At 33.5% G+C, this 53,366-nt stretch overlaps 3 protein-coding genes across 6 annotated transcripts; 1 reads left to right on the forward strand and 2 right to left on the reverse strand.

Annotated features, from left to right (window-relative positions):
- Nucleotides 1–293: 293 nt before the first annotated feature.
- On the forward strand, nucleotides 294–21,947 carry LOC148598531 (uncharacterized). 3 transcript variants are annotated; one of them, XM_088562443.1, is made up of 7 exons: nucleotides 294–430; nucleotides 1,272–2,313; nucleotides 8,525–8,709; nucleotides 9,919–9,975; nucleotides 17,545–17,673; nucleotides 18,385–18,604; nucleotides 19,243–21,947. In XM_088562443.1, exons 2-7 carry the CDS (start codon nucleotides 1,398–1,400, stop codon nucleotides 19,608–19,610), a joined length of 1,875 nt encoding a protein of 624 aa, XP_088418569.1. In that variant the 5' UTR covers nucleotides 294–430; nucleotides 1,272–1,397; the 3' UTR covers nucleotides 19,611–21,947. The 3 variants fall into 3 exon arrangements, with proteins under 3 accessions (XP_088418569.1, XP_088418568.1, XP_088418567.1); XM_088562442.1 differs by lacking the exon at nucleotides 294–430 and adding an exon at nucleotides 510–660; XM_088562441.1 differs by lacking the exon at nucleotides 294–430 and adding an exon at nucleotides 724–992.
- A 627-nt stretch (nucleotides 21,948–22,574) lies between these two features.
- LOC148598532 (uncharacterized) lies at nucleotides 22,575–30,420 on the reverse strand. Of its 2 annotated transcripts, XM_088562444.1 has the most exons (5): nucleotides 30,283–30,420; nucleotides 29,725–29,793; nucleotides 28,472–28,940; nucleotides 27,496–27,848; nucleotides 22,575–25,123 (listed from the first exon to the last, which is right to left on the reverse strand). In XM_088562444.1, exons 3-5 carry the CDS (start codon nucleotides 28,506–28,508, stop codon nucleotides 25,007–25,009), a joined length of 507 nt encoding a protein of 168 aa, XP_088418570.1. In that variant the 5' UTR covers nucleotides 28,509–28,940; nucleotides 29,725–29,793; nucleotides 30,283–30,420; the 3' UTR covers nucleotides 22,575–25,006. The 2 variants fall into 2 exon arrangements, with proteins under 2 accessions (XP_088418570.1, XP_088418571.1); XM_088562445.1 differs by lacking the exons at nucleotides 29,725–29,793; nucleotides 30,283–30,420 and having other exon boundaries at nucleotides 28,472–29,146.
- Nucleotides 30,421–31,275: 855 nt separating this feature from the next.
- Nucleotides 31,276–34,863, reverse strand: LOC148598533 (uncharacterized). The gene is made up of 3 exons (XM_088562446.1): nucleotides 34,804–34,863; nucleotides 33,919–34,182; nucleotides 31,276–33,105 (listed from the first exon to the last, which is right to left on the reverse strand). Exons 2-3 carry the CDS (start codon nucleotides 34,120–34,122, stop codon nucleotides 32,944–32,946), a joined length of 366 nt encoding a protein of 121 aa, XP_088418572.1. The 5' UTR covers nucleotides 34,123–34,182; nucleotides 34,804–34,863; the 3' UTR covers nucleotides 31,276–32,943.
- Between the last annotated feature and the right edge of the window lie 18,503 nt (nucleotides 34,864–53,366).

Consider the following 53,366-nt stretch of genomic DNA (forward strand, 5'->3'; position numbering starts at 1 on the left):
AATTTAAGCAGCGACTTTATATTATAAGTTTTCAATAGAGAAACTTGAGAAAATTGGCCAATGAACAGTCAAATAGAAACGACACAGTTCTTTTCAGATTATTACAAGTGACTTCTCCTAACCTAAGTTAAAAGAAGTCAAGAGCTCCAAAAGAATATTGTTATTGAATTACAAAATAAGACATGACGTATAACCCAAAGAAGAATCAGCAGTGCCATACAGGTAAACGCACCTTCGGTCGACATACGTTTGATTTCCCATGGTCCTTCGAAGACTCCAGTTTAATTCCAATTTATTAAAAGCACCGACAGACGAATTAACCCGTCATTTTTTCAAAGGGGCCGTCTAAAACGCTGGTTTTAAACTTGGAAGCCATACCACCACCTTTAACAAGGCGTTATTTGGACAAAGTCCTTATCAGGAAAAACAGGTAAATCTCTGTTTAGTGTTTACTATTTAGAATCCAATGTAGCCTAGGAAAATTGTAAATATGGGTTACTGAAATATTACACGACAATTTTATGCTGCCATAATATGCAAAATAGTTTTGGAGAGGTCAAAGTTGAATTTTGGCTTATTATGGGCTGTATATTTCTCTACAAGTGGACTATCTTTGTTTAGTAGTCGTATCTTTCGACTCCGTTATCAGGAATTTTCATGGTAATAAGCCCTTTGATTTATCGCGTTTTACAACCAACATGTCCGCCGCGCGCGCTATCTCTCGTCTGCGTCAGGGTAGTTACTATACAATCAGTGATAAAGTTTTATCATTCTATTTTTCGTATCTCTATTCTGCTCTTGAACCATTCGGAGAAAGTTTGCGGACAACTTAACATGTTCATTTGGAATTTGTTCTTTTGGACTTTTTGAACTTAAAATTTAAACTTTGATTAGTCTTTTAAATCAGGAAGTCACCTAAGACGACGTCTATAGATATTTTTTTCAAAGTCAGGATTTAAATTTCTGAAAATGTGTTTTCATTCCATGGCAAGGTAAGCAGTGAGTCGATAGAGTGGAACTCTGTCGGTTGGCTTTCAGTGTAGTGGCTTCAATTGTTCAATATACCGCGTCACTTAATAAATTACATTTTCACAATTTCGTCACGTGACCAATTTAAACGGTTTTTTAGTTTGGTAAATAGTTTTTCATTTTAACTCTTCGCTTCTGAAATTTTCCAATTCGAAGAATACATATATTTTGTAAGTAAAACAAGAAGTTTTCTGGGTTTGCTGACGTTAAACCTGCTTACATTAGTGTTCTAATTTTAACAGGTGCGCGAGTTCACATTGGCAGGTGACGACAAGGTTTACAGGTAGTCCACGGAATTGTGACTTTGAACCTTACGAGCTGAAACAACGCCTCCTACGGACTATATACAATTGTATATTATTTCCAATATGACTGAAGTTGACCAGGCATGGCAAAATAATTCGCCTGATAATTATTCTCAAGAAGGTCGAGAAACACCATGTCATGAGGATACTAATTCCGCAGTAGAGGAGCTTGAGAATTCCCGACCATGTGAAGATACGCCTCAAGATTTCAGCGATATCGGTTCAGAGTCCAACCCCGACATCAGGTCAAACTCTGAGTTGTACACTAATGGAGTAACGCCACTTTGTCAAGTGGTGATACAATCTGCCGAGGCTGTGGCTGAAACCGCACAAGCAGTAGAAAGCATAAGTCAGGATATTTCAGACGAGAATCGCGTCGAGGAAAATAATACTCTGATTCAGGACGGGGATGGCAATGTGACATATACAGGTTATAATATACAACCGGGCAGTACACTGACACAATTAACACCTGTGCCAGCATTTGAATCTGCCACGGGACATTTATTACCTAAGGAGGACGTAGAAGCATTTTTCAGTAATATGGACCACCCGGCTGCCACTTCGGTGACACTTACCACGCCCAATTACGCTGCCACTGGTAACGGTGAATTTACAACTCTGACAAACGCGCAGTCACTGTACCAAAACTTATTAACAACTCAGCATCAGATCGTTGATAACCAGGGAGCATACAACATGACAACTCTGTACTCTAACCCCAGGGCGCTAATGCATTACGGTGGTACCACGACAGGATGGCAGTTATCCGCTGCAGGGGATGCACTTTACAGTTCACCAGGATCCAGTCCTTCAGCAGGAAAGTACAACAGCTACGCCATCAGCGGGGACCCTGGTTCCCCTTCAAGCGGGAGAAGTGATTCTGTAGATATACCAAGACAGAATATGCAGTATACTAATTTCCTGACCCAAGACGGAGGCTATAACTTTACCATTCCAAACAACTACGGAGCACAAGGTAAGATTTTAAAATAATTTAGTTGTTGCTTATTTTCTTTTTATTTCGTTTGTTTGCTTTATTAAAAATATGTTTAATTTCTTCAACTTGCTTTAAGATACATCGCATATACACTTCGTGGTAAAAATGTAAACTGTATAAATCTCTGTATATCGTATACAGTAATGTAAGCTTCATAACGTGTTGTACATCCAAAAATGTATATTATTCTCTTTATAGGCAACATTAAATGCTTGTTTGATTTTTTAAATTAATTAAGGATTTATGTGATGCATTATGCTCCTAAATTAAATGTAGCTCAAATATTTATATAAAACATATATTTGTTGTGTCTTTGAATAAAAATATATGCATTATTTCATACATTATAAAAATTCCGAAATCAAAATCTAAATTTTTGATAAAATTAGAATTAACAAGCGGTACAATAATTAAAGGGAATTATATTTTTTGATATTATTTTATCAAAATTCCTCATTAGAAAATACTAGTTTATCTAGATAATAATTTTCGGTGTGAAGCCATTGTATAGTTGTTTGTGTGTGTACATCAGTTTGTTTATATAGCACTAAAAGATCAAGAGATAACACTTTAACTCCCACTAATCTGTTTAGACAGTAATTAAATTTTTACTAGAAATTATCTTTGAAAAAAGTATAAATATCTGGCTGTACACCACTGATTTCGTCAATTCGAGACGATATATATTCTCTTATATAAATTGTAAATCTTTTTGAACGAGATCAAGGCTCTTAAAGGTCGAGTTAAAAACGTTTTATGACTTATAACTCGTTATTTTTCACATGAATGTTCTATTTTATCCAAAAATTTGAGACAATAAATATTTACTTATAAAAATGAAAACCTTTTTTTACGAGATCAAGGCTCTCAAAGACGATTTATAACTTTAAAATTATAAATCGTTATCTTTCACATGAATGTTCTATTTTATCCAAAATTTGAGACAATAAATATTTCCTTACATAAATGAAAACCTTTTTGAACGAGCACAAGGCTCTCAAAAACGATTTATAACTTTAAAATTATAAATCGTGATATTTCTCATGAATGTTCTATTCCCCTTTCTGATTTTTCGTAGTTCCTTATTGAATTGGAATAAAACAGGAAAGAGTCTATAAGGAATACCATTATGCAATATATAATGATAAAACAGGTAATAATTTATAGAGAAAAAAAAAACAAACAAAAAACAATTTTTTATGCATAGATATTGTTCAGCATTTGGGGTTTTTTCTTTTCTTTTGTTTTCTTTTTAATTTGGTTTAAATAAACATCATATTAATCGCCACAAACTTCTAGATAAATAAACAGCCTTAAAATTATGAAAATACAAATGAACTTTGATAAAAAAAAAATCAAATTATCTATGAATCTAATCGAATTTATTACGTTCGGTGTCTCCATCAATAAACGTGCCACCCAATTTGTTTATTAATTATGACATCAGTTGGTAATTCAATTATCATGCATACGTCGATGACACGTGTGACAATTTGCATCCAATTAACAGACAAGGAAGTGTCAACATGGGAATCTGATATAATATATATTTCAGATTAAATTCTTGATCATTTAAAAATACAAAAACTAAACAGACCGATGGGTTCTTTATGAATATATGATACCAGATATAAAAAATACAAAAATGAGTAACTTCTCATCAACATTATTATATAGATCCAAATACATGTGTAAGAAGATGTTAATCTCAGTTATCTATATATAAGTGTGTGTCTCTCCTTTTAAATTGGGATAGAAAAGGATTCTTCTATATCAATAAGTCATATATTCGAAACTTTACGATCACGAGGGGAGTCATAAATTACTTTCTTTAATATATATATGTATTTTAATTCGCGCTAGACTTGATTTGTAATCGTTTATTTTGCTGCATGTATACGTACATGTAGCACAATAAATGGAATATTTGAATTCAATGGATTATGTAATATTTTTACTTAACGAATGTCATTAGTATAAAACTAAATTGTATTGTGATGTCTGCGTCTTCTTCTTTAAAAAAATAAAATTTGAAACTATAATTTTACAACAGAATAACACCCTCCAACGTGTACCAAATTGGGGACGTTTTCGCTCAGGAAAAATTATTGTGTTTGTCTTACACAAGTTTCGACCATAAATCTGGGTTTACGGCCCAATAATCAAATATTTGCGATTTCAAGTACATTTATTCGAGGACAGAAACTCGAAGCTTTTTATGGCTATATGTGCAGTAAAAGATTCAGTAATAAAAGACTAAATTAATCACTATATATTTTAGGTGTGTCGATCTGCAAAAGTGATAAAAGTACGTTCTGTGTTTATTCAAAAATAAGTGTATAGATTATTTGATTTTCTGGCCCGATTTTTTCTGATTTGCAGAATGTTTGGGTATAGATATGAGGACAAATTCAGTTCTAAATTTACGTATCAAATTGTTCAGACCTTATTTGTTCATCTTCCACTCTGGTAGCGAAATATAAATTAAATAATAATAAAAAGAAATGAATGAATGTATTAAAAAAATTTAAAAATGTCACCACAATACAAAACAAAAAGGACTTTCAACTGCCCAAACGTACTGTAGATTCTAGACAGTGCCGCTTTCAGAGAAATTTGTTGCATTTCTTTTTATTTTGTATCTGTTTTTTTTTTTTTTTTCGTAGAGAGTAGGAAATGTCCATGGGATTTACTTACGGAATTAACTATGTTTTTCAGTGACTATAAAGGACGAAATGACATTTTACCAAAGTCTTACAATTTAACGATAGTTATCAATAACGAAAGAAACGGGTATTTTTTATACATGTTGTACAAATTCCTCATGGATATTGCATGTACATGTATGTGTTCAAATGCTTAGTTCATAGTATATACGGCATACACATGGTCAAACATAGTGAAAATGCACACCATAGAGACAGAATCACCATTTAAACTGGTATTGAATGAATTGAGACGAAATGGTATTTTACTAAAATTTTATAAATTAAGGATACATATAAATTACGAAGAAACGAGTGTATGCTAACCATTTTTTGTGCAAGGGTTTCATCAAAATTTCATAAGGAAACTCAAGTGTTCAAATGCTTGTTTGCAAATTTAATATTGAGTAAACCAAATTTAGTATACATATACACAGAAGTTTGGTCTAATTCGGTCTATAAATTTCCTCAAAAATCAATTTACTTGAAACAAATGACATGTTTGGTCCTAGTTGCCTAGCAACAATCTTAGATCAAGAGTTGTTTTGTAAAATGTTTCATTGTGTTGAAGCTCGAGAACTTAACAACGAAACATTTTTAGGGATTAGGCTTTCCTTTCCCGCATTATATGAACGTAAACCTCAGTCCGAGGTTAGTAATAGTAACGACTACAGGGTCTAAATTTCTCATTAATTGATGTATATTGCATGCTCTGTTTGATTTTGTGGGGTTTTCAACTAGAGTCGACCCTGAATCTGTCATTCTGTCATGAATAATTGTTCATTACTTTAATGAGTAAGGCTGGAACCATTAAAAAAAGACAAGATCTAAGGTTAAGACTGCAATTTTTTTATGTGGTCATGAACTTTCTTTAGTGACTTTGAAATTACACGAATTTTGAAAATCTTTACATGATTCAGCTCCATAACTTCAAAGGAGAACGAATATTATCATGTTGCATTCCCCTGTTTCCCACTATTTGGAATCTTACGCGTTACACTCCCCGTTGTCAACTACCCCAAAGAATGAAGTGTGCTTGCTAAGGGCGTTTTAATTTTGTACAGTATTATTCATGAAATGAGGTATACATGTAACGTGTTCATTTGTAGTAATGATACAATTTTGTGAACAGTATTCTCTTCTTTCCTTTTTCGTTTTTCGTAACCACAACTTCTGAAACAAATATGTACAGGTACCACATATTTCATTTTTGTATATGTCTTCTTCCATGTGTGGGTTGTCAATACTTGTTTTTTCATGGAAAAATATAGAATTCAATTTAATTCCTGGTTAAAGGCCAAAGTTTCATAACTTTTGGATTTTTTTAACAGGTAAATGCACGTGGGTAAATGTAGGCATCCGGTGACTCCGATGTAATGTGTCTGGGCAATGGGTGTTTTTTTTTTTTGTTTATCTCTTCCAATTCCATAAAGAGTGTAATTTTCACAACATCAAACAAGGCCAGGGATCTTCATTAGAATCTTTTGGTGAAAACTTTCTGATTGACCTACTTTCAAGCATAATGTCTATGAAGGATGAGCTATTAGTAAAAAGTATGGTCAGTGCGCGTTAAAAGATCAAGAGGGCATTACGACAATGCCCAAATCAGATTCTTCAGTGAAATAAACACAGGTATGCTAGTGATACTGCCTTTGACGGTCATACCCCCTTTTTGAGTCGAGACATTATCAACGATTCAGGCAATACCACTGTCCCTTGGGCAGTCAATTTATCAGGACGAAGCCGTCTTCTGTAAGCAACTATTGCATATTCATTAGTAGAATAAGTACTTATGAATTTGTTTTCCACCTAACTCTATGATCTATATATATGTTCGAAATCTAACAAATTGCTAACAGTTGAGAGTATATTTGCAAATGCAAAGTCTACACATGTGAAAACCTATTCCCGTTTACAGCAAATTTCACAGGACTTCGAAGTTTCGAAGTCCAATACCCTTCCCATCATTCTTATATATATTCGTGTGAAAAGTCCAGGCGTCCAATTTTTTGTAAACATTTGAGTAAAGTTTATGTATTACAAAGTCCGTACATCAGATAATTTCTACATGTTATCAATTCTTATCTGAAGAATGGTTGACACAACACAACATATGCGACACAAAATATTGGACCTCATCGATTTTAATCTTAATATTTTATCTCTTAGATAAAGAAAATCAATGTGGAATTTTCTTGTTATCTTGTCGTGAGCAACGTAAACTTTTGTGCACTTCTTCAGACAATGGACGTCATTTAAGATTACGAAAATACTTGCTAAAATGCACCAGGCCTAAAATTCGAGCACCTGCTTTTAAGAATAGTTCTTTATCCCATATGTGATAAGACTATGGGGTATATGTTAATGATCTTATGGAAAAACAAAGACCCATAATCTCAATGATAGTCGATTTAAAAAAAAAATTGAAGGGCTCCCACGGTTTGAAACTTTGATTGTTAATGATGGGCCCTAAAATGGTATTTTCAGTTAGTAGTAAACTTTTTCGGAAATATAAACCTTTTCAATAAACAGAGTAAAATACTTTTTACATCTCTTATGTTTTTGTCAAAGGCGGTGTTTTGAGCTGTGTACTTTGAAACAAATGGTACAATGCATATTAGTCTTTTTCTGAAGAATTCTGTTCAGCTTGATTTATCTCTTAGAGCTATTTTTGGTGCATTGTAATGCAGAGTTATCTTTCTTTTGCTTCACAAGTTGACAAATGGAGGCAATTAAAATAAAAGTAAATATTATTTGTTTCTCATTAATGGTCAAAGAGTTTTAACAAAACTATGGGATAATTTGTTTCTTGTCATTTATGAAGATAGTAGGTAGTGCAAGGTGTTTGATATTAAAAGGGGATTGAGTTGATCCTTTTGTATATGTTTTATTTCAGCGGTATCTCAAAAATTGAAATTGGAAAGTGAGTTATTTCTGTTTATGACCATCAGTCTTAGCCACTTTATTTTATGTGCTTTTTGCAATTATTGAGTGAAGATTTTTGCCACAGTATTTCGAATCTTGTTTATTTTACATGTACACATGTATACATGCCCGTACTTGAACAGCAGGGGAAAGAGCAGAGACATTTGCTGATTCTCTATAGTTACAACGAATAATCTCTCCAAAATATATATATGTTAACTCACACATCATAAGTTCGTTATTTTACGGATGATTTTAGCATTTCCACTAGCTGCAATGGTTGAATATGTGAAATGACAAGCCACTCAACTTGGCACGTGCATCCCCGGGGGTGCACCAGTAGCTCTGGTTTGACCAGGTTGTCTGCTAATTGTGTGTAGTTTGAACACTGTAATGGGCGATAACCCCGGCACACCAGCTGGAGGAAATACCATTTTTTGTCTGTAATTTGATATTTTTCGGAAGTTTCTTGCAATACCCCTAGGCAGCCCCATTCAGAGATTAGCATGGCGAAGCTGAAGCTACTCTTTCTTTAACACAGAATTTCATCTCACTTTCAGAGGACCAAGGGACATATTTTGACATGGGTGAGGGTAGAGAGTGTGTAAACTGCGGGGCGGTGTCGACCCCTCTCTGGAGGAAGGATGGAACCGGACATTATCTGTGTAATGCATGCGGCCTTTATCATAAAATGAATGGATTAAATCGCCAACCAAATGGTAAACAGATACAATCACCAAGAAGGGTATGTATCAACGTGGCTATATAAAACTACATGTAGTTCCATTTAATTTGTTCTTTTGATTTTCTTCCACCCCTATTTAAAGATTCATGTTTGTTTATCACTTAGCTGTTGCATGTCAAGATTTCTTATCTATCTATATATATATATATTCAAATTGTTCAAATTCCTAACGTGTTTTTGAAATATCAAGCTTGAGACTCATCAATCACGTTAATTATTCACTAAGTAAAATCTGATTTGGTTTGAAATATGTGAGAACATAAGATGTCTGAAAGAACAAAGACATTGAACAATGAAATAACCCGTTTGATGATTTACTCTCTTCTACATTTGAAATATTTCGTCCAAAATCCAATTTTTTCCCCTGTTTTTCAATATAAGAATGTGTTTTTTGGACTCGCTTGTCTATAACATGAAAAGGTAAATATTTGAACTTTGCATTAATTTATGCAATTCTATTTATTCTGATTCATAATCTGACAAATAGCTCATAATCCGAAATGCAAACACATCACCATGGGATAAAACACTAAACTCCCGCATCGAACCCCTTTTTCACACATAATCGCTAATGGTCCATCTCCCATCCCATGGTGCTGGCAGCCAATTCATCGAACTTATCTGGTTATAAAATTCTTTCAACTTCTACACTATTTTCTTTTGACCATGAGAAAATTGAACCCCCAGGAGCCCCATGATTTATTCTGGTGAGGGGTGTTGGGTTTCACTCATGTAAACTTTTCATCATTATTTATTCATCGGCAGTGCAGGCCACACGTGTGTGCTTTGCATTAATAAGAACAAGTGTTCAGAAATTTCGTATTTTCAGGGAGTGTTTCCTTTCGTCCCTCATTGGAATTTCGTTGAGAGTTTGAGATTTTTAACCTGAGAATTTTCCGTAAAGATAACACGAAAAAGAAAGATTCTAGTTTTTTGGCTGATTTCGTCAAATTTGCTTTGGATACTTCACGGTGTTGATCAGTTTGGAAAAGAGCTAATATTGGAACCCTCTGGATTGACACTCATTATCAAATAGACTTTTATATAGCTGTCGTGGTTTTTAACAGTTTAGTCCACTTTTGAGAAACCAGAACGCTTTAATAAGTTAAGGAAGAAGCAGTGCAGTAATAAACCCAAAGCAGTCCTAACACAATGTTACAGTATTACCAGTATGGAAATTTCACCGACGATTTCTCCAATCTTTTCCAGGAACCTGTTGAAGAAGAAAAACCGAAGAAGTTTGACAAGAGTAATTATGGCGAAAAGGTATGTTAATTCGTTCACAGGTTTTACCCTTTTAGGATAAAGGTTATTTTTGTACAAGAGTAATTAATAGGACTTGAAAGTTAGCAATTTTTGCCTTCTAATAGAAGGGATTCTCAAGTGTTCCAATTCGTGTGAGTCCTAGGTCCGGGATCTTCAATTACTGACTCCAGGACTAATCAAACTTCTTTTAACTAATCCATGGACGTTCAATGCTAAACATTGAGCTGTATTTAGGACTTTTGGTTTTCCTCCAAATTTTAAAATGTATTGGACATTCGTCTTTCAATAGCAAATTTGAAGCCCTGACTTCTTTTTTTAACAGATTAATGTCTTTAACGTTTTTTCCCATAATACTCAGAGGAAGTACTGGTAACGTGAACCATTTTAAAAATATCTTTGTAAATATGAAAAACTTACATCCATTCACTGCTACGGAAATTTCAGAAGTAAACTTGCTCTTGTTTACATTTACGTCAAGTACTGCTGATGGAAACACCCAAAGTGATGCAGTACATTTCTATCTAATAAGTGACGTCTTTGTTAGGTTCCTCTCCTTAAACAACTTCTTACTCTGTACATGTTTTATGAACATGCGAATCTAATTAAAGAATCGATTGACTGTCCGTAAATTTTAATGCCTGTCATATATATGTGAATGATTTATTGTCCATAACTTTTAATGCCTGGTTGTCATTTATATGTGAGAAGGAATACAAATAATCTGTCGCCGCGTCTGTCCGTCCATCTGTCTTTGTTCTTGTTAAGGTTAGGTTACGCTACGGGTGTACCTGGTCCATGCTCCCAGTTTTTAGTTGAGTCCGAGTTACTCATTTACTTTTGTTAATTTGTCTGTATGATTTTAGTTACTTTATGTTCTTTGTTGTGTATGTCTGTTTTCCATGTCTGGTCTTTTTCCCAGGATTACATTCTTTTGATTACCGCTATAACCTTGGTTCCCTTGATTACTCTTTGCTTTCAAGCATTTTTAGGGAAAATGTGTTTTCACATCTTGAGCTATATGATTTATGGTCATATGTTTTTTTTAATTGATATGTTTTACTGTACTTCTGGATGAGTAGTGCCAAGCGAGGCAGTATTACTAAGTATCATATCTCAAGATTGATCTAGCTAGTACAACAGTGTACATGTATAAGGTCTAAGCATAGCCCATGCCATGTCAATCTCAAACTACTAACATTGGGTTCATGTAATTATCAGTTTCATGAGAGCTTTTGTATTGTACAAAATAAACTTAAATATCGTACTGAAGGATAGTATGTTATGCCTGTGTGAATGGCGCAAATTGTGAGCTTTTCTTTTGTACTCAGTACTTACAGACACACCTTTTCTCTGAATGCGCTTGTGTCACCAATGTAAGAGGGTAATACAAAATTAATTAATTCAGGGCGACAAACTTATGCATAGATTCAATTCGAATTCATACGGAATCCGTGACTTATCATATGCTAATTCGCATACGAAATCAAACTTTGGATATTGTATTTCTTTAAATGAGGCTGTATGACAAAAATCGTTTGTTTTTAGTAAGTGATTTATAATGATTTCTAATTTTAAATTTGGTGAGCCATTATCGTGTATTTTTTACGATGTTGGCAAATGTTTGTTTTGGTCTTCATAAATCAACAAAAATCCATATACGGAGCAGACACGGCTATTACCCGGAAGTGGTCAACACTTAAGATAAAAAGGACATAAAAGGGAACGTTAATCCTTTAAATGTATTTCATGCAAACATTTTAATCGACATATTATTGACTACACCTCTATTTCTTTATCGAGTAGTCTTCATCACTGTAAACCAAAAAAAAAAAAAAAAAATAAAATAAATAAATAAATAAATAAATAAAAATAAAATAAAAAAATGTTAAAACATAATCGTAGAAAAAGACCGTTGAAAAAAGTATCTGGTAGGTTCTTATGGATCAATGTTTTGAGATGAAGATTTATGGTTCGTCTGATGTGAGTTATTTCTGTTTTAATGAGGAATCCCATACTAAAAGAGTTAATCCAGGATTGTCGGTAATCCTTAAGATTTTACCTGTTGTTATCCTTAGTGAAGCACAAATCGGCAAGTTATAATTGAAACCTTTTGAAATGATAAGACGCAGTAGAAAAAAAAGTACATCTAAAAACCGTTTAACGATATAATGTATCATGACCACGCACGCACGCGACATATGTTTTGCTGAAGCATGAAAATGTATATATAAAACATATATATAAAACATACGCGTAGCATCGACAATCGTGCAATTATGACATGGAGGAAAATATGGCTTTTTTGTGTTCATATGTTTGCATGTTACCTTCCGTTTGTCAATGATTCAAGAAAATAGCGCGAGATTTTATTTTCTCTGATATAAAGATTTATAAAAAAATATTTTTCGACCGCAATCGTCATCTGATGTCCGGACAGTAAAATCAGTACGAGTACATGGATGCCACTCTAGACGTTCTTTGAAATGTATAGTTGTCCACAGTTTTAAATTGTCGTTGCTGTGTCGTATAAGTGCGATGTCTTGTAACACTTTCATTCTGAACCCTACGATGTGTCAAACATTTTCAATTTGGGCAGCATCAACTTAGCCCAGGGTAGCTGAATAAGGGGTTCACTGTTTTTATAAATCTCATACACAGAGAATATTGATAGTAAACCATACTCCAATTTATTTGAACACTGCACAACATTTTACATGTATTAATTCTTTTTTTATGTTTCCATCCGGCTTGTATCACTTTGTATTGCGCTAAAATTCTAACAATTAGGCTTCTGGAACATGGTTATGTTGCTACAAGATTGAAGTCATCACTACAGAAGTTTTATGGTCGTCATCATGAACTCTTGGATCGTTACGGTGTATCCATCTGCGCTATGAAAACTGACTTGTTCAACGTGTTATAGTTTCCTTTCCTCGTTTGTCTACCCCAGACTTGACTTTTTATGAGCAACTCGGCGGGTGTTTCTAGAAAAGCAGAGGACGCTTACCCTACCGGTGCACCTGGTCCATGTTCCCAGTTTTTTAGTGGAATCCGAGTTGCTTATTTGCTTTTGTTACTTTGTATGTATGATTTTAGTTACTTTATGTTCTTTGTTATGTATCTGTTTTCCATGTCTGGTCTTTGTCCCTGGATTACATTCTTTTTGATTACTTCTATAACCTTGGTTCTCTTGATTACTCTTTTGCTAACCAAGGGTATTTTTAATTATCAACTGATCAAAATATTGTATATATTCCCCTTTTTAACACCTCAAACAACGAATATGAAACTACAAGTGTTTCTTGAATCATATCGTACACGAAGAAGCAGTTTGATATGCATGTGACTTCACTATAAATTTGTTTATAGAGGAACAAACAGTTCTTGATTAGAGGGATACTTTAGTTAGCACTCGACACCTTTTTATTACCTCGATTATGGCGACATTTTGCTGTCTTCTCGACAGAATGTCTAATTGTTTCCATCTAATGTAATATTTTAACATTATTCATGTTTTACATGAGTAGTATAATATGATTAACATTTCATTTTAAATGTAGAATTGTGGTAACTTTTTTTCAGTTAGTTGACAATTTGATTATACATATTAATATCTAGCTGCAGCTGCTGTTACATCTATTTCATGGTCTTATCACGACCAAGGTACCACCCCTCTTAGTGATCTGGATAAAAGAAATAACTACTTTGCAACGTAGTCGTTCACCTTGATTAGAAATTCGCGAATTTTTAGCTGTTGTCAGACCTGTCTGCGATCCATTAGCCACTCTTCTCGCAAGGAATGAAATTATAGATAATGCATCATTGCCGTTATTGACTCTAAATACGTGATTTTTATATGGAAATGCACACAATTTAAATGAAATTCAGGATATATAGATACCGTTGAATGGAAAGTTGACCGTGAAGAAATCAGAAGAAGAAGAAGAAGAAGAAAGCATTTTTTAAATCAAGTAAACGTAATAGAAAAGTTGAAACATTTAATGATGTCTAAATGTTTTGGTCTTGTATTGCCTGTCTTTTTTTTGAATGTGTGATATTTTTTGTCAATTAGGAACGAGAACCGTGTGATTTGTAAACTTTTACTTTGCCTCATCTTTTCGGGATATTGTTTTTCTTTATTCATTATTCGAATATTAAACATTCGATATAAATTGACAAAGTGCACAAGTGTTTTGATTTTTGTACAAATTACTAAAACAGCTACCGGTTAATTTACGGGATTAGCTTTAGCAATTCTGTTGTTTTTTCATGAGATGTTTTGTAACCAATTCAGTCGTACTTCACGTACATCTTAAGTTATTTATTCAGAAACTGAGGGTTTTCTGATATCTCCTGCCTTATACTTAGGAACACGGCTACTCAATTTCCATTCGACAATAAATTTTTATGAATCATTCAGGAATGAAAATGAGATGTAGATCTCACTTCATAAAACACTAGTATCTTTAATTCGCAGGGGGTGGCAATGAATACAGTCTTGTGCGAAAATATTATGTCGATTTTACGCATGAAGATAAATTAAAAGCTATATTTAGTGACACGCTCGTGCAATAAGTCATAAAACAAAAATTCTCATTAAATTGAATAAAAAAAACACTATTCCATAGATTATTCGCCTTCTGTTTTGAGTTTTAGAAGAACTTATACATATTGTCGATTTTTCACTCAATGGCATGAAAACAATTCTAAAAATAACCACCGTCTGATTTTAGATATTTTCTACCAATCTTTTTTTTCTTTCCAAGCAACTGCCTTTAATCAGATTTTCCACAATGTATATGAAGCTAGGAGGTTTTAATCGGTCTATTTTTCAAAGAGAGTTTATCAACGTAAATCGCTAGCTCACTAAAGTGTGGATTTCTGATATGTGAAACATTTGGTTGGCGCGGTTCACTTAAGATCGGCAAAATAAACAAGCTCTAAAGTAAACAGGACTTGTTTTGTTTATAATGTCTAACTAAACATCGTTTGTTAATAGTACTACACGATTGAGCAGTCTAAATGATTGGATTTCTGCATTAAAGTTATCAAAGAAGATGTTATAATAATATCGGCGTTAATTAGTAAAAATATCGTCAGAATACCATGAAAGCTTTGAAATGTTTTCGTTTAACTTGTTAAACATTTGGCCGGACTAAAAGGCTTAATACATGTTACGAATGATGACGTAATTCAGCATCTCTTTCTAAAGAAGATGTACATATTTTCTTTCAGTCCGTCTGCCCTTTTTTGTGTGTTCACGGCAAAAAAACGGGAGGATAATCTGTTTGCAACCATAAGAAAACATTTTGAACACAAGTGGCGTTTTAATCACTGCAAAAAATATGTATTCATGTTTGGAGGTTAACTAATAACTATAGCTCCTGCTACTAACTATGAAGGTTTCCATATTTCAAAAATTTCAAAATAATTACTTTTTAACTACATCCACCTTGCCAATGAACTTGTCGCCACCTTAAAGCCGTTCCAATTAACTCCCTGTTCTGGCTAATTGGCAATTCTGTCTTAATGACTAGTGGGTCTGCATCTTGTCAGAAAAATACCAATTAACAAGAAATTTCAGTGTTTACCGGGTCAGGACCAACTTCCCGTCACATTAATTTAAATTTCAGAACAAAAAGTATGCACAAGGTATTAAAGATATATAGCATGTTGTGAGGTCGCATTTCTTGAAACCATCCCACTCATTCTTTAATATTATTACATTAGTTTTCACACACCCGTTTTTACAAGAACCTTTTTAAAAGTCGTAAGATAGGAGTACACGAGAAATTTATCGGCTACTTATTCATGGTTTTGTTCTTTCTTGTATTTAGTTCATTTCAGTGCTGGTTCAAAGGGATTTGGGGAGGGAGGGGTCCGGAGGCTCGAGCCCTACTTTTGTTGGAAAATATTGTGAAAATTTGTGCAAAATCGAGAAAATGGGTAAAATGAGCAAATGATTGTTTGAACCACCGTTTTATTTTTCCATTTGACCGACACCCCTTCCCCCAACACCCTCCGGACCGTTGATGAACCTTGCCTTTTATAAATCATGTCTAAAGATTTCCCAAGGCACCAAAAAAAATGGGAACAATTGGGAGTAGGATATATCTATATTACAGTAGAATACTACGAAATTCAAAAACCAAACTAAAGAAAAAGGGAAAGAATGACAAACTTGATCAGCATCAAGACTAAATTGCTTTCTCTGACTTATTAAAGTCATCATGTCGACTAATTGAATCACGCAATCGAAATAAAAATAAAATCACTTTCAATTTATGATTTTGCATGTTAATCGCTATATCATAAAGCTCGTATTGCTAAGATTTGATTAAATTTTCAGCGTGAAGTATTATTTTATGGCCGATATTACGTACTTAATGTAAAATTCATTAAAAGCTTCATCTGCACTGTGCGAAACACGCTGTCAAAGGGTATGGCAGGATCAACAATGACATTGTAAAAGTAGGCGCTTGCTAAAAAATGTGAATGTTTACAAAAAATGGGTTGGATTACTTGGCCGAGTATATGAAGCTGTTGTTCGTTGATATATTTGTGTCCCGAATATTGCATTCCATCTGTTAACAAGAGTAGTTTTATGACAAAACAAAAAACAAAAAAAAAACTAATTTTGAAATATGTTTTTTTTTTCAGAAGAAGTTCAAAGTTGTTTCGTTTCTTTTCGGGTTTTCTTTTATTTGGCGAGTATTTATATAATAAAATCCGTATATTTGGGTTCGTTATTTTCTGATAATTTGCTAGAATAAACCGTGTTGTTGTTTACAAAGACAAATGAATGTCGGAAATATGTTTTTGTGTCCAACGATAAACATGCATTTCAGTCGCTTCGTAACATATTCTAAACCCGTTTCAGATCCGTTTCAAATAAATATAAGCCATATTTTATACATGGCTGTCAAAACATGCTGTTAAGGCTCTCCACGATTGTTTGTTCAACTAAAACAGGAAAGTCATGGATTATTGACGCATTTAATACATGTAATCATCCAACATTAGTTACTATAGCAACCAATATCAAATGGGATAAAACAAAGATCTTCAAATCCACGCCAAACTCCTATATATTATTCGGAGTGTACAGAACAACAGTGTGCATTAGTTTAGTTAAAATGTCTTATAACATGTAAACCCGTTTGAACTGAGGTGTGTAAGTGATTCGTGACTTTTACTTTACCCCTTGTGTCAGTCTGCACTAGATAAAAGTTGTCTAATTCTGAAGAATTACGAGTTTTACCTACTGCCCTATAAATCCAGTATGATGTTATTGAAGTAAAAAAAAGTTATTCATCATGGATGTTTTTTTAATCATCAAATGAGATTTGTGAATATTTTGACGTTTTGAAATAGAAAAGCACAATTAAAAACAAAACCAAATGGTTTTAGAATCGGGTATCAGTTTTGTCAAACTGATAATACCATCTTCCATAAACCTCCCAAATAAACTAGAAACCAGAAGCGGAAAGAGTCTAAAATATTCGGCTCTTTCTGGTTGTTACTGAAACTAACCTTTCAACAAATTCAATGATCTTTTTTTATTTGCAGGTGAACAATAGAAGTCGAATGGGCCTATCCTGTGCTAATTGCGGGACTACAACAACGACATTATGGCGGCGGAACAGCGAAGGAGAACCCGTATGTAATGCATGCGGACTCTACTACAAGCTTCACCAGGTATGATCAAGTGACTAAGTATCCTGACCTTTATACATGATTTTTACCTGCGTCAGTCTAGTCACCGACGGTGAAAGCACGTCAAACAGCCGTCCGTCCGTCAGGCTTAGTGATTCATACTTTATATCAAAACCAGAAATTAATTAAAATTAATTATTAAGGTAGTAGTGACCTTATTCGGTTCGACAGATGCTTTCGTTAAATTCACGTTTAAGAAGGTGTTGTGAGTGCTTGAATTAAATGGTTTTATTTGTATTAAAAATAAGTTGATTGATAAGCCGCAGTATGTACAGTATAGTAGATATTAGAAAACATATATACTGTTTCAATTGCTTTAAAAAACACAAACAAAAAAAAATAAAAAAAAAAATAAAAAAAAAAAAAAAAGAAAGAAAAACACACACACACACAAAACAAGCTACGTTCAAGATTTTAGCCATGGCAACAACTTTAAAAGATGTAGTGATGTAGTAATGACTAGGGTATGAGCATATCTTGCCCACTGATCGCCACAGAAAAGCAAAAAAATAAATAAATAAAACATAACAAGCGCTTGTTACAGTTTGTAGATAGTTTATGAATCATATTACGTGCACATTAACACGGAATAAAATCTTTATATATGAAAAAATTATTGTTTCAATCACATCATTATACCTTGTGAATGAGTCATAGTTTACTCGTACAGGAATGTTTATTTTGTAATTACAGGTTAATAGACCTATGTCCATGAAAAAAGATGGTATACAGACAAGAAAGAGGAAAGCCAAAGTCTCGTCTAAAGCGGCCACGCCCACCCGCGAGATCAACAACACACCCGACCATACCGTTATACCTACGTCATACATGCCGTCAATGCCATACACTACTCCCCACTCGTCATCTGCCGGTTTACTAGATCTTTCAGTGACCAGACCAGAAAATCCATCAGGTAAATTTTGTCATTCATTACAGGATACAGTGGACCTCTCCTTTTTGTTTAAAAAAAATGTTGTTTTGGTGCAAAATGTAGGCAAAAGTGAGGAAATGTTGGTTTTGAACCTACCCCTTTTATGAATTTCTGGATCGGACCCTGTTTATGTAAATTTTTTGTATCCACCTAGTCTCTTATGTAAACTTTGCCGTAATTCCCTTTAGGTTAAATAATTCATTACGCAAGAAGGGAGATAACTACGTTTTTCTCAAATTCATGTTTATCTGTATTTATTAAAGAACAAAGAAGGAAACACTCCATATGTTGGGGAAAGTATGTTTAAACTATAGCCATCTTGTCCAATTTATGCCTTCTAATATGGTGGCTGCACTATCGAATATCAAAACCAAGTATAGGTAATTACAAAACAGTTATAACTCACTTCAGATGGTCGTAACAACCTAGTCCCTATCTAAGCAACGCGTTGATATATTTTATACCCGAAAATCGTGTCTAAAGAAGTTAGATCTAAATCTGCCCTACCACACACGAAACAACTCATTATGAAAAAGTTCCACATTTTACTGTTTAAAGGTTCCTATATAATCGACTTTTATTTATATTATAAATTAATTCTTATGCTTTGTTTATTCCAGTTCCTGATATCAAGAACATAACGTCATACCCGAACCTTTATCAAAGTCACAGTTCAGTTTTAGCTGCCCTCAGCGCACCACCACCAGCATTGTTGCAAGTGGGAAGTCCCCCACCAGGCATGCTTCCTTCAATCCAGCATGTAACATCCGGTCACATGACTGAGCTCGACCGTTCCATGACCTTTCCACCGGAATTAGTCTTGAAGCAGGAACCTATGTTTGAACCTTCACCACCAAAAGCTGTTCCTGTTTCTGTTCCGGAATTAGAAGCCGAAAATGAGCTTAGAGCCACCAACGGAACGCCAACGGATAACTCCCCATCAGATATTACTCCGCTGAAGGCAGCGTCTATGGTGTCACAGAGTTAAATGGAGAGATAATGGGACATTGTGGCCACGGTGTGTATTTTTCAAACGACTGGCAGAGTAACATTTATGATTTATTATACTCAAGTTGTTGTTGAAATGGGGAAATGCATATCAAAAACATTGTCAAGCATTTAGTGTGTAAAAATGTAATTGATTTCTGTTGATCCTAAAAAGAGTTTTAACCAGCCATGTTAAACTAATTGATAAATCAATCCATCTATGGAAAAATCGAAATACTTTGAAATATCAACTGTACCAAAACCTCAAAGTTGCATAATATTTTGTACAATAGAATTAATAATTGTGTAGAATTTGCTCAAATCAGAATGGGTAATATTAGAGATAGTATTTGTTAACACTGTTCTGCTTCTAGTAACGAGAATTCCAAAATATTGCTACCTCTATTAATTGTATTACTATAAAACTTCAATGTTTACTAAAACATCAACCTTCCCTTTATTTTTATTTACGGAGATACTCACTGCATTCAGCCAAAAATGTTTAGGGACCAAACGAAAAAGGCAATTGAAAACGAACCTTGTTCAAAGAATAAATATGTTGATGAATCTTGGCAATTTTAACAAACTCGAATTTTAAATCGTTATAATAACAGCAATATGACCTTAAAGTTATGTATGTATTACATCCGGTTCATAAAAAAAAATAGGCAATAATCGATTTTTTTTATACCTTCCGCTTTGCGTAAGGTATGTAGTGATCACGGCGTCTGTCCATACTTCCGTTCGTTCTGCATTTTTTGTTACAGTTTTCTCTGCCACTATTTATCAAAGCCACTTGGTATTTTGCACGAAGCTTGATATAGGTATGCCAAATTGTGGTATTCGATTTCAGACTAAAGTGACATCAACTTCCTGGTTTGGGAGCGCGGAGTATCCTTTAGTGTGTTGTGGTCATACTTTATTCTTGTATTGCTATCCTGTCTATAATTGATCAGACAATCAACATTTTCTGAATTTTTCTCAGATTTTTATATTATACTTAGATACAATTATTTTATATTATTATAACAGGGTATTTAGATATATATTGTATATAGTATGATGTATATAATAATTTTATGTGTAGGACCAGGTGCTTTATGCTTTATAATTTAATGAATCATTTATAGGAACATACATGTATATAATTTTTTTTTGTAATTGTACAACGCCCTTAACAGAATTGCAACATATCATTAGGGCCACAAATAATGTCTGTTTTCTGCTACCCTACCTACTCTAAACATCTTTCACCATTTTGGTTCAAACACTGTAAAATTCTAGATGGCTACTCCTTTAACTCAATGTACAAAATGTATTTGAAAAATATACTATTTTCACTACCTATTTTTGTTGGTAGCAGGAAACAAGGCTGTTATTTTCCCCATTTTTTTTAACCGAAGCTACCGGTTCAGGCTTATCTGCTTTGTTTGTTTTTCAAATTCAGTATACTTCGTTGAGTATGAAATGTGATTGATTTCTTAGAATTCTTCAAAATATTTAGTGGCGAATCCAGAGATTTGGGTAAGGGGGGGGGCAACAAAATTTTGAAATATTAAACTTCAAATCCTGCATTCTGAAACTGTAAAATATAAGGGGAAACAATTTTCAACAATTTTTAAAAATGCAATTTTTTAAGGGGGCCTGGGCCCCCGGCCTCCTGGATCTGCCACTGATAGTCTTTAAACCGATTTTGTTTTCATAAGAAATTATAAATAAATAAATAAGCAGAAATCAAACAATAAATTAATACATTGTTTCCTCATTCATATGGTGCAGTCATGATTTATTCACGGATTTTTTAATCCTGATTTTACCTGCGTGTTTCTTTTTCTTACTGTATGTTTGCTTCCGGTTTCACTATTTTCCGCTTTTTATTGACTTTGTAACATAATTGAATGTGAATATTTTATTGAGATTTAGTCTTTTTTCATCGTCATTGCTTCTTCAAATCCAGATAGATATTGTAATCATTTTGCATAATTGAAAAGAAGGGTAAACGTTATTTTTAGTATTTTTATGCCATTTGACGAACATGCAAATGATGGGATATGAGAGAGGTTGGGGAGGAGTGTTTGTGAATCTAGTATCCCACATAAATAATGACAATCATTTTTATTAAAAATGTTAATGAGTATATTGCAGATTATTATCTGTGTAATAATAATAATGTATGTATTTGTCATAAGAGTGTTCATGTCATCTCTAAGAGACATTTGGTCACCCTCGAGGCTTTTACTCGGGTAATATCATTTCATGTTCAATCTTGCCTTAATTTAATTGTTGATAGGACCAATTTGTCTTGCCTTGTAGTTTGACAAATACATTCCAAACTAAACTTCTTGTTTGTTATTATATATGACTTAAAGTGTGGTGAACCCTCGAGGACGAACCCTGACATTTTATGAGGAGGTTGGAGGACTCTGATAAGTGCGAATGGGGGTAGTACTTTCGTTTCATGGAAAGGTAAAAATAACAACGATGCATACAGCACTGTTATAATTAAAACATTATAAATGAAACGTAATAATGGTATTGAAACATTTTCTTTCAGTGGGCTTAGCTTGTAAAACACCTATAAGGTGCATCCAGTTTTTAAAAAAGTCACAATTTGAATACTCCCAGTCCCTTGAATCGATCTGTTCAAGTTAAACAAGATAAGTAACTGAAACCACAATATTCAAACACAGCAACGAAAACTGACAAATTGGATCGATTGTTTGATTGATTGTTGGGATGATAAGGTTTTCCGTATTATAGCTTGACAACCCCAGCATGTAATATGCCAGGGGTACCCCATTCCACTACCTGGGGCACACAACCCAGCTGCTATCTAGGCAGAGCGCCCTAGCCCCCGGCCAGGGTTTTGAGCACTATTTAGTAGCCTTTTACGACAAGCTTAGCGCTGATGGTGGCCTATTCTTTTGACACCCGGACCTGCACGGGGCACTGACAAAAATAGAAACAAAATGTGTATATGTAATCAACACAAGAAACTAAATTCAAAGTATTGCATGAGGATTGTTCATAAAATTCATAAATATGAAACGAATATCAACCATATAAATATTGCAAATTTCCGTAATTAATACAGGATACTTCGTAGACAAGTCGGAAAAAACAAAGGACGAGGTAAATGCAACGAACATACTTGTGACACTGTTATCTTCAGTAATTGTCACATTTCAAATAATATATTTACTAGTAATTTGCATATGATGACTACGCATGCGATAGGAGAACACGTCGTCTTGTATTTCTGCACTGATCGTAAAAAAATCAACAAAAACAAACATGTTTACATGGACTGAAATGAATGCATTTCACTAGCCATAGTTAGAATATATCAAATTATATAAAAGCAGCACAAAATAGTGCAATAAACCATCCACCTTGCTGGAAAAAGTTTTCAACCGCCCCAGGCCTGCCCGCACAGCAAAACTAACACATGAGAGAAATACATAACAACTTACAAAACGAAAAATAAAAAGTAATTGAATACAGACAATTTAATACAAATTAAATTTTGCAGCAAAAAATAATTGAAAATACAACAAACCAAAACTAGATTTTTTTGTTAATTAAAAAAAAAAAAAAAAACACACACACACACACACTCGTATCAAAGCAAACAGAAAGGGCTGTAATATTTCAGGGACCTATCCAGAAATGAAAAAAAGAAGGTATTTTAACCAAGAAATTTATAAAAGAAAGGCAGTTTCAGGCTACCATTACCTCATTTTATCCCAGATTTCTCAAAATGTTCGAACAAAAAAGATGAGGTTGATAAGAAAATCTATGTATATACAATAGCAACGTTCATATTGCCTTAATGAAAAACAAAAAACAAAAACAAAAACAAAAAACAAAACAAAACAGAGCAAAACAAAACAAAACAAAACAAAAAAACCAACGCACTTGGATAAAAGAAATCACACCATGGTGGTGCACTGTGGCATTATACATGGTACATGTTTCATTCGATCTATCAGTAGGTTTAGAAACACATTTGATATAGGAAACAAGTTTTAACAGATATAATTTGGGACCAGAGAGGCTTCATATGTATTTTGTGTCTGTCGGGCTGCATATCTGATTTTTGTAGCAAGCCTCTATTATAGCCAAAACGTGAGTTATTCTATCTCAATTAAACAAAATTATGCAGTTGTGACGAGTGTCGCTTTTCATATATATTCAAATTCACGTTCCGCGTTTACAAAACAAACTTTTGGATGCTGATGGTAAGCCGTGAGGCGCAACACCTCTATATATTTAATACCCAATGACGCTGATAAGGGGTGGGGTTAGAGCTCAGAGTTATACCCAACTCCTTTATGCAAATTAGTACAGCACACGGGAAAAGGCTTTGCGGCTTAATAATGAGTAGCCACTGTGCTCTTTTCCACATACTGTGCAGCAGAGCCTATTGGTGTAGTACCACTAGTTCATATATCCATCAGTTCCTATGTTAAAATCAGCAATTTGTAATGCTCATAACAAAATTTACATGATGGTGCTGGAGGAGTTTCATTATGATGGTCACCTTTTACCTTAACTCGCATAAAAAATGTCAACATACCTTATGCGCCCTTTAAGAAATAAAATGAAAGTAGAAAGGTGCAGAAATCATTACTTTCGTTTTTGATATTTAGCTAAATGTAATGTTCAGAATTTGTTTTACCCTCCAACGAAAAAAATGAAGTTTGTAGACTACTACTTCATCATTCAGTTTTCAGATGATACCAAGTTAGTATTCTATGAGAATAATATGGTGCAATAATGGGACTACTTCGTGTCATTCCGAATTACCACTCGTCGCAACTTCGGCCGAGTCCGTACCCTCGGTAGAGTAGCGGAGTCACCCGAGGTTTGCCGATAAATATTATACCTTAAGCTAGCGAAGTGATACATTGTAGTAATCGGTCTGCGGAGGAGATTGAGAATAATGTAAACATACTTATTAACAAGTGGAACGGTCTGCATGCGGATCAATCGATATTTTAATATGTAGGAAAATTGTACAAAAATGTATTCGTAAAAAAATTAATAATATATAATATATATATTATTTTTAAAAAAAGATCAGTGTTGCGGAATTAATTACCGAGTGGTTCCAATTAATAATTTGGTATACTGAAGTCAATAAAACATAACCAATTTATCGTTCAATTTTTATGGCACATGTATAGATGACAAGATAAGTAAAAAAGTATGCAATAAATAATTAAACAAATTTGCAAATTATTTTGAAGAGACAACGCTTCCCGTTAAAATATATATAACATAAAAGATTTTTTACATACAAAGGGAGATAATGCTTAACCGTTTATACACATATATATTTCACGATATTGCACACCTCTGTAGACAGTGATGGAAGTAGATTACGGTTCTTCGTCAATCGAATCCGTCGGTCATATTGTATGATTTGGATGGGTGCACTCGATTACCCTTTGTCATTATCTGGAGCGTTCTCGACACGCTCTTCGCTGCATTGTAAGGGAGTGGTGATTCCTGAATAAAAAAAACCACATGTAGTAACAATAGCAAAAAATCATAAAAAGGAAGGATATTAAATTAAAAAATCAAGAGTAATATTTGTATATTTGAATTTGAAATACTAAGATGAAATGTCTCAGGGGTGGATCCAGAAATTCATGTAAAGGGGTGGGGTCCGATAAATTTAAAAGTAGCGTGTCTTACTCCTCAATGTAAGAGGTTGGGAGCCCGTTCTTCCAGTTAGAGTGACACCAATTAAGTCAGAAATAGCTTGCCAGACAACATCTAGCATTGCTGGAATTTGGTTAATTCCTTATTTGCACAAAATTAACAAATTTTCCAAAAAGAATGTTGATTGTCCAATTTCCGTATCCGCCACTGACATTTCCTTATATAACCAAATATTCAACCTTGAATTTTATGAAGATATGAAAAAAAAAATAAAATAAATTGATATGCATAATTTCTTATCAGTTGTTTTTTTTTAAAGAATATTTTGCTTTTGTTTATTTTTAATTATAGTATAATGCACGTTCTGATTTCGATTTTTGTTTTACTTTGATTCTAAATGGAATCATTATGACGTCAGTTCTTAAAGGATAACATACAACTTGTTTAACTACATACATTAGTAAATACAGACTATCTGTAACCACAAACACTGTTAGCCTCTATGTTATCGAAAACAAGTATTTTATACGTAATAAGCGACGACATAACACGACACTTCTATACACATTACTCAGTTTCTTCTAAAACAATGAGTAATGATTGCTTTTTTAAAAACTATTCTTTCTAATGATGTGACCACTGATTTACCGATTATGACACTATAGCATGCAAATACCAGTATATTCACACCGCAATAGAATATTGAGGTTTGGCGCGCTGTACAACCTAGATTTAACCCACCATCTCGTTTGAAACGCCTTTACCACGTCAGGACCTTTGCGATAACAGCTACTCCGGTGGTGTAATAATCTATTTTGTCAGATTTAATTTTGGACTTGTTTTTGACTATTGATCGGATTAGTGTTCCGTAATTTTGTTGATACTCTTATTTGCAAGAACAGATTAAACAAGCACAGTGGAACCTGTATAAATCGAAACATGGATAAACTGGTTACATGTGAAAACCAAACATCTTCCGAAGTCTCTTGATTTCAATTTCAACTCTTTTGAACCTGTGTAAACCAAATACATTGCTTTACAGAACAAATTTCTCAGTCCGAAAGGTTTGTGATTAAATAGGTTTTACTATATTGAAAACAGAGCCGCATAAAGATATTGTGGTATAAAAAAAATCGACATAATTGGGAATGGTGACTGAAGCCACGAATACAATGCCTACCCTAACTGTACACCTGGCCCATGCTCCCAAATTTGAGTAGATTACTGGTGGCTCATTTACTTTTGATTTTTGTACGTGTAATTTTTTTTTGTTATTTCATGTTTTTTGTTATGTGCGTCTGTTTGCCCTATGTATAACGAGAATATGTCAAATTGACAACAACCTAACCGGGACGAAAATGTTTGCTCAAGGCCATACATTTGTCTTCAATGAATGACGTGGAAACGCTCACACCACAGGGAAGGCTGTAGCTGACCCCAAAACATCATTATACACAGATACAGCGAAAGACTCAAAAATAACTAAAGGTGAAAACGAAACACAGAAATACAGAAGCCTGAATTGGGACAGGAGCAAAAATAAATGCGACGGAGTTAAAGTACTTTGGCATGATAACAATTCTCCCTCTTTAAAATCTGGTCACTGTGGAAAAAATATTACACAATTAAACACATCTAAAATCAGTCAAAAAAGGTCCGAGTCCTTTGTTACAATGGAAATAAAGAAACTGAATATAAACTACACAAGTGTGCCAATTAAGGACTATACTACCAGTTAACTGACATGCCAGCTCCAGACCAGTTTAAATCTTTAAAAAGTTATGTTCCAATCGTATGTAGTCTTTATCTTTAAAAGAGTAATCAAGGGAACCAAGTTTCTAGCGAAACCCAAAAGAATGTTATCCATAGACAAAAACCACACATGGAAAACAGACAAACATAAAAAAGAACATTAAACAACCAAAATAATACGTACAAAGCAACAAAAGTGACTGAGCAACTCTGACTCTAATAAAAACTAGGAACATTGACCAGATGCGCCGGTAAGGTAAGCGTCCTCTGCTTTTCTTGAAACATCCGCCGAGTTGCTCATAATTATATTCTCTTGATTACGGCTCGAATCTTACTTCCCTTGATTACTCTTTAACAGGAAGAAAACAGCCATAATGATACAACTAACCACTCAATCTCAGAGGAAAATTTGTTTAAAGACCAGGTGCACCGATGGGGTAGGGCTGAAATTACTATATACGTACTGGTCTTTCTTTCGGTTTTGCTTTCGGTTCTTTTTTAACTTTGGGCTTCTCTGGATCTTTCTTTCTTTTAGGTTCTTCTTTATTCTTTTCCCTCTTTTTGTCATTCGGAAACCCATAATCATAGACCGTTTCATATTTGTGTCCCTTGTACTCTTCTACTTTTCGGTTAGCTATGTCATCTGTTGATGTAGTTGGTTCGTAACCTACTTTTTGCTTAAATGGATCAGCAGGGTCACTGAGTTTGTTTGTCGACTGCTTAGCGAATGGGTCCATTGAAGGATTGTACGTTTCGACCTGGTATAATCCATTTTTCTTGCTTATTCCAACTTTTGATGGTTCGTAAGACTTACCGGCTGAAAATAGATTAAAATTCATTTTTTTAACACTGACATGATTTATAATTTTTTGATATCTTGATTATAACCAAGCTACAAGAAGGTCTTCAGTTCTGGAGTTAATTAACTAACATCTATTTTAAAGAATATTTAGAGGATTATTACTGGGGTAATGTTCACGTTGACTAAGCATGACGTTAAAATAAATCTTTTGACAGTATTCATCTAAAATCACTGAAAATTAGCACATAACAATCATTTGAAATGAACTTAACATTAAAATCACACCAAATTTATTTTTTACTGTATGCATATTTTGCACATAAAGCTCCATTCACGTGAAATATACGAACTATATTTGCGTGTGTATGAATAATACTATTCACAGATTGTGCTCTGTTCGAGGTTCGGTCAGTGATGAAATTTTCACACTGAACACGGTGTATTTATAACCTAAATCCAAAACTGTAACCACTTTCAGAGACCAGAACGATGACAATTCTTCAAAAGTGATCGAATTTGAAAGACTTGTTGACATTAACCTAGAATGTTCCCCACTTTTACTTAAATGCTGCTCGATGTGGAAAATGTATGCTGAATATATTAGACTCTTTGTCGTCTATACAAATAATAAAACTCACAAGTTATACTTTTCTCTGTGTTGAACTTCATAGACATGTTCTAGTATCTTCTATTAGTATTCGTTGGTATTCACATTCTGTCAGAAATCACATTTGTTCTCATATCGCAAATTCACTTCGCAAGAAAACTATTTCATACACAAACAACGTTAAAATATCGTCCTTGCTTTGATTTATACCAAAGTCGTAGGTAAAAGCAGTATAATTCCAAGCACAACAGAGGTAACACAAAATTTACCAAAAAATTCGGTTTAAGCAAACAGTCTATTATAAGAATCGTCGTAGACTTGTTAGGCTGTGGATGTAGTCCTTAGTTAATTACAACACATCTTCAAATTCACGAAACAAATCAGAATCTTTCTGTTAAATCGTGTATTTTGTTTTACAAATCTCTTTTATTGTTTGTATATCCATAAACTCCATGACAAACAAAAGTGCGTCACGTCCCAGTCCTATTTCTATATGTACACTGTTGATTTAAAAGAAGGTAATAAAACACAAGTTCTCCATTCAAGGCTAAATTATTCGATTTTTAAATTTCAAATTTGACATTTTAAAGGGAAAATTCCAAAATTGTTTTAATATATGCCACTTTTTACTTTGGTTTAGGCATGTAATGTTTTACTCCGTAATCAATGTTGACTTGAAATGCCATAAAATTCATTATATTTGAAGAAATATCGATAAATTTGTAGATCAAGTACATGAAATATTTATGACTGGAGGTAAAGTTTCAAACAGGTTAGCACTTAAATTGAAAGCGCAGAACGATAATTTTCTATCTGAATACTTTTTCAATATTCGATATTTTATTCGATAACGGTAACTGGGGCGGATCCTGGGATTTTGAAAAAAGGGGAGGTTCCAGGGGGATCCAGAAAAACGGCATCCCAGGCTAATATATGCTTATTTGTGCCCATTTTTTTTCACGGAAATAACAAAATTTCAAAAGGAGGAAGGGGTTGTATTGCCACTCCTGGATCCACAACTGACCATAATATTATTTATAGCATTTGTGATCATTATTTAAGTAGCTCTCGAATGTCACTAAAATAGCGTTGTCTAAAGATATGTTTATCATGACCCTAAATTTCTCTTCTTAAAAGTAAAAAAAAAAAATGAAAACGAAATTACGTGGATAAAACTTATTATGTCTTGTACACAGGTGGGTAACTCAGACCCTCAAAAGAATAAGTTTGTACAGCAATGCGCCAAACCAAGTCGATATGTACACCTTGATATATTTTCCTTACTTTTCTGTGCTTTTTCACGATCATTTGGAACATCAGAATTTGTACTCCGTTGCTCTATTATTTACCACACTATGAAATTATACAAAGTGAAAATTTATTTTGAAATGTTCCCCATATAATTTAATCACGGTTCCGGTATTTGATTTGGTGTTAGGTTTAAAAAATCTACATCTGATAAGTTTTACAGAACACGATCTCATTCAAAAATTCATGATTACGGATATTTAAATGGATACAATTTATGATTAGTTAATGCACATAATTACGCTAGATCAGTACTTTAAATCATGTTTGAGGGTAAAAATAAAGTCGAATATAGTCCAACTTATAGAAATCGCGAAGGTACAGATTATTTTAATCTCGAGTGTGCTTGGGCTTTTGTGTCCAGTAACATTTAATTGTAATTTACATCTTCCAGCACCAACTGTAATTAAAATGGTGGCTTACTAGGAACTTAATATTTTAATGTGAGATGATTGTCTACGATTTTTTTTCATTCATAGTGTCAAAATTTGAAGCTTGACTAGATATTTGTTTGTTTTTTCTTCAAAACTTTACCTTATGCGTTGCCTTAATTTGATAACAATCCTTGTATGTTGATTTCAGACCATATACAATTCTCTTCTTTTCGATTTCAGGAATATTATCTTCCAAAAGATAAGTTAAACCATCGTTTAAGACCAACCATTATGTCAATTGTTTGTTATATAATTGAAAGATCTTTACCTTGAAAACTATCTTTTGTAATATACACGTAAAGACATTCGGTTTAATTTATAACATACTACCTTCTACAAAAGTTTGTTTTTCTGCACTTGGTGACCTAGTCAAATGTCGATGTTTCCATCATGATTTTTGTAATGTAAACTTGACGACCTTTTATTTGATATACAACAACCCTACTTTCTGTGAACTTTAGCATTTTGTACTAATTAACCCCAACTGGGTTCTTTTTCCGTATAACAACATTAATATTTGTGCATGATGTACATGTTACGACTTATAATTTGATATGCGACAACTTTACTATATAACAAAACTTAAGTTTTGCACTCGTTGACCTCATCTAACTCATTTATTTCGGGACAAAATATCGATATTTCGGATGTACGCTTTAAGACCTTTCATTTGATATGCAACAACCTTACACTCTAAGAACTTTAAATTTTTGCACTTTATGACCGTATACTCTTCGGACATATATGACTTATCGCAGTTGAAACTCTGATTTTTGAAATGTGCTCATTTAGACCTTCAAAATGATATATCACATTCTAGACCCCCTTCGACGAAGTTATAAAAAATGGTGCCATATCAAATCTATAAATAGATATTGACGAAATATACAAAACCATTGGAAAATATGAAAATTTTAAGTTGTTGTAGCATCGTTGATTTTTTATATTGGTCCTTAGTATTTTGTCAAACAGTTATACTCAAGCAGATCTTTCATTCTGTGGAATGATCATTTGTGTGTCTGTTGTGGATTTTAAAATATGTACCCCCGCCTTCAAAAACTAAAATTAAAATAGATCCAGTCTCAAATCTGAAAATTGTATGATAATTTACAGAACAGATGCAAAAAAATTACAAAACAATTTACGCAATTGCAGAGCTCATTTTGAGCCCAATGATTATTAAAATATGATGTAATAACAAACGCTAGAACCGGAAGTCGTAAAGACATGAAACTACCACCATACATCTTAGGATTACTTGACCTTCAAAAAACTAACAAGTTCTATTGTCATACATATATGTCTAGGTCACAAATCGGATTCTGCAAAACATTTAAATTGTCATAACGTTTGAACAGACGGTCTGACAGGTGTAAATTTGGTCTCAAAATGTAGGGCTTATCGAGAGGGTCATTTTATACGTGGTATGCATATACTTATCTCTTATCGTTTTCTTAATATTAAGGTCTGTAGTTTGCGGTGAGAAAGCTTTCTAGCACCCTATGACCTTTGACCTTGGATGCAAATGAAAGGTCACATGGATCAAAGATCATTGATGAAGGTTCCATGTCTCTGCAACTTCCGGTTCTAGAAATATAAATTTTCCCGTATGGGTTGATAACAAAATACAAATTCATGTTTATTAGTATAGGTCGTCTGCTTATGTACACGAAACCGTTTCTAGATTTATTCTATCTATCATGGTTTTCAAGATATGAGAAATTGAAAGAAATTGTTTTAAAGGGACATAACTCTTATAGATGATAATTATATCCTTAGCAGGGTCATTTCCTAATTGAACTGATAACATCTACATGTTCACCAAATATGGTCATCATATCCTGAAAATTGAGTTCGAGGGACCACATTGAAAAAAAAAGGTAATAAAAGGGAGATAACTTCTACAATGGATAATGGAATTCTTCACAGGGTCATCTTGTAAAAGTACTAAATGAGTTCTATGGATGTCCAAAGTTGGTAATGATATCTTGAAAGATGAATAGGGGGACCGTGTCAAAGTAAATTTTGCAAATGACGAAAGGATAATTAAAAAAAAACATTAGACAAACAATAAGGTCTTTCCCATGTAGGGAAAGACCTTAATAAAACATATACAATAATTATTACACATATTCTGAATTGGAAGGTACGACAATAACAACAAAAAAAAACATTTAATGTCAGAAAAAAATCTCTTAAGAAAGTACTGTTGTCACTTCGATACGATTGGTTTTCTAATTACCTGGAATTTGACCTACACTGCTCTATAGTTCATAGCCCTATACGATCTAGATTATCAGTCTTGTAACTTCCAAATGCATTGAATGTATTCTATTAATTAATCTTCCGTCAGATCTAAGTATTTTAATTTCCTACAAGCGCAACTGTAAGTTGCCATGCAGCGGCAGACGTTCGTCTCCTTTATTACTGACCGCTGCAGACAGGCCTTTCGAAATTCTTGGGCGTTAATCAAATCATACGTCATTTGACAATCGGATAAAGTCGCGTAAAATCATTTACTTCTTACCTACTATGCAAGATTCTTGCATTTTCTTAGAAGGCTGTTTGCAGCGTCTAGAGTGAATTCGAACTTCAGACGCTGTTCGGACCTTCGGGCGGATTGGAAAATCTGTAAAAGAGGGTTCCCATGTAACTTTGTATAACTTTTCCAAAAAATTGCACAAAGTTGTCCAGTAAGAAAAAATGGAGCGGGTTACAACCACCGGACACCATAGGTCCACTCCAGTAGATAAAAGATGTATTAATCCCAATCTTCTTTAATCGTCACTTGTTTTGGTTTTTCAGTCTTGGTTTTAGGCTCATCTGAGTTATCATTATTTAAGTATAGTCCAAGTGTCCGGCTGACAGTTTTGGCATGACACATTCTTTTCCTGTATTTCCCACGATCTAATATATCTGCTGTCTACGAAATAAACAAACATGGAAAATATTTTAAGGAGGTAGACCCAGGGTAAGGGACACAACTCTTACAAATTATTGGAACGTTTGTATTCAGTATTTTACATCAATCTCATGTAAGCATCAGAGTAACTTGGACTGATTTCATTTTGTTTCAAATTACAGCTTGAAGGGCTTTGATGAATTTGAATATGATACAAACATATCACCGATTTCAAGAGTTATGTCCCTTACCCTAGGTCTACCACCTTAAGAACTATGTAATGCTTAATCCGAAACATAAAAGGTAGCTTGGCGACTCTTTCCTACAACTGACATGGAATCGCCTATAATTCAACACATGGTATATAATATATTTTGAAAATACCTAATACTATATCACCCAAAGATGCATAGAGAATCCCAGTTCTGTTACAACAAATATTGAATTAAAGTAGAGGTGTCCAATGTTTTATATTTTTTTTTCAATTTAAAACTTCATATTAAGTATTAGATATATATGATACATGTACATATAATTAAGTCATACGTTTTTGTTCTGAAAGTATTCGTCTTATGTTCTTTGTTGTGTATGTCTGTTTTCCATGTCTGGTCTTTGTCCCTGGATTACATTCTTTTGATTACAGCTATAACCTTGGATCCCTTGATTACTCTTTCTTTAAGGATCACAAAATGGGGTATATTGTATAGGTTTAGGTGTGTGATAAAGGGATTGCATAAACAAGAAAAAAAAAAACAAAAACAGAAACAAAAACAAAAAGAATAAAATAAAACAAAACGTAACTACGTATAGTTTATCTAAATATATGATATATACCACTATTTTCTCCGGTTTTTCTCCCTCTTCAGGAAAAATGTTAACAGTAAAGCCAGGACTTTGGAATATATCATTTCTGTTTTTGAAAATATCTGCATTGTATCTCGCTTTCTTTGCCAGTACGTCATCTGATTTCTTAAAGATATCGTCGTTACTCGGTGCAAATATGTCATCCGATTTTTTTTTGAATATGTCGTCCGCCATATCTAGGTCTAGTTTCGGACTCGTTCTGGCTCATTGAATTTGGTTACCATGGTGATGTTACTAGTTATGAAATGTAAACAACAGCAATAACATGCTACGCCAATCAACTGTTTTTGGTGCTTATTATCTAATAACCCTTATTCATGATATTAACAATTTTCAACATTTTCTTCGTAACACAATTACGGCTTACATTTTCATACCACATTTGCTTATTAATGCTCATTATTGTTTAAACATCATTTAATTTCTTGCGTCGTGTATCTACCAGCAAAAATCAATTTAGGCGGACCCGGGGTACACACCCATAAAATTCGGGAATAATATTTATTTGCGTTATTTTTTTTCACAACTTCTACACCGAAAACTTTCTTGCCTCGCTTCGCTTGGTCTTTAATTCTATTTACCCCCCAATGCTTAAATCCTGGATCTGCCACTGGTCTACAACCATAATCATAAAAGGGCATGAAACACATATGCAAAGTTGTAATGTATATTATTCAGACCATACTTAATGATCGATACGAATACGAATTTATTTAGAATGGAAGGTTTTTAGAATTTACAACAAGAAGAGATCGAGAATATATAATATCTGAAGCAATTACTACACCGCCGACCAAAACGAAATATACAAAATTCATCATTTTGATATTTATTGTGTAATTTAAATATACAAACCTCTTATCACGTCTTCCTCAATGGCGTTCCCAACAAGTTGTTCATGTGTTTAAATTTTTGTATTGTTTTGAAATAATAGATTGATACCATCTTGTAAAAGGTTAAAGGTCAAATCTGGTCCATGTAAGAACATATAATAGTCGGTAGATATCACAATACAATAAATCATCAAAGTACTGAAAACTGAATGAAAGAAGCCCATATCATTATACTTTTTTAGGTTGATTATAAGTTCTTTTTTACTTATAAATAGAAACAGATGTTAAAAAGAGAACAAAAATGCAACTCAAAATGAGGAGTAATATATTGCTTGATGGGTATGTAAGTCTCGCCACGTGACCCCGAGGTTTCATGAGAATGGGTCCTCATCTACCATTTAAATGCATGGGGATTCGTCATTAACATAGTTTTGAGTTCAATATTAAAAGCAAAATATCTTTGTGTGTAAAGGTACTGGTAAAACATGACAATTATCTAGTTCTACAGGATAAAAATATAAAGAAAAGCATAAAATAGAAGATTTCGCATCGTGAAGCAGCGTTTCGATTTCCCGGAAGTAAACAATAAAATGCAGAGCGGTCTCCGGACTTCAATTCATTCTACATCCGAAATTCCGGAAGGGAAATAGTAACTAGAGCGAGACTTATAAACCCTATTTTCTTTCGATATCTTTATCATTATTTGCCTCATGCCATACTATTGGTGTTCTTAATTTCTTTTATTTTGATTGCTACACATCGTGAATATATGAAAATTGCAGCATATTCTAATATTCTAAGCAATTATTGTGAGTATTCGACGTGGCGTCTAAATAAATCTTTTTGTTTTAAATAAAATTTGCTTCTACAGTGTTGTACCATGATTAATCATCGGTTTAAAATTATGAATATAAACCGTATGGGTATGCATCATTGTATTATCAGCTGACTGTTCTTTTCAGTTATTATTACAAAAATTATTATTATTTACTGTAATTTTGTAAACTTTTATTTTTAAAATGGCTATTCCTATAGATATTTCATTTGCTAGGATATCGAAAACTTCGATAAGTTTTAAAAACTTATATAAGAAATTGAAGCACAATAACTTAGAAAGCTTGAAAAGATAATAATAATAATAATAATAATAATAATCAATATACAATACAATAATAAAAAAAGAATTAAAATATGTTTATTATAAATATATGTCTTATTAATTTCGATTCCCAATTTAAACTGCCATATATTCCCCATTTCCCATTCTCCGTTACCCCGTGTGCCATACTTCATTCTCCGTCGCTCAGTGCCTCATTCTCCACTCTCCAGTGCCCAAGCCCCATTCTGTGTTGCGCATGGCACATTCTTCATTCTGCATTACCCCATGCCTCACGCCCCATTTATAAATCATTCTCAGTTGCCTGTGTTCCACTCTACTATCTTTTCTCAGTTACCCCATTTCCAATACTCCATTTTACATTGTCTCAAATCCAATGCTCCATTATAAATTGACCAAAAATCCGTTCCCAATTGCATCATGTAAAATAGAATGGGTGATTCATACATTTAGATATTCTAATTGACTTACGTCTGTCTTAGCTTCTTTTGGCTGTTAGAAGCTTCGGGTATTGAAAATTGATGAACATTATCATTGACTTAACGATACGATAAGAATTTAAAACCATATACTTAATTCGAGTGCTACATCGGAAACAAAACCAAATAGAAATTACTGATATTTAAAATAAATGTGTTTTCATTCACATTAAACTTTTAAATAAATTGGCATCAATTGAACATTTTATGATATGTCGAGTTATTTACTAAAAAGATTTTGATGAAACTTTATGGAGTTCTTACATTTCAAACTCTAAAATCATAGCAGATAATACTGCATAGCATATGGTACTTCCCATGTTCAGGATGAAGAAAAGATTGATGATTGTTTTGGAGAATTCAAATCTTAAATTGTGTCAATTTGTCAATTTTTGGTTCCCTTGATTACTCTTTCCCACAGTCAAAATGTCGGAATTCTTTCCGAACCTCCTGAAATCTCCATGTATATACAAATAGGTTCATTAGACCTGCTAGGAGGTATGAAAACCCCAAAATAAACTTGAGTTGAAGACTGGAAGGATTCCGTGTGACAACATCCACCCAGAAACCGTAGTTGATTGGTCCTGTAAGGAGAACAGTTTGTACTGCTATTAAGAGGCACGTGAAAAATGCTCTAATTTCCCACGATGCGTTAGCACATGTTTGATCGATACTATTACTTGCTCCACCAATAATTTCAGCATTTTTGTTCTCTGTTAGGGCCTTGATATCAATTCTGTTTGTTATCCTAAAGGTTTTTATTTGTATGTCAGAATGTTTTAGTAAGTTGTCTTCCTGTTTTGCTGAACACCCTCCATTAGCTAATTCATGCCTGACACATGATGTATCAACGTTATGTTTGGTTTTTGGATATATCACAGACCTTTTTAACATGAACAATTGTAGCTTTCTTTGTCATAATATTATCTAAAGATTTGATAGTAGAATAGGATGCATCAACGGTTGATACGGAAATGTCATCAATAATCAGTACTGATTCATCAATTACCGAATTACTGGCTGATTTTATGTCATCAAAGGAAATGCCAACCACCATAGTGTCTTTACGACGTGTCGTTTTCAATTTAAGTTAACTATTTCCATCAAACGGAGTAGTCTGTAAAAAATGTTTCCAAATTATACGACTAACTGTCGCATATAAAACTACGATTAAAACCATTCAAGCAGTAACTACATGTTCTTTAATTTCTGATTACGAAACGTTTAAAAACTACATAATCAGTCCTATTTTGTAACTCGGATGTTTTACTTTTTGAAACAAAGTTATTAATAAGATTTTGTATGTAATTGCTACTTTAAAAAGTAGTCATTTTTGATTTGGTCAATTTAAATGAAATATGAAAGTACAGTTTTCGAGAAAAAAAAATACAGACTTATATAGAAAAAGTACAATAGTTACCAGTAAATAAACAATAACAAAAAAAACAAACTTTCGTTGTTTGCCGGGCTTACAGCACCTTGTACCTATTTCTACCAAAAACAGTGTTTGAACTTTATGTGCATTGCCAAATTAATAGAAAACATTAAATTGAAACGCAAAATAACTGAACTAGCAGTCTTTTTGTAAGAGTAATCAAGGGAACCAAAGTTCTATTGAGCAAGTGTGACTCCACTAAAAACTGGGAGCATTGACCAGGTGCCCTGGTAGGGTAAGCGTCCTCTGTTTTTCTAGAAACATCCGCCGAATTGCTCATTAAAAGTCAAGTCCTGGGTAGAGGAAAAGGAAAACTATGACACGTTGAAAAAATCAGTTTTCATGGTGCAGATGGATACACCCTAACGATTCACTAGTTCATGATGACGACCATACAACTTCTGTAGTGATGACGTCAATCTTGTAGAAACTTTACCCTGTTCCATAAGCCTACCTTTTAGAAGTCTTGCGCGATACGAAAAGTCTGCATAGTTTTGGCAAGTTCTAGCATAACGTATGAGTTGCGATATGAACATTCCATACGCAGGTGCAGAAGGGATGTTGCCTCTGATGAAAGGAAAGTTGACAAAGTCATCACGTTTGTCGTAAAGTTTGGTCAATAGGTTTCCCTTAACATCGTTTTCTACGTGTAGACCAAGATATGAGACTGACCTCACAGTGTCTGTAGTATCCTTTAACTCAAGTTCTTTGGAGTAGATGCGATGTATCAAATCCCCGAAATATTAGGATTGTTTAAAGATAATACGTCATCTATATAGCGGAAACTGAGATTAAGGATCTAGCTAAACAATATTCTTTCGGATCAGATCAGCTATAAAATCAGCCTCATCAGAGTGACGGAATAGGTCAGCAAGTAGAGGAGCACAATTTATTCCCATTGGAATGTCGACCGTTTGTTTAAAAACGCGTCCACCGCACTGGACAAATATGTTGTCGATTAAAAATTCCAAAATTTTGTAAACATCTTCTGGAAGATGATTGGGAATTATTTCTAGAAAAGTATGAGGAATCTCTACCAAGAACTATATATTTGTATCTAGGTGTTTTTTTTTATGCTATTATATTCTGATAATAGTCTTGAACTGATTGCCTCCAGAAGATCTTTCGAATTTTTCAGGATCCGCATTGAAATAATACAAGTACGGGAGTAACGAGTGTTGTGGTAGGACAGCAGACCCTCTTTGACAGCTGTGAGCATAGAAGTTAAAGTTTTGAAAGAATCATGCAAATTGTGTGATACACCCAAACTAGACTATGTTTATTTTTGCTATTAAGTTGCATTATAGATCTATATGATGAAATGTATAATCATTCATTCCAATCTGTCTGCTCTTAGAAGATAATTCACATTGAAAATATAACAATTTTTGTTGGATTTAAGTGTCATTTACAGAGGTATTTCCCTACATATGGAATTCTACAGTGCATTCTATCCAATTTTTATCTCCTATGAACAAGGTGTTATATGAAAAACCACACGTTACTTACTATTTATACTGCGGTACCCTGTTACCGATGTGTAACTAGTTCCGGTGTATTAATAAATATCCCTTTTTGTACGGAACTGATTGCGAGTGCCTAGATTAGAAGTAAGAGATTATCAATACTGAAAGCGGCCTGTTTCATGAAAACAACAACAAAGATCAGATTGCCGATACTCAAGGTAATTTTTAATTTTTAAGCTCAACATAGAATATGTACAACTTTTCCAAAACCTCTGTATTCCATATTATTTAATCCCTCTTAGAAATGTAGAACATACACATGAAACCAATCAATCGATATTGATTGATCGTGCGCCATTTGTAAAGCGTCCGAAACAACCACATAACCAAAAATACGTTACGTGTCATTAGAAAACACTATGAAAACCAGAATAACAAAAAATGAACATTTTCTGAGGATTTGACAAATTAAAATATCGAACATATTTTCCCTCATCTTCAAACCATTTTACTGAGAAAATTCAATGGAAATGAATAGATATGCAGCTTTCAAAAATAGAAAACTTTATACTGAACAAAATTAGCATAATTTGGGATATTTCATCATTTTCAGCTATCCAAAAACTGAAGCAAAAAACAGTATCACCTTGATGCTTTGAAATTCGCATTTAATGCAGTACGGTATGGATATTTCTGTTTCACAGGTGTTCGTTGTTGTTTATTTTATCAAAGTTGTTCAAATATATAAATGATATGCTTTTCTAAATTAGAATTGAGTCAAATAAAAAAAAAGTTGCACAAAAATGGCATATAAAATACCAAGGAATCAAATATAGAGGCTATATATAAATCCTTGAAAATAATAAGAATATTTGAATATTTATCAATTAGAAATCAGCAAGTTTTCATAATCTAATGATAGAGATCACCCTACAGTATATCAATATTTAACTGATCTAAATTCTAAATGATTTCAATTCTTAATCAATTTCAATCCTTAAAACAGTGTTTACATTCCCATATATAAATATTTTATCTTCAGACTATAAAATAGATTCTACATAGTTTTTTTTGCCCAATACTATATTTTCACCAATAAATCAAAGAATAGCATATTTCTATTGTATCTCATATGGCTCCCCATACTTGTTTAATCTCTACGGAATAGGGTACGACAAAAATTAATGGCGGATAGTTGACATCTGACTTACATTCATTGGTGTATTAATTAAATAGACATGCAGAATACATAAAATACAGAAGTGGAAAGTAGAATGTACGAATTGTATTATATATAAATAACATAAGCGTCATATTGTCAGATGGTAAATCGATCGGAAAGAATATCATTTTGACCAAAGGAATGGGGTTGCCCCAGTAAACTATGTCATTTTAAACAAAATATCAAAAATTAAAATATGTAGGCTTTCGAACCATGTATCACATTTTGCATGTGGAGTGCTACTTAGCATTAGATGAAAATGGTTAATTATCTCTACATCTTTACATAAATAGAAAAAAATGCCCACCTCCAAAACCACGAAACCAGACACTTTTTAAAATCTGTTTACATAAGATTTAATGTATTTGGAACTAGTTAATCGAAAATCTGTTTAAATATTTAAATAGAATTCTTTTCAAAGTCAGAAGTGGTTCTCTACTATGATTTCTTTAAACGGCATAAATATCTTTGTAACAGATGCCGTAATCTGGGATATGAGGAAATGGGTCTCAAAAACATCTATAACAAAATTCTTTATTTAGATGTCAGTCCGTGGTTGAAAAATGCTCATTTTCTTCTAAAATAATGAGTTATGTTTATTTTTTTTTGTACATTGGTCTTTGTGCTCATGAGACCGCTGATTTACTGATTATGACGAAAAAAGCATGCAAATTCTATTTAATCTTCACTAGTGTATTCACGCCGCAATGGAGGAAGGAGTTTTACCGCGCTGTAAAACCTAAATTTAACCTACCATTTCTTTTGAAATACCTATACCAAGCCACACCATTGCGGTTCAAGTTGTTTCGATGGTGTAATATCTGTTTTGTCAGATTTATTTTGAACTTAACTTGATTATGGATTGATAAGTGTTCCATAGTTTTATTGTATCGTCCACCACAACCAACATCACCGTTGGATAGGATATGATGTAGGGACGACCCAGTTGTTATACATGCCAATTAAAACATATAACATAATAACATATTGTACACATTCCGCCCACCTTTACCATTATTACAGTTGTCTTTTTAACACAAACCTGTTTTGCACTATATTTTTTTATTAAACGCATGCCCCATGTCAAGGTTTCCTTTTTATCTAGTAGCTGTCATCAAGGGTTTGGTCGCAACAGATAATTTCATCAAGGTTTGGTTAGTGTCCAACAATGTCGATTAATGTTTTTTTAAACACATTATTAAATAATTTCTATTATGATTAAAATAATTTAATTGACACATTTCTAAAGAAAGTATGATTTTTCACTGGGTTTTATGCGTATGAAATCATTTTGAATATTCAAAAAATGTTACCTGTTTTCTCTGTATATGTAAGCATTACTCTGTTTTATGTAAAACCAATAATATTCATTACAAACTTGCTAGGATCGTGAAATACCGAAGTATAATTAGTCATCTTGTCATCTGAACTCTGATTGCTACGAAATCAATTACGCGACTATGTAAACTTTTCGGACTTATCTCCGGTTAGTAGTGACAAAAATAAGATTAAATAGAAATAAATTGCATTTTGAATAAATGGAAGTGGATTACTAAGGCACATAAACAAATTAGAGAATTTCCAGCAATGTAAACATAGTAGTCTAATGTAAATTCGTATTTTAATAGTTTAAGGCATAAATAATAAATTTTGTGTTAGCAGGTTTTTCTATACTATGAGCTGATAATATGAATTACTCGTTGGTATTGTAAATAAGAATAATTGATAAAACATGCTTACCTTGATGGCACGAAGCAAGATGAATAATCAAATTTAGTAAGTAATCAGTATAAACGTCACTCCAAAGGTAATTTTATTGAATAAAACCAATGCTTTTAATAACCATACATTTTTGTGAGTATTGAAGAGTAATCAAGGAAACCAAGGTTATAGCGGTAATCAAATGAATGTAATCCAGGGACAAAGACCAGACATGGAAAATAGACATACACAACAAAGAACATAGAGTAAATAAAATCATGCATACAAAGAAACAAAAGCAAATGAGCAACTCGGACTCCACTAAAAACTGGGAGCATGGACCAGGTGCACCGGTAGGGTAAGCGTCCTCTGCTTTTCTAGAAACACCTGCCGAGTTGCTCATAAAAAGTCAAGTCCGGGGTAGACAAACGAGGAAAGGAAAACTATGACCTGTTGAATAAATCAGTTTTCATGGTGCAGATTGGTACACCATAACGATCAACGAGTTGATGACGACCATAAAACTTCTGTATTGTTACCTTCAATCTTGTAGCCACATAACCCTGTTCCAGAAGCCTATTTGTTAGAGTTGTAGCGCGATACAAAAAGTCTGCGTAGTTTCGGCCAGCTCTGGCATAACGTTTGAGTTGTGATGTGAACAGTCCAAACGCAGGTGCCGAAGGGATGTTGCCACAGATGAAAGGAAAGTCATCACGTTTGCCGTAAAGTTTGGTCTATAGTTTTCCTTTACCATCGATTTCTAAGTGTAGGTCAAAATATGAGGCTGACTTCACAGTGTCTGTAGTATCCTTTATCTCAAGTTCTTTTGGGTAGATGCGATGTATCAAATCCCCGAATTTAGGATTGTTTAAAGATAATACGTCATCTATATAGCGGAAACTGAGATTGAAGGATCTAGCTAAACGAAATTCTTTCTTTCTGATCAGATCAGCTATGAAGTCAGCCTCATAAGAGTGAACGAATAGGTCAGCAAGTAAAGGAGCACAATTTGTTCCCATTGGGATGCCGACCGTTTGTTGAAAAACACGTCCACCACACTGGACAAATACGTTGTCGATTGAAAATTCCAGCATTTTGTAAACATCTTCCTCTGTATATTTGGAAGATGATTTGGAATTATTTCTTACAAAATCTAGGTGTACCATCAACGATGTATAATGTTTTTAAGTCGGGATTTTAACTGAGTATGGGGAATAGAAGTATACAGTGTTGCAAAATCATAGGTTTTGATGCTACTGTATTCAGATAATAGTCTTGAACTGATTGTCTCCAAAAGATCTTTCAAATTTTTCAGGATCGACATTGAATTAATACCACTACGGGAGTAAAAAGTGTTGTGGTAGGACTGTAGACCCTCTTTGACCATTGTGAGTATAGGAGTTAAAAGTTTTGAAAGAGGTTTTGTGGTACATTTTGCAGATCCAGCTATGAAGAATACTTTTCTTAAAAAAAAAAGCAAATTTCACTGGTGTTATTTTGGCACGAAAACAACTTCGTTAATGTCGTTGCGTCAGAACAATGTTTTTTCTTTACAATATTGTTTGTGTCTAAATTGTAAATAATGCGTCGTCTTGTAAATTTATTCGGTGTTGTTCGTACATGCGATATTGCATGATGATACGTTTAAAATGATCCTGTCTTGTTGGATAATGATCGATGAAAGAGTTACACAGAGCAAATGTTTCCTGTATCATTATATATGGACTGTTCAGTGTGGAAAATTGAATGTTTCCTATCAATATAGGTGAAGGAGTAATCAAGGGAAATCAAAAGAAAGTAATCCAGGGACAACGGCCAGACATGGAAAACAGACAAACACGACAACAAACATTAAGTACCTAAATAATACATACAAAATCACAAACGTAAATGGACTCCACTAATAATCTGTTATATCATAAAGCGATCGTACTATATTTATATTTGGTGAGATTATATGATATCATTATAAAATCTAATCGATTGATAAGTTGATTATCTTAACTTAACCAGAAATTAGATATAAATTCTACTACAAAATCTTATGATTTTAACCTACATATATGCCTTGAAGATCATGAAATGCGTTCAATGCTTTTCGCACTTAATGCATTTATTACATACGGCTGTGTTTTCTCGTTTGTATAACTGTGAATTCACCGAAGGGGAATGATATCGCCTGACGACTTCAATCAGATCATCTTCCTAAAGACAAGGCTGCAATGCTAATTTTAATTTTAATTCTAGTTTTATGGTCGTCATCATGAACTCGTGGATCGTTATGGTGTACCAATCTGCACCATGAAAACTGATTTATTCAACGGGTCATAGTTTTCCTTTCCTCGTTTGTCTACCCGGGACTTGACTTTTATGAGCAACTCGGCGGGTGTTTCTAGAAAAGCAGAGGACGCTTACCCTACCAGTGCACCTGGTCCATGTTCCCAGTTTTTAGTGGAGTCAGTTGCTCATTTGCTTTTGTTACTTTGTATGTATGATTTTAGTTACTTTACGTTCTTTGTTGTGTATGTCTGTTTCCATGTCTGGTCTTTGTCCCTGGATTAAATTCGTTTGATTACCGCTATAACCTTGGTTCCCTTGATTACTCTTTAATCTCACTCTCATCTGATATCATACATTGACATATTTCAATTATTGTTTTTCTTATATTCATTTGTGGCTGAATAATTTGATTTCAGTACCTTCGCGTGGTCAAAACATTAGTACGATTGGTTCACTTAAAAACAAGTAAGGCGCAAATTGCTTGATTATTAAATTTAGATCTCAGATCGATGTATTCGTTATATCCCCTTATGGCGAAATAACATAACAAATGCAAGCAAAGTTATTAAAAAACATTGATTATATCACCCGCCTTACAGATTTTATTTTAAAATAACTGTTATCGGTCTGTGAGCACCCTAAATAACCTGCGTAGCAGCTTATTTTCAAGTGTGTACCACAGACATGGAGATTATTTCAAATAGACAGGACAGAAAAATATAACAGTCATTCCTTATACTTAATTTTAGTATCAAAATTTTAAGTATAATCGGGGAAAAAGAAAAGCTTGATTACGTCACAGTCACGATACAAAATGTTGTCTATGAGATGATAAACAAAATCTTTTATTCAATCAGAAAGCTGGGTACATCGTACATTAAATAATTAAATTTTAGTTTAGACATAAATGAAAGATATACAAATCGTAAAATAAATTTGAAAGAAATATTTAATATGACATTCAGCAGCATCGATGACAAAAGTAAGTGTAATTAATTCTACTGAAAAGTCCCTGTCAAAGTGACCGTGTCCTCATTTATTATTTCTTCATATCAAAGAAACAAAAATTAACCAACCAAACAAGGAAAAATACTATTAATTTTTTATAAAGAAAAACAATTGTCATTCCTACTTGTAGGTTTAATCTAGGAATGTAACTGACTACACGATATATGGTAGTACGGGACAGCTCATCTAGGTGTTATTACGTAGGATAGAGGATCAAATTAGCAATGATAGGGAGGGGGAGGTTATTGTTAGTGTTTTAGTGCTCATTGTGTGTTGTATTGTTTTTATTAATTTAGGTTTTACATTAATAGTGTCCTAAACTTTTAAGTTTTGTTTTTTTCTGGATGTCCCTTTGTCCATTGTTCATGGCGTTGTGGTCACGTCAATAGATTCTGCAAGCTCAACGCAGCGAATCATACAATTCTTTTTGATTGGGTATGTTAATCCAAAGTACTGATATTTGTTTTTATAAAGTTTATAAAAAGAGGGTAATGTATTGTAAAATTGCATTTCAAAGAAGGACTACAGTCGTGTATAAATATTAATGCAGATTTTTGACACATTTATAACATTAGTAAGATAAATGTACCCAATGCAAGCCATATCATAGAGTCTGCCTGAGATTTACTTGGACAAAGCTTCATTATATTGGTAAATTGGTAACATTTTAAGTATTTTATGTTTTATTCTTTCATTTTTAAACTTTTAGATAGACTAGTCTGTAGATAAAAGGATAGAACCCCGTTTCGATTTTAGAATTGATTGCCGTTTTAGGCATTTTGTCGGTTTACCAGGGGTTCAAAATACATTTAATCTGATTTGACGGGAATTCAAAATCTGTTGTTTAGAGAAGTTTTCGCATTTTTAGGAACGACACTAAATTTCTTTTAATATGATGCAAAGTTAGGGATTGTTTTAAGATTTCAAGGATATTGTTCATATATATCCGTGACGTAATTTTAACGTCAACGCATAAAGTTTGACAGAAATGTAGACACAACTCACCTTAGAAAACAAACCAACAGTAAGCTTGCAAATGAAATATGTGATTTGTATGACTTTAAGGAGACAGGCAATTGCTTTTAGCCCTTAACATGCACCTGGTCCATGCTCCCGGTGTTTAGTGGAGTTGCCCATTTACATTTGTTACTTTGTATGTATTATTTTAGTAACTTAATGTTCTTTGTTGTGTTTGTATGTTTTTATATTTGGTCTTTGTCCCCAGATAACATTCTTTTGATTTCCACTAGAATCTTGGTTCCCCTGATTACTCTTTGATTGCTTCTGTTTCCAGGTCCCGTAACCATTACTTGTTACTCATGCAGGGTATTATTAAAACTACATAATCAAACGCATTGTTTATGTAGAAAAGATTATAAAAAGGCATTTCATGTGTTTATTAATATTTTTCATGTACTTAATTTCAGTAACTAAATATCACAATTTCTACTCTATATCATCTTTTCCTAATTAGACCTTCACATAAGGCGATCTCATTTTGTATTTTGTTATAAATGAAATACGGGTCTAGTATCAGACATAAAAATATGATAAGCGATTTCCTGTAATTACAAAGCTGTCAATCGGATAAATGAATACCTGGATCACGACGGATAACGTTTAATTATTTAACAGTGACGTCAAGTAAGGTGGTTTTTACATTTTGAAATTAGAACACTTATTTCAAATTGTGCCATAAAACCTGTTGTACAAAAAGAAACTTTAATTCATACATATAACATTTTACAACGATAAATTCAAGCTGTATTGCATTCGGTATATATAATAAATTTCGTCTATCTACTTCTAATTTAGAAATCATTCCGATGTTTTTTTCTTACTGCAAAAATACATGTTTTGACCGGAAAGCAAACTCTTCTTTTTCTGGAGGGAGAAGTCGCCAAGAAATTTTAGAAGGAACTGCTTTTTTGCAACTCCCTTTTTGTTATCGTTAAGGTTTTCAGTAAATCCAGCATGACATGACAGTGAGCTTAGCGTCACTTCAACCGGAACAATATCAGTTTTCAGCCGAGCACCAGTTGAAGAATGCGGCAATACTTACAGAAGTAAGTGCCTCCTTTGCCAGGATTAGTCCTCAAACGTCTGTTAAACTGTTACCCTAAATCATCTGATCAACAGAGTTGGCAGTAAACACTCCAGAAATTATTATAAGATCGCGCAATCCTCCATCTCTCCACAATTTACGTATCGATAATAAGTAACAGATGAGAGTGTTAAAATTATCGTCTCAGGATGTGAAAGTAAATGTCTGTGAAGAAGACCATTTAACCTGTTGAGCTATTGTATATAACTATTGGTCCAATGTTTGATTATAATTTACTTTACCAAGCTTTTGTGACATATCAACACATCGTTTCATCTTGGTAAAAAAACGTTGCCATATCACTTCCTTTGGCATTGATTACCGGTGCGTACGTAATTGTTGAACAATTTGTGTTCTGATATCACACTGTTGTAACCAGTCCAAAATAGTATTGGCTGATTTACTACTACAAGGGACTTCAGGGGTAGATTTAAGATGTCTCTTTTCAAAACGTGCGATAAAACCCAAACTTTACAGAACACAACTGAATAGAAAATACGCATTGTGTCTTCTATGTGGTTCAGATTTTCTCTGTTTTTTTTTGTATGGCAGACAATAAGGGAAAAACTTTCTCATTCACTGGTAAGGACTTGTGACTACCACGTTCGATTCTGGTTTGAGTAGTCTGAAAAAAAAAAACATTTCTAACATGGAATACGGCTCGAGCCATTAAATAGAATGTTCTTCTCCATCAACAGTCAATGTTATCGCGCCTTTCTTGTATCAAATGTTATCGGATCCGTCTTGAATCAAATGTTATCGGACCCTTCTTGTGTCAAGCAACCCCTTGAAGTGACATTTGTCAGACCATATGGAACATAAACTTTACTGCATATGTTTTTAGCCTTGTGATTTGCTAGACTTGTAAGATATTTTCTAACTTCACGTTAAGAGCTGCAAAAACAATTGGAGTTCAAATTATCAGCTAACTGCCTTGAACCGAAATCATCATAGATCTGTAGTGCCTGACCTATATGAAATGGAGAAAAGAAATATTTACCAAGAGACACAAAAGTCTCTGTAATTGCAAAACATTTGCGATGCAGCTGACTAGGCTAACATTCGGTAAAAAAATTTTTGTCCCAGGATTACATTGTTTTGATTACCGCTATAACCTTGGTTCCCTTGATTACTCTTAATAACTTATATATATATACGATATTGAATAACAGGAACTTGAAATTTTGAGAAAAGCTTGAAATAAAAAGGATAAGTACAGAAAATCTCTATTCTAATATGCAGATCCAAACTGGGCGGGCCTTCTTATGCTCGAAAACTTTGGTTGATTATATAATGTTGGAGCTGGCCCTTCAGAGTTTCTGAGTTCAGAGTTCAAGTCATTAATGGTATAGATCAAATTATCTACTTTTACCATTTCCCTTGTGTTGTATGTCGAGCTTTCATTGTTTTTTGTTTTATTTCCGGTGATTCTCCTTATCTGTTTTACGGTCATAACATTGGAATTCCTGACTGGTACAGTTCGCCAATCAGCCCATTCATTCTGAATTCTATTGTCACATTGCTCCATCCACCTATCGTCCCGATTCCCCCGTCTCATTTCATATTCATATTCAACATATCCCCATTTGAAATAAACACCGATTACGGAATGCCGTATCTGCCTTGTGTTGACCCAGAGTACTATGCTTTCATACTTTTCTCTTTTAGTTGTAATACTATTTAAATTGTGGCCATACTCTTTCATTTTATGGTGTTTATTTTTAACGCACCGACCCACCCGAGGGATTATGTAAATTATTTCCATCACTTCGCGTCCGTTGTCGTTCGTCGTCGTTGTCGTTAATAATTGTTAAAAAAAATCCTCTCTGACCATTCTGGACCAGTTGAAACAAAATTTGGTATGAGTTTCCATAGAGTATTCTGCAAATAACTGATGTGGTGATATTTTATTTGTTGTTTGTTAACTGAAATGGTAGTTACAACATTTGTTTGCAAATATCTCTGAAATATTACGGAAAAAAATATCTATTTATGGTGAAATTTTCGTGAAATTCTTGTGTTAAATTCGTTCATTATTTTTTAAATTATACTTCTCTGAAAGTATAAAACAGATTCATACCAAAATTTGTTTTCTGACTTTATAGCTAATCTGATCCGAAAGAAAGAATATCGTTTAGCTAGATCCTTTAATCTCAGTTTCCGCTATGTAGATGACGTATTATCTTTAGCAATGCTAATTTCGGGTATTTGATACATCGCATCTACACTTCAGAACTTGAGATAAAGGATACTACAGACACTGTGTAGTCAGCATTATATCTTGACCTACACTCAGAAATTGATTGTTAGGGAAAACTATTGACCAAACTTTACGACAAACGTGATGACTTTTCATTCAGAATTGTCAACTCTTCTTTGATCTGTGGCAACATCCCTTCAGCACCTGCGTATGGAGTTTTCATATCACAACTCATACGTTATGCCTGAGCTTGCCAAAACTACGCACACGTTTTGTATCGCGCTAGACTTCTAACTAGTAGGCTTCTGGAACAGGGTAATGTAGCTACAAGATTCAAATCATCATTACAGAAGTTTTATGGTCCTCATTATGAACTCGTGCATGTTACGGTGTATCCATCTGCGCCATGAAAATTGATTTGTTCACTTTCAATTTGTCATAGTTTTTCTTTCATCTTTCGACTACACCGGACTTGACTTTTTATGAGCAACTCGGTGGATATTTCTAAAAAGCAGGCAGAGGAAGCTTACCCTACCAGTGCACCCAGTGCATACTCCTATGTTTAGTGGAGTCCGAGTTGTTCATTTGCTTTGTTTATTTGTATGTATTATTTAAGTTACTTTATATTCTTTGTCGTGTTTGTCTGTTTTCCATGTCTGGCTTTTGTGCCTGGATTACATTCTTTTTATTACCTCTAGTACCTTGGTTCCCTTGATTCCTCTTTAACAAGTGTTTGTTAGATAATAGTGGACAGAACTATTGTAAAGATTTTTGTATCTTTGACACTGGCTGTCATTACTAATATAGATAGTAGCGGTAGTTCTTTGCATTTAAAAAAAAAATAAAGACATATTCGGACTAGGGTTAGAGTATTCATCTCGATTTAATCTAACCACGGATATATTTCTATAAAAATATATTTAACAGTGTTGGAGTTTTTGTCCCTTTTGACGTTTCCTTTTGCCATTTTTTTGTTTTCATTTTTAAAGATCAACTCCCCTGAAAACCACCTCTGTATCCGCCATTGGAATTACAGAAAACACGTGCATAATTGTATCTGGGTAGTCAACTTGTAGAAGTATGTTTAATTCCCCAGAACTTGTCTAAAAGTGATGGCATTAAGCTTTGACTTTGGTTGAATTATAACATAATATGTGGTAATCTTTCATCATGCAGGTGAAAATAAGTCACCGTGACCTGAATTTCAAGGTTCGTTGATTTATGACTACTTTATCGCAGCAGCTATATATCTTAGGTCATTTAACCTGGAATATTACCTCATCTCAGTAACTCTATGCCTGAGGTCATGTAACCTGGAATATGACCTTATCTCAGCAACTCTATGCCTGAGGTCATGTAACCTTGAATATTACCTTATCTCAGTAACTCTATGCCTGAGGTCATGTAACCTTGAATATTACCTTATCTCAGCAACTCTATGCCTGAGGTCATGTAACCTTGAATATTACCTTATCTCAGTAACTCTATGCCTGAGGTCATGTAACCTTGAATATGACCTTATCTCAGCAAATCTATGCCTGAGGTCATGTAACCTTGAATATGACCTTATCTCAGTAACTCTATGCCTGAGGTCATGTAACCTTGAATATGACCTTATCTAAGTAACTCTATGCCTGAGGTCATGTAACCTTGAATATTACCTTATCTCAGTAACTCTATGCCTGAGGTCATGTAACCTGGAATACAGTTGAAACTATGCAACTTATTTTATTGAATTGTGGGCAAACAAAGCCATATTTGTAATCGTTGTCAAACTATTGTAATGAAATTGGCCCAATTGAAAATTTATCGGTTGACTTTTTTGTAAACGAATTAGATAAAAGTCTCACAGATACATCTTCATTTAATATAATAAACTTGATTTATTATATATATATTTTTTTCAAAAATCTTAACAGCGATGACTCGGAAGAAGAAAAAATACTAAATACAGAAAAATATATCAGTAAACGCAATGAAAACATAAATGAATATATTTCCCAAGACGAGATCCTACAATGTGTAAAAAATGTGAAAAAAATAAACAATGGTGAAGACAAAATTGTAAATGAGAATATAAAATCAACCATTAATCGATTTATAGGAATATATGAAAAACTTTTTAACTTGATCTTTGACACGGGAATAATGACCCAAAGCTGGTTGTCCGGTATCATTAAATTTTTTTTTTTATAAAAACAAGGGGATCGCCATGATCCGAAAAATTACAGACCAATAACTTTAGTTAGTTTTCTCGGTAAATTATTTACGGTTATCTTAGACATACGATCAAATCATTTTTCCAACCAGTTTAAACTATCAAATGTGGTTTTCGTGTAAATTATACTGCTATTGATGATATGTTTTTCACTGTTTCAATTATTGCGATTCAAGAAGAAAACACTATACTGCGCTTTTACCGATTTTGGAAAAAAGCATTCGATAAAGTGTGAAGGCATGGTCTCTTTAATAGACTTCTAATTAATGATATCAATGGTAAAATGTATAAAGTTGTATTCAATATATATTCCAATATTAAATCGTTTATTTCTTTTAACAATTGTTTATCAGATTACTTTAAATGTGAAGTTGGAGTTAGACAAGAGGATAACTTATCACCTTTCCTTTTTTCGATTTTTCTGAATGATTTGGAGGATTTTATTTTAACAAAAAATACATTCTTGGATTACAAACAGTTTCCTGTGAATTATAAAGAGAATCAGAAAAAAAAATGAAAATATTTGTTCTTCTATATGCCGACGGTACCGCACGCTTGACCGAGGACAGAGGATCTCCAAACTCATTAAATGCTTTTCAAGAATATTGTAACAAAACGAAATTAACGGTAAATGCAAATAAAACAAAAGTCATGGTTTTTGAATTTGACAGAACCCGCAAAAAATTAAACTGCTTTTATAGAAACATTGATATTGAAATTGTATCTTGGTATTGTCTCTACCAAAAACTGTGATAATAGTATGACAAAAAAATCATTTGACCGATAAATCTCTAAGAGCTATGTATGAGCTATTTAAATTTGTACGACTCTATGAACTTCCTATAAGTATTCAAATTGATATATTTGATAAAACGGTAAGACTTTTATTACTGTATGGCTGGGAGATCTTTGGATGTGGTAATAATGATGTATTGGAAAGAGTTCACTTGAAATTCTGTAAAATTATTTTAAATTTTGAAATCTTCCACTCATTGTTAATGATATACGGTGAGCTGGGTAGATACCCACTAGAAATTCATATAAAGTTAAGATGTATCTGGTAAACAGAGAAAAATCTCATGCATATCATATAAAATTAGTAAAAAGTTCAAGGAACACAAAGTAACCTTGTGCTGGATGTCATTTATAAAGAACATTTGGAATGAATGTGGTTTTTCATACATATGGAAGGATGACAATTTTGAAAGTGTTAAATGCCTTAAAGGTGTTGTGTGGCGAAGCTTAATAGACCAATTTGTACAATCTTGGCATTCAACAATGTTTGACTCTCCAAAAGCATTTAATTACAGAATCTTTAAGACAATGATTGAATTCGAGGAATATTTTAATATTTT

Source organism: Perna viridis, chromosome 14 (genome assembly GCF_037379345.1).
Source record: "Perna viridis isolate PV_CMFRI_1.1 ecotype Kerala chromosome 14, ASM3737934v1, whole genome shotgun sequence".
Classification (NCBI taxonomy): Eukaryota; Metazoa; Mollusca; class Bivalvia; order Mytilida; family Mytilidae; genus Perna; species Perna viridis.

Bases quoted from the DNA above. Each gene is read 5' to 3' on its own strand.
- LOC148598531 (XM_088562443.1), top strand. From the start codon at position 1,398: ATGACTGAAGTTGACCAGGCATGGCAAAATAATTCGCCTGATAATTAT. The intron at 2,314-8,524 runs GTAAGATTTTAA...TCTCACTTTCAG, and splicing joins AAACAACTACGGAGCACAAG to AGGACCAAGGGACATATTTT. The intron at 8,710-9,918 runs GTATGTATCAAC...AATCTTTTCCAG, and splicing joins AGATACAATCACCAAGAAGG to GAACCTGTTGAAGAAGAAAA.
- LOC148598532 (XM_088562444.1), bottom strand. From the start codon at position 28,508: ATGTCTATGAAGTTCAACACAGAGAAAAGTATAACTT. The intron at 27,849-28,471 runs GTGAGTTTTATT...ATCTATTTTCAG, and splicing joins CACAGAGAAAAGTATAACTT to CCGGTAAGTCTTACGAACCA. The intron at 25,124-27,495 runs GTACGTATATAG...TTTTTTATTCAG, and splicing joins CAAAACCGAAAGAAAGACCA to GAATCACCACTCCCTTACAA.
- LOC148598533 (XM_088562446.1), bottom strand. From the start codon at position 34,122: ATGGCGGACGACATATTCAAAAAAAAATCGGATGACATATTTGCACCG. The intron at 33,106-33,918 runs GTATATATCATA...TTTATTTCGTAG, and splicing joins AAAAACCGGAGAAAATAGTG to ACAGCAGATATATTAGATCG.